General features: G+C 42.3%; 1 protein-coding gene across 1 annotated transcript; it reads left to right on the top strand.

Annotated features, from left to right (window-relative positions):
- Window positions 1-30,901: 30,901 nt before the first annotated feature.
- UPP2 (uridine phosphorylase 2) lies at window positions 30,902-60,658 on the top strand. The gene is given in 7 exon segments (XM_036253327.1): window positions 30,902-30,963; window positions 34,729-34,846; window positions 41,346-41,501; window positions 44,445-44,559; window positions 47,146-47,352; window positions 49,555-49,701; window positions 60,474-60,658. Coding segments are annotated over 7 exon segments (990 nt in total).
- The last annotated feature ends 290 nt before the right edge of the window (window positions 60,659-60,948 follow it).

The raw sequence follows: 60,948 nt of genomic DNA on the forward strand, positions 1-60,948 counted from the left end.
TTAATTGAAGCTCACTAAGGACCAGCATCTGCCCCACCCTCGTGAAAGCCCCTTGGCTGAGCACCAGAGGGAGTTTTTCAATCAACTGACAACCCAAAACTCATCAATTAACCTAGACTGCTAGCTTCCAGGCAAAAAGCTAGAGGATAACAGTACATTTCCTGGGCTGGCAACTTTAACCAGGAAAGTAAGACTTGACAGTGGTGTTCAACGCGGGTCCTCCCTCGCTCATCTAAACACAGGAGAGGGAGCCACAAACAGCAGAACACCAACACCCACAGGGAGAACTTGACAGGCTCCAAAGCCCAGAGTGATAGCTAAAATGGTGAAACACAGAAACAGAAGCCAAATGAAAGAGCAAACCACCTCCACCGAAGATGAGATCAATGTGGAGCAATTAGGCATGTTAACAGAGCTAGAATTCAGAGCCATGATCTTGAGGAAGCTGAACAGCATGAGTAAGGACATAGAGACACTGAAAATAAGCCAAATGGAAATTAAAAACCAACAAGAAGAGATAAAAAATGACATATCCGAAATGAAAAACACATTGGAAGGTTTAAAAAGCAGAGTAGGGGAAGCTGAGGACCGGATCAGCGAATTAGAAGACAGGGTAGAAAAAATCAACCAATCAGAAAAACAAAAGGAAAAAACTATTAAAAAACAGGAAGACAGCTTAAGAGAACTATGGGACAACTGGAAACGTAATAATATTCGCATCATAGGAGTCCCCGAAGAAGAAGAAAAGGAGCAAGGGATAGAGAATATATTCAAAAAAATAGTGAGAGAAAACTTCCCTAATTTGGTGAAGGAAGAAGGCATTCAAGTTCAAGAAGCACAGAGAGTCCCAAGTAAGAAGAACCCAAACAGGCCCACACCAAGACACATAGTAATTAAAATGCCACAAATTAAAGACAAAGAGAGAATCCTAAAAGCAGCAAGAGATAAGCAACAGGTTACCTACAAAGGGAACCCCATAAGGCTCTCAGCTGACTTCTCACAAGAAACACTACAGGCCAGAAGGGAATGGCATGAAGTAATCAAAGTCATGAAAAACAAGAATCTGAATCCAAGACTACTCTACCCAGCAAGGCTATCATTCAAAATAGAAGATCAAATAAAGAGCTTCCCAGACAAAAAAAAGCTAAGGGAATACATTAGCACCAAACCAGCACTGCAAGAAATGTTAAAAGGACTGCTGTAATTAGCAGTAGAAATGGGAACAAAAATAGAACCACACTAAACAAAAATGGCAATAAATAAGTACATATCAATAATCACCTTAAACGTAAATGGACTGAATGCTCCCATAAAGAGACACAGAGTAGCTGATTGGATAAGAAAGCATGACTCATCTATATGTTGTTTACAAGAGACCCATCTCTCAACAAAAGACTCACATAGGTTGAAAGTGAAGGGATGGAAAAAAATTTTCCAAGCAAATAGAAAGCAAAAAAAAGCTGGGGTAGCAATTCTCATATCTGATAAAATAGATTTCAAAATGAAGACCATAACTAGAGACAAAGACGGCCACTACATAATATTGAAAGGATCTATCCAACAGGAAGATATAACCTTGATAAACATATATGCACCCAATATAGGAGCACCAAAATATATTAAAAATCTTCTGGAGGACTTCCAAGGAGAAATCGACAACAATACAATCATAGCTGGGGACTTCAACACCCCGTTGACAGCACTGGATAGATCCTCTAGGCAAAAAATTAGCAAGGAAACAGAGACTCTAAATGAAGCACTAGACCAAATGGATTTAATAGATATCTACAGAGAATTACACCCCAAAACTACAGAATACACATTCTTCTCAAGTGCACATGGGACATTCTCAAAGATAGACCACATGATAGGACACAAACTAAATCTCTACAAGTTCAAGAAGATTGAAATCATATCAAGCATCTTCTCAGATCACAATGGCATGAAACTAGAAATCAACTGCAACAAGAACATGCAAAGACATTTCAACACATGGAGGCTAAATAGCATGTTATTAAACAATGAATGGGTCACCGAGGAGATCAAGGAAGAAATCAAAAACTTCCTGGAAACCAATGAAAATGAACACACAACAACACAAAATCTATGGGATGCAGCGAAAGCAGTTCTGAGAGGGAAGTTCATAGCACTACAGGCCTACCTCAAAAAACAAGAAAAATTTCTAATTGACTGTCTAACCTCACAACTTAAAGAATTAGAAAGCAAACAAAGAGAAAACCCCAGAGCAAGTAGAAGGAAGGAAATAGTAAAGATCAGAGCAGAAATAAATGACATAGAGACCAAAAAAACAATTCAAAGGATCAATGAAACAAAGAGCTGGTTTTTCGAAAAGATAAACAAGATTGATGGACCCTTAGCTAGACTCACCAAGAAACAAAGAGAGAGAACCCAAATACACAAAATCAGAAATGAAAGAGGAGAAGTAACAACCAACACCACGGAAATACAAAAGATCGTTAACAACTACTATGAACAACTATATGGCAACAAATTCGACAATCTCAGCGAAATGGACAAATTTCTAGAAACACACAGTCTCCCAAAACTATTCCCGGAAGAGATAGAAAACTTGAACAGACCAATAACAACTAAGGAAATTGAAGAGGTAATCAAGACTCTCCCAGCAAACAAAAGCCCAGGCCCAGATGGTTTCACGGGGGAGTTTTACCGAACATTCAAAAAAGAACTAACACCCATTCTCCTCAAACTATTTCAAAAAATTCAAGAAGAAGGAAGACTTCCAAACACGTTCTATGAGGCCAGCATAATTCTAATTCCAAAACCAGAAAAAGACACTACGAAGAAAGAAAACTACAGGCCAATATCCCTGATGAACATAGATGCCAAAATCCTGAACAAAATACTAGCAAATCGGATCCAGAAATACATCAAAAAAATTATTCACCATGACCAAGTGGGATTCATTCCAGGGATGCAAGGCTGGTACAATATTCGCAAATCAATAAACGTGATACACCACATAAACAAAATGAAGAATAAAAACCACATGATCATATCAATAGATGCTGAAAAAGCATTCGACAAAATCCAGCATCCATTTCTGATAAAAACGCTCAGCAATGTAGGAATAGAGGGATCATATCTCGACATAATAAAGGCCATATATGAAAGACCTACAGCCAACATCATACTCAATGGACAGAAACTAAAAACATTTCCATTAAGAACAGGAACAAGACAGGGATGTCCACTTTCGCCACTCTTGTTTAACATTGTACTGGAAGTCTTAGCCACAGCAATCAGACATGAAGAAAAAATAAAAGGGATCCAAATTGGAAAGGAGGAAGTGAAACTGTCATTATTTGCAGATGACATGATATTGTACATAGAAAACCCTAAAGACTCCATCAAAAATCTATTAGACTTAATAAATGAATTTGGCAAAGTAGCAGGATACAAAATTAACGTCAAGAAATCGACGGCATTCTTGTACATCAATGATGAACTCACAGAAAGAGAAACTGAAAAAACAATCCCATTTACCATCGCTCCAAAAAAATTACGATACCTAGGAATAAACTTAACCAAAGAAGTAAAGGACCTATTTGCAGAAAACTACAGGTCATTGAAAAAAGAAATAGAGGAAGATATAAAAAGTGGAAGAACATACCCTGTTCATGGATTGGAAGAATTAACATCATTAAAATGTCCATACTACCCAAAGCAATCTATAGATTCAATGCAATCCCCATCAAAATACCAACGACATATTTCATAGAACTAGAACAAATACTTCAAAAGTTCATATGGAACCAAAAAAGACCCCGAATAGCCACAGCAATCTTGAAAAAGAAGAACAAAGTTGGAGGGATCACATTACCAGATATCAGGTTATACTACAAAGCGACTGTAACCAAAACAGCCTGGTACTGGCACAAGAACAGGCATATAGACCAGTGGAACAGAACTGAAAACCCAGAAATGGACCCAAGGCAATACGCTCAATTAATATTTGACAAAGGTGGCAAGAGCATACAGTGGAGTAAAGACAGCCTCTTTAATAAATGGTGTTGGGAAAATTGGACAGCTACATGCAAAAAAATGAAACTCGACCATCAACTTACACCATACACAAAAATAAACTCAAAATGGATAAAAGACTTAAATGTGACCCGTGAATCCATAAAAATTCTAGAAGAAAATGTAGGCAACAAAATTTCGGACATCATACGGAGCAGAATTTTCACTGATACATCACCTAAGGCAACAGAAATAAAGGAGAAAATGAACACATGGGACTACATCAAACTAAAAAGCTTCTGCACAGCAAAAGAAACGATCATCAAAATGGAAAGGCAACCCACTGTATGGGAGAACATCATTGCCAATGATGTATCAGATAAGGGGTTAATTTCCAATATATACAGAGAGCTCACACAACTCCACAAAAGGAAGACAAAGAACCCAATTAAAAAATGGGCAGAGGAGCTGAATAGACACCTCTCCAAACAGGACATACAAATGGCCAAGAGACATATGAAGAAATGCTCAACATCACTAATCATCCGAGAGATGCAAATTAAAACAACAATGAGGTATCACCTCACACCTGTCAGAATGGCCGCCATCAACAAATCATCAAACAACAAGTGTTGGCGAGGGTGTGGAGAAAAGGGAACTCTAATACACTGCTGGTGGGAATGCAGACTGGTGCAGCCGCTATGGAAAACAATATGGTGCTACCTCAAAAAATTAAAAATTGAACTTCCATTTGACCCAGTGATCCCACTGCTGGGAATATACCCTAAGAAGCCTGAAACACCAATCAGGAAGAATATATGTACCCCCATGTTCATAGCAGCACTATTTACAATAGCTAAGATCTGGAAACAGCCCAAGTGTCCACCAGTAGACGAATGGATCAAAAAGCTGTGGTACATATACACAATGGAGTACTATGCAGCGGTAAGAAAGAAAGATCTCTTATCCTTTGAGACGACATGGAGGGACCTGGAAAGTATTATCCTAAGTGAAAGAAGCCAAGCAGAAAAAGACAAATACCACATGATCTCACTTATATACGGAATATAATGAACATAACAGTCTGAGGAATACAGTAGACCCAGACACATGGAAGTAGGGCACAGACTGACATCCCTCAGAAGAGGGGATGGGGGGTGGGGGGGTGGGAAGAGATAAACCACAGAACTTATATGCATGTATGCATGACCAATGGACATGGACAACTAAGCCGGGGACAGGGTGGAGGGGGTGGGGTGGGGGGTGCCAATGGGGTAAAAAGGTAAAATATCTGTAACAAAAAAATAAATAAAAATTCATAAAAAAAAAAAAAAAAAAAAAAAATAGTGCGGTATCACCTAGAGAAACTAACAGTTCAGAGAAACAGAAGATAAATTGGATTTGAGGTGGGCTTGGAGAAGTAGGCTGGGATTAAATTAGCAGTGGAGAGGGACAAAAATCGTTTCAAACGTGCAAACCCTGTGAGTGAAGACACAGGCAGCCGCGTCCCGTTCCCAGGCCAGCTTGGGCACCAGCCTGCCTGCAGTCGAGGCGTGCTGACCACGGAAGGGATTCGGATGCGTTTACAAGGGCAGAGCCTGAAAACTGGACTAAAGCAGATCCAACTGGATGTGGGAGGGAGGAGGGAGAAGTCTGATGTGCATGTCTCCGAACAGGAGGGGATGCGGTCGAAGTGGAGTTTCAGAGGAGGGAAAGGCAACGACTGCAGAATGACCCGGGGTGGAGACCCTGGGCGCAGCCCCACTGGCTGGGGCGACCCAGCCGTGACCTGGACAGCTGGGATCTGAAGCAGGATGGAGGGGTGGATTAGAAAAACCTTTACAGAAAACCTAAGATGAGAGTTGGTGGCACCCACGGGCACAATGTATGCATCACAGAAGGTGAAAGCTCTAAGTTAAACCTTTTCACATAGTCTAGCTTTAAGGAATAGAAATGCATTCAAGTTTAATCAAGTAATTAAGGAATTGGACACAAGCATGGAACTTAGGAAAAACTAAACAGACAAACAAACAAGCAAACAGAAGACAGCCCGAGGGAGACAGTACCCAGAGTCTTTAATCACCCAGTAGCTCTGGGACATTGTGCTTCATGAATTCACCTTCCACTGAAACAGAGCCGATGCTGCTCATGTGTCTCCGTCTCAGCTCTGTCTCTCGTGCCAGAAAGGAAACTGAGACTTTGGGGAGCTCTATTTCTTAGCAAGAGTGTTCTGATGCAGCAGCAGCCCTTAAATGTCAGCCAGAGTGGTGTGGGCCCACTTGACGGAGGGCGGGCCACCAGTCACTGTCCAAGCTGTGAGGGACCAGATCACAAGTGTCACCACCCGCCGACACAGCTGTGAGAGCCATCAGGTCAAGCTGTGACCAGTTGTTCAAGGGTCATGGCTGTGGAGATTGGAGGACACCAAAGATGTCCAATGGCTTTAGGGCTTCTTTGCCTTCAGGGCCACAAGGTCACTTAAGCCCCACTTGCTCCAAAGGCCTAGTCACCATGTTGAGCTAGAGAAGGGAAAGAAACAAAAGTCTAAAACACGGAGCAATACCCAGAGAAAGGTCAACGTTATTACTTCAATGTAAGAACTGCACAAAGGTGTTTTGTTTTATTTTGCGTTGTTCCTTTTGCTGTCTAGTGGACACAAGCTCATGAAGATTAAAGAGGTTATCAGTCCAGTGAAGGTGCTATATTTTCTCTTCGAAGTGGAGCTGTAGTTTAAATAAACTATAATCTGACCCCTAGAGTGTCTGCTCACTCGGAGTTTCCACTCCCTCTAAACCTCACTTGCAAATGGTCCCTCCTGTGCTCCAGCATTTCAGTTGCTCTCTGTGACACTGCCTACAGTCTCATTTCTCACTATTAACTGCCTGGTTTCCACACAGTTTGTTAGTTCAAAGACTCCCCAGTCAGAGAAACTGCTTGGGTCAGATCGTCCTTTTGGGCCACGTTGTTTGGATTGAGATCTGACGTTTGGGCTAGGAAATGAGAGAGAGAGAGAGAGAGAGAGAGAGAGAGAGAGAGAGAGAGAGAGAGTACTCAAGGGGAATTCCCGGAAAGCACCTGATGTAGATAAGTCAGTAGAATTTAGTCAATTCTTCACTAGTTCACCTGTTCATAAAGTCACGATCAAAGGAGAATTGGGGAAAGTGCCCTGTAAAGATACAAAAATGTTCTATCTTGACAATGGGTCTCTGTGTCTCTTCCTTCCTCTGTGTCTCTTTCACAGGCTTACACAATTGGGACTGTTTTTCCAAGACCAGGTGAAGCTTAGGGAGTTCTATAAATTTCACTTCCTTTTCCCATAGGGAGAATCAGGGGTCAGTCAATTCTTTCTTATGCAGGAATTTATTTATATATTTTGGTTATTCAACTATTACAGCTAATAAAATGTTGGCATTGTATATTATAAGTAGAATATGATTTCCAAGAATTGAAACAGATACATTTAAATCATACTAGGTACTATTTTTGTTTGAAGATTTGGAAGATAGTTCAGTATTTTCAGTCTCTTTGGGTTATAATCATGAAAATCAGTTATCATTGTTCTTATATGTGCATCTGAGAGCCTTTTGGTTAACAGTCTAAGTCATTTTATAAATCTATCCTCTGTTGCGTTTATTCCATGTTTCATTGCCTCTAAAAGCACCTGCGAGGACTCCGGTGATGTATGTCCTACCTCATGCACATCTTTGTCAGGAACTCCACATGTTCACGCCACAGGGGTGCTGAGGTTTGTTTACGGGGAACCAACCGTAAAGCCCACTCAGACTCTCTACACCTTAGCGTGAAGTGGACCTGGTGAGCGTGGGAAAGCCGCATGAGGACCCCAAGGGTGTTTGGAAATAGAGGTGGCTGCTGATTTACTCATTCACCCAACATCCGCCTAAGTTTAAACCTGCCCTCCTCTCGAGTTTTCATGTCAGTGACAAGAGCAACATGCTGATATGTGGGTTTGGTAGCTGACATCAGTTGTAAACCTGGGTATCGTTCTTTACTCAGAGGCGTCACGTGGGGTTACCCAAGGCCAAACCAAGAGACCAAGGGACAGGAGAAGACACAGAAGTTCTCTTTTTCTAATGCAGTGCCACTCCTTCGTGTGAAATGTGAAACATTCACTTCAATATCAGCTGTGGAAAAATACATTAAGCTAGAGCCCATTAGCCGATTTCTACATGAACAGACCTTGTTTATATATATAGGTACGGGACAGTTTATCATCTTTATCCAATGGCCTTGTGGCTCACCCATTAATTTATTTTTATTTAACAAGTGTGGAGTGCATTTTCTATAAGCTGGGCTCTTTGTACATTGCTGTGGTACAAATCTTCTCAGCTAGCGTTTCTCCTACCTCGACCCTGGTTTAATAGGGCATTTGCTTGTTTGGTGGGATTTTTACTCCCAGGACAGCTCATAATCTGAAGAGAGAAGAGGTATATAGGGTGAACATTCTTGAACAGCATTCAGCCCAAGGTAGGTGAACGGCATTCAGCCCAAGGTTTAACAGCCCAAGGTAGGTTAAACCCAGCTGTTTAACTGGGTTAAGGGTGAGGTTGCTGGGCCTCTCCTGCCAAGCATCCAATCTTGAAGGAGACTGAGCATTGCTGGACATGGACTGAGAAAGAACACAGTTTTTTTCAAGGACTCTTCTCATGGATTGCACTGTAGGTGGTTGGAGGTAAACCCTAGGCCAGAGGGAGGTTTGGGCAGAGGCAGCTTTGGTAGCAGTAAAAATTAAAGTAGATTTTTGTGTTGCTGCTCCTCCATGTTGTGGTAGCTGGGGCTGCATTGTTCAGGGAAATAAGAGAAACGGAGGGCTCCCCAGTCTCTTCCCTCTCAGCTTCTTCCCATGTACCACATAGTGTTTCTCCAAGTCAAGCAAGTATTCAAACAAAACGGCTTTAAAAGATCTGCAAATTACCAGTTATCCAAGGTTCCTGGTTCCATTCGTAGTCATGTTCTTCCTGCTTCTCTAGGACCTACCCTTTGAGTGGCTTGAAAAGGGGAAAGTCAGAAAGCCACATGAAGACCCGAGGGGTGTTCGGAAATAGAGGTGAGCCCCCGTCCAACTCTGCCCCTGCCCCTCTCCCAGCTAAGCAGATGTGAGCGATGTGAGCGATAGTGTCCTCGGCCACGTCTCTTTCCCACCGCAGCGCCTCCCCTCCCAAAGGCACCAGTGCTACTGGGGTGAGCCCCACAAGTTAGGTCTCCCCTGTGCGGCTCCAGACATTCTGCTTGCCCATCCCCCATCACAATTTAACTGTTCCATGTTTGATCCTCTTAGGGCCTCACTAGGTGACTTTGACTAACGTGCTATGTTCTAAAATGATAACTGACTGTAGGTCCATGTCTAACCTCTTCCACAGAGGAAAACATGGAGCCTGAAACAAAGCCTGAGAGCTGGGGCATCTGAAAGGTGCGCACCTGTCAGCGTCGGCTCTGGGGCGGATGGAGAGTGGTGGGGAGCTTGCCATCTGACAGTGGCACCCTCAAAACCACAGCTCCCGAGGGGATCAGAGCTTCCCTACCCAGGCCACAACCTTCTCTCCTCTGGTAGCCTCACTGGCTAAGTTCCATGTAGTCTTTGGTGCAATGCAAACCAGAGGACACCAGGCCCTGTATGTGTTTCATCCCCCATTATCCTTTTTAAAGTTCCTCCTATTTTTGTACTCCCCCACCATTTTTAGTGGTAGAGAAGGATTTTTCAGCTATTTTTTGTATATTAGGGGGTGGGATTTTTCAGATTTTTTGTATTTTAGGGGGTGCTCCATTAGTGAGTCTTTTTCCCTACTGTGAACAGCAGGTGCATGGAAATCACAGCCGGGGAGGATGGGCTGGAGTGACCAGACTTTATATAGCCTGCAGGAAGCAGGAGCGTGGGCATGCTGACGGACCGCTGCCTCTGGGACCTCCGACCAGCGCCGAGAACTTAGTCTGTAGCAGAATAGTCACCAGCTTTCATCTGGGGTCCTAAAGTGAACTGGGGAGATAACTGGGTAATAACCTGGGGAGAAGAAGTTTGAAAATGTTTTCCATTCATCTCTTATGATCACACATCAGAATCCAAACATATTTGAGGTCTAAATCCTGTGGACAGTTTCCCTTGAAAGAGACTTGAGCCAAATGGCTGCTGTGTGATATGATTTATTTGGACCCAAAGCCCCATTGCAATGTGAGATAGAAATCCCTGTGGCTCTGGGGAGCTTCCCTCACAGAGGTGATTCATTTCTTAATTTTCTAAAAGTCAGTCTCCTTGACTCTCTCAATTTTCTTTTTCTTTTGTTTTTGTTTTTGGCTGTGTGGAGAAGTGGAAATACTAAGAATTATAGGCAACAACAGAGGGTAGAGGGTTTTAAGTCTTGTTCCTAACATAGAAATCGAGCAGGGAGTGTTTAGCTAAAGATATTTATGAGACATAAACACCTCTGCCGAGGCCTTCCATGGGCATAGGCTACGAAGACCATCCCGGGAGAGAGGTAACATGTTTTCTCTATTCTGCATTTTTAAGAACCTGTGAGAGCTGTTAGTAACTCTTTGCTAAAAACCTAAAGGCAAAAATTCTAAGTCAAGACTGAGAAGTAAACAGTTTGGCTCCAATGTTTACATGGATTACTTGGCTTAGTTTCTTTTGTTTGTTTGTTTCTTCCATGTATGACTTGATCCTGTCCTTGTTCCCTGATAAGGTAAGAGATGAAAAACCGCATTAACTGCAACTGTAAAATTCCAGTCTCTGAAAGAGACCTTAGATAAGAAGCACCTGGCAGTTACTGAGTAAACAAAGTGGACAAATATTCTATTATTCAAGGAATTTTTAAACATGAGTTTGTATTTGCTGCTATCGAGCATGAATGTGGAATTTGAAACAGGGTGGAACACAGAAGCCGATAATATAACTGATCGTGGGCTATTGAAATTCATCTGGACGCTCCCCTAACGACAAGCCAGGGGCGCTTTTTCCTCGCTCACAGGTCTTCCAGGTAAATACCCTCCACCGTGCGGTGCATAACTCATCTTCTAGCTACCAAAGTATCGTTAAGGTCGCCAGATTTAGCAAATAAAAATACAGGACACCCTGTATATGTCCCAAATATTGTATGGGACATACTAAAAATATTATTCATTTATCTGAAATTCAGATTTAACTGATGTTCTGTATTCTATCTGGCGACCCTGCGAGGATGGGGGAGGGTTATGGTTATTTGCCAAAAGGGAGGAACCTGAAGGAAAACACAGGTGAGAAATGAAAACCCAGCAACGAGTTTATGGTCCAACGAACAGTGTAAAATACATGTAACATGAAAGTTACCATCTTAATTTTAAGTGTACAGTTCTGTGACATTAAGGACATTCACAACATTGTTCAACCAGCACCACCATTCACCCCCAGAAATTATTTCATCTTTCAGAATTGGAACTCTGTACCCATTACTTATTAACTCCTCATTCCTACCTCCCCTCCACCTCTGGCAACCAGCATTTGACTTTCTGCCTGTAAGAGTTTGACTACTCTGGGTTTCTCATATAAATGGAATTATACAATGTTTGTTGTATGTATCTGTCTTCTTTCACTTAGCCTGATGTGCTCCGTGTTGGAGCATGTGTCAGAAACTTATTCCTGTTTAAGGCTGAGTAATATTCCATGGTATGTATACACCACATCTTGTGTATCCATTTATCTGTCAAGGTGCATTTCGATGGCTTCTACTTCTGGCTGTTGTGAATAATGCTGCTGTAGACAGGAGATGGGCTCGTGAATTTCACAAGATGCTCTGCTAAGCTCTGTACAGAGGAAACACAGAGGCAGCTCTCTAGGAGTTTCTATTTTATTTTATTTTTAAAAATTAATTAATTTATTTTTTATCCTCAATGTTTTAATTGAATTTTAGAGTGAGAGAGAAAGGGAGAGGCAGGGAGAAAGAGAAACATTGATTGGCTGCCTACCTATGCACCTCGGCCAGGAATTGAACCCTCAACCTAGGTATGTGACCTAACCCAGAATTGAACTAGCAACTTTTTGGTGTATGGGACAGTGTTCCAACCAACCGAGCCACCTGGCCAGGGCTAGGAGCTTCTGTTTCAAAGTAATATCACATCTTGCCCTGGCCAGTTTGGCTCAGCTGTTAGAGCGTCGGCCTGCGGTCCGGAGAGACCCGGGTTCGGTTCCCGCTAAGGGCATGTACCTCGGTTGCAGTTTGTCCCCGGCCCTGGTTGGTTGTGCGGGTGGCGGCCACTCGATGTGTCCCTTTCATGTCGATGTTTCTCTCTCTCTCTCTCTCTCTTCCTCTCTCTCCCTCCCACTCTGTGCAAAAAATGGAAAAATGTCCTCAGGTGAGGATAAAAACAAACAAACAAACAAAGTAATATCACATCTAGCCAACAAGTATTGCATAAGAGCCAACACGCAATTCTTTTGTTTATTTGGTATTTCTTGAGAGCCTACTGTGCACTTGTGTGTAGTAAAAGATTTGTCCTTGCCCAAAGAGAAGTTCTGGCTTTTGCCTTTGCCTTTTAGGAGGTAATCTCTGTGTCTCTAGAAATTTACAGGAATGGCTGTGCTTAAGGGCTTTGGGTTATACTGGATAGCTCAACAATGCAACTTATGGTGGGGGTTGGCCACACTCATACAGTTCTAGCATGGTCATTGCAACACATAGCTAAGCCTTAGAATAGGGCTGGCCAGCCAGAAGATTAGCATTGTGGCTTAGGGTCAGGATATAGCAGTTGACCTAGATACTGAGATTAATCATGTGGACAATCAGTCAATCAAGTCTATGTGATGGAGCCCGACTAAAACTCTGAATTCCAAGGCTTGGGCAAGTTTCCCTGGTCAGCAATACTCAATGCACATTTTCACACATTGATGCTGAGACGGTGTGTATCCCGACTGCACGGGAGAGAACAGCAGCTCTGTGTGGGTACTTCTCCCGGACTCTCCCTGTGTGCTTCTTCCCTTGGCTGGTTTATTCTGCATCATTTCCCTGTAATAAACTGTAAGTACAATAGCTTTCATTGGGTTCTCTGCTTCTTTCTAGTGAATTATCAGACCTGGGGGTGGTTTTTGGAACCCCCTGCACTTAGTGTCAGAAGTGAGAGCAATCTCGGGGACTTTCCCCTCTAACTTTGTAGTTGTCCTAACTCCTCACACCAAGCATTGTATTAGGTGATGAGTGTATGTTATTAAAGACAACACAGATCCCACAAAGCAAAGAAGTCAGATTTCCAAGTGCTGAGGACAGAATGTTGAGAGGCAATGAGACATGAACTAGCAGGATGTATTTCAGAAGTGGCAAGACGTTTGGCATAGCTGGTTTAAGTCTAGGCTTCTCATGTTGCTGTCTCACTGAATGACATGTTCATCCATCCAACTGGTCAACCTAGAAATCTAGAAGTCATCCTTGACTGCTCTTTCTTTTCCTTAGCTTCATGATCTATCCATTGTCAAACCCCACTAACTTTACCTTCTATATCCCTCAAGTGTACTATACCTTCCCATCTCCTCCTCCATGACCGCTCTGGTTCGTGCTTCCATCAGCCTCCGCCTGATCACTCAATCGCTGTCTAACTGGTACAGATCCACCTCATCCCTGTCCATTTATTTTCTACACTACAGCCAGAGTGATATTTTATTTTTATTTTTTTGTTAATCCTCACCTGAGAACACTTTTTCCATTTATTTCTAGATAGAGTGGGAGGGAGGGAGAGAGGAAGGAAGGGGGAGAGAGAGAGAGAGAGAGAGAGAGAGAGAGAGAGAGAGAGAGAGAGAGATGTGAGAGAGACACATCGATTGGCTGCCTCCCGCAGTACCCCAACTGGGGCCTGGGATCAAACCTGCAACCCAGGTACATGCCCTTGACCGGAGTCAAACCCAAGACCCAATGGTCCATGGGCTGATGCTCCATCTGCTGGGCCAAACTGGCCATGGCCAGAGGGATCTTTTATCAATTCAAGTCTGATGATGATGTCACTCATCCTCCCCACGAACTCTTAATATCTTTCTGTCCTTTTCTCTCCAATATGGTGTCCTTTTCCCACTCTTTTCCTTTCCTCCAGCAATTAAACCTTTGTCTTATGCCCTAGTTGTTCATGGCTCCTAAATTCAGCCTTTTGTGCAAGCCTCTCATCCCTAAAGTGCCCCAGTCCACAATCACTTCTCACTCTTTACCACTCATAAAAACTCCCATTTCCAGAAATTCTTATCTCAATCAGATGTTAAGAAAAAGCATTTTGCTTAGCTTGTTGAGAAGTCTATCATAAAGTGTAAATAGCTTATATACATTAATACATTAATTGATACACATTATTACTATCTTAATGTGTGTTCTTTTGTTTAAGCACATCTTTGTGATGTGTGTGTGGGTGTGGGTGTGTATGTATGTGTGTGTGTTTGCATGCGTGCACACACAGGGACTCTCCCCAAGATTCGTGTTCAACTGGAAAGCCTGTAGAGCATGGTGCTTAGGAGGGCAGGCTGTAGAATTAGTCTGCTAGGGTTCATATCCAGATTTAGTCTCACATTAGTTATGTGACCTTATGCAAGTTACTTGGTGTTTCCAAGTATTAGTGTCTTCATCTCCACAATAGGTCTCATAAGGTTTTTGTAGGGTGAAATGAGATGATTCACGCAGTGTGCTTTGGAGAGTACCTGGCTTAGAAGCAAGCTACCCGGTAAATATTAGCTATAGTAGTAGTTGATGATCAAGGCAGTCATTCCCCATCCCACCTCTGCTTTGAATCTCAGAAAAGGGATACAGTTTGATACTTCCTCCTCAAACCTCTCTTATTGATGAGAAAAGCATCTTTTTTTTGTTTTGTTTTGTTCATGACTAGAGAGCAAAATTCCAAGAATTTAGCATCTAAGCATAAAGTAATTAAAAGGTTTGTGCTGTAGACAGAATTGTGTCCCCTGCCCCAAATTTATATGTTGAAACCCTGACCTCCAATGCAATGGAATGTGGATGAGGGGCCTTTGGGAGGTAAGTAGGTTTAGAAGAGGTCATGAGAGTAGGGCCTCATGATGTTAGTGCCCTTACAAGAAGAGCCACCAAAGAACTCTCTCTCTCTCTCTCTGCTATGTGAGGGCAGAGCAGAGAGGCAGCATCTGCAACCAGGAAGGGGGTCCTTATCAGAACCTGACTGTGTGCCACCCCGATCTCAAACTTCCCGCCTCCAGAACTGTGAGAAAATACTATTTGTTGTTTAAGCCATCCAGTCTCTGGTATTTTGTTATGGCAGCCCAAGCGGACTAATACACTTTAGTGATAAGATGATCTCACAACCATCTATGTATCAAATGTCTTCTCAGTGACCCAGTAGAAACATACTAATAAAGTTAAGACTTTATTCATCAACCTGTGATCTGGTTCACTATGTTAATTATGGCCACAGGCTACAACCCCAGTCAGATGTCTTTTATTTATTTTATTTTTTATTTACTTATTTTTTTTCTTTTTAAATTTATCTTTATTGTTGAATGTATTACAGATGTCCCTCTTTTTTTCTCCCCTTGACCCCCCCTCCACCCCACTCCCACTCCCCTCCTGCTTTCCCCACACTATTGTCTGTGTCTATTGGTTATGCATATATACATACAAGTTCTTTGGTTTCTCTCTTCCCACCCCACCTCCCCGCTTCCCTTTGAGGTTCATCAGTCTAACAACCAATTTGTATTTCTTAATCCCTTCATATTTTTCACCCATCCCCCAAACCCCCTCCCATCTGTCAACCAACAAAAAGTTCTCTGTATCTATGAGTCTGTTTCTGTTCTGCTTGCTCATTTTGTTTGCAGATTAGATTGTTGATATGTTTATGGCCATTTTATTGTTCATATTTTTTTATCTTTTTTTTCTTCAAGAAGACCCATCAACATTTCATATAATACTGGTTTGATGGTGATGAAAAAGCATTTAGCTTTTTCTTGTCTGGGAAACTCTTTAAATGGCCATCGATTCTAAATGATAGCTTTGCAGGATAAAGTAATCTTGGTTGTAGGTCCTTACTTTTCATCACTTTAAATATTTCTTGCCACTCCCTTCTGACCTGCAAAGTTTCTTTTGAGAAATCGGCTGACAGCCTTATGGGAGTTCCGTTGCAGGTGACTAACTGCTTTTCTCTTACTGCTTTTAAGATTCTCTTTGTCTTTAACCATTGGAATTTTGATGATAATGTGTCTTGGTGTGGACCTCTTTGGGTTCCTTTTGTTTGGAACTCTCTGAGCTTCCTGGACTTGTATATCTGTTTCTTTCAACAAGTTAAGAAAGTTTTCTGTCAACATTTTTTCAAATAGGTTTTTAATTTCTTGCTCTCTCTCTTCTCCTTCTGGCACTCCCATGATGTGGTGTTGGTATGCTTGAAGTTGTCCCACAGGCTCCTTACACTATCCTCTTTTTTTTTTTTTTTTTAATTCTTTTGTCTTTTTGCTGTTCTGATTGGGTGTTTTTTGCTTCCTTATGTTCTAAATTGATGGTTTGCTTCTTGGCTTCATCTACTCTACTATTGATTCCCTGTAAATTATTCTTTATTTTAGTTAGTGCATCCTTCATTTCTGACTGATCCTTTATTATGTTCTTGATGTCTTCACAAAATTCCTTGAAATTCTCACTAAGTTCATTGAGCATCCTTATAAGCAGTGTTTTGAACTCTGCATATGTTAGATTGCTCATCTTTGTTTTGTTTAGTTCTTTTCCTGGAGTTTTGTTCTGTTCTTTCATTTGGGACATGTTTTTTTGTTTCCTCATTTTGGCTGCCTTCCTGTGTTTGTTTTTATGTATTAGGTAGAGTTGCTATGTCTCTTAGGCTTTCTAGGGTGGCCTGTTGTAGTAGATGTCCTGTAAGGTCCAGTGACACAGCCTCCCTGGTCATCCAGCTGGGCCCTTTAGGTGCACCCCTCGTGTGGACTCTATATCCTCCTGTTGTAATTGAGTCCTGAGTGCAGCCTCGATGTGGCTTCTTTAATTTCGTAGTTGTAGGACTTCCATTCAACTCAAGTTCAGGCAGTTCTGAAGGATGTTTGTTCTGTAGTTTAGTTGTAATTTTGATGTGGTTGTGGGAGGAAGTGAGTACTGTGTTTACCTACACCACCATCTTGACCAGAAATCCAGTCAGATGTCTTTTAGATGAATCATAAAAGTTGTTCTCTGAACTAGGTAAGAACTTAGGAGTCTTTTGATTCATCTTCCCATGTGGCAGAATAAGTCACTAGGCCGAGAGTGCTGAGAGGTTTAGCAGAAGCCACACAGCTGGATGCCAGGTTCTCTCCTCCTGAGATCAGCATTCTCTTTACCCAATACCTCAATGCACATCATCAGTCAGCAGGAGCCCTGGTGGAGCTGCAGAGATGTGTTAACTCAAACCAGAGCTCCTAGGAAAGTGCGAAGATTTCCCTTCCTAAGTTATCCTCACGTGCGTGTGCGAAAACATTGCGTAGCAGTGCTGAACTTTTATTTGCACTCTAAGTCAGACATACAGACATGGTGGCTTATTTGTTTTTTTTTTTTATGATGGATCTAAACTTCCTCCTCGGTTTCCCTGCCCCAGTGTGGGGGGAGAGGGAGAGAGACTGGGCGGAGGGACAGTGAGGGCTGATACCTGCACTTGCCAACAAATACTCTCACTGTCTCTTCCACTTACACAGTCTGTTCTAGGTCCTTTGACTTACCTGGGGTTGGTCTTTAGGTTTATTCCCTCTACCCCTGCCCCTTCTTGAGAAACTGTTAAATATCTGGCCCTTTAGAAGAAAAATCTGTGACCCCTGCTCCCATCCAGTGCTGAAAGAGAACTTTCTGCAGTGATGGAAATGTTTTCTGTCTTTGCTTTTCAATACAGCACTTGAAATGTGGCTAATGTGATCCAGGAACCAAATTTTAAATTGTTTAATTTTGATAACTTTAGATTCTAATTTAAGCAGCCTAATATGTCTAGTGGCTACTATATTGGACAGGGCAGCAGTAGGTGCCCTGGACAGGCCCCGGGGAGCTGGGATTTCTGCCTCAGGATCTCTCTGGCCACTCCTCTTGGCTTCTACATTATGGCTTCTGGGGTATGTGTTCACGTTCAGGGTTTGTAACCGAGGGTATGCAGCCTTCCTCCGGCAGTGAAGGGAAACATGTGATTTCTGATGTTCCGGATCCTTCCATATCTATCACCTGTTTGCTCTCCAACACCACCCACCATGGCCCAGGTTTTGACCCAAGGATAGGCTGGGAAGAGAAACTAACATTCTCCCTCTCCCATAGCCCACCGGTTCTGGGACGGGAGGTGTTCCCTCTTTGCTCATTTGACCAGGACTTCCCTTATAAGACGCTCTCTTCTTGTCCTCCCTGGGATCACATCTGTTCTTTTCCCTTCCCGGGACCATCAGATGGATGAGGTGCAGAGACAGAGGCTGGCTCCGCTTCAAGGGAGGGTCAGCATACCAACATCCTAAAATACTGTTCTTGATAGGACTGCTACATTAACTTGATTTATATAAGGTTCGAAGTTTGACTGTGCTCAGATTCAACCCCCGTTTGTTGAGTACCTAATGTTTCACAGGCCCTGCAATCCACTGTGGAAAGAACTAACCTGCTTGCTTCCCCTTTCTTGCCTCTGCCCCAACCCCAGGCTGACATAGTTTCAAAATCACTTGAATGTGCTTCAGCAGTTTTAGAGGAAATACTTGCAATCTAAGCATAGTCTTTTCTTGAATAATTTATATTTTTCTGAACTATCATCTTTTCTGGGAGGCCTTTCCTGGCCACCTTGCTGAGAACCACATCCCGCACCCACCTGTGACGGGCCGTCTTCTCCCGGTCACTGTTCTCCACAGCACAAACTCCTGTCAAACCCCATGATTACCCGGTGACCCTCTGTCCTGTCTCCTCCTTCAGAATACAGGCTGCAGGAGAGCAGGGACTCTGATTGCTGCTGTGTTCTTAGTACACAGAATAGTGCCTGACAGAGGAAGGTACTCAAACTTCTGAATGAATAAAAACACTGGGATTATACCCCATAGTATAACTTCAATGTTAAAAACAAACAAAACTCCTTCCCTACCAGGGTGATGCTAAACAAGTTGCAGGAGATAAAGGCTACAGAGTGGCCCTCTTTGCTGCCTTTGCAGGGATAGGGAGGGCAAATGTTCTAAAGAGCCACAGACTTCCACCTGCATCATGGATCGGGAAACTCAAACACCCAGAAGTAAAATGACGACCTACTGCAGGAAGAGAGATATGCAAAACCACAGGCCCCATTTTCCAGATTCTAAGTTATCATCATACCTATTCTGTATTTGGTTCTAAATACTGTAATCCACATTAATTTATGAGACTCATTTATTTATCTAAAATGTCAATATGTATCCACTTCTGGGGGTGTCTTTAATTTTTTTAATAGAACAATTAGGTTGTGGAGATTTCTTAAGTTTCTCTTTGGAATTAACTGGAATATTTATCAAATTTTGTTTTACCTTTGCAACTTTAAGCTGCAATGTATCTCAAATTAGGTTTCTTTATTAAAAAAGTAAAAGGGTACTAGCAGATAAAATTTCTGAAGGTTTATTTCAAATGGAATTGTGTGTATAAAAGCATATCATAAGCCTTAAGTATGCTGCAGCTGTAAGAAAGAAAGATCTCTTACTCTTTGAGACGACATGGAGGGACCTGGAAATTATCATCCTAAGCAAAACAAGCCAAACAGAGAAAGACAAGTATCAGATGATCTCACTTATTTGTGGAATATAATGAACGTAACAGTCTAAGGACTGGGGTAGTCCCAGAGACGTGGAAGTGGGGTACAGACTGACCGTCCCCAGAAGAGAGGGTGGGGGGGAGAGATAAACCACAGAACTTATATGCATGTATGCATGAACAATGGACATGGACAACAAAGCTGGGGACAGGGTGGGGAGGGAGTGGGGGGGGGGAAATCAGTGGGGGGAGAGAAACATCTGTAATAAAAATAAATTAACTAATTAAATAAATAAATAGAAAAAGAGAAGGCATTGCTCTTATCATGATTATCAGCCATCCTGAGAAAACTTTGAAATAAAGGTGTTTTTTCCTTACCTTGCCAAGAGGGTGAAATTAGTTAAAATTTGGAAATCTCCGAATGTTTAGTTTAATGAAAATAGTATAGATTTCCCCATTCTGGTAAAATGATCAGAATCTCCATAATTTCGTCAGATGGACAGTAACAGCTTTGACAATGCAAGAGCAGGTAAAATGGGAGTCAGTGGGATTATTTGTGTAGTGGTAACTACAGATTGTGAGGCGCTGATTTGGTTTTAAGAGATACTAGGTGGGAATTTACATGAGGGCATACTTACTATCGGGGTAGTTAATCAGGGGAGGAACAAGTCTTGATAAGCTCCTGGCTATTTTCTCGCCACAGAGAATTACCTGAACACATTTCTTCCAACAATCTCCCAGTTTTATGTAAGTCAGAAAAGTCTATGCAGTGCAAACAGCTCAAGTCCAGTGCAAATTTTTGAGACAAATTAATAGTGAAGACAGATTTATTTATGAACTCCAACCTGTATTTTGTTTGAATGTGACAGAGATGATGTAAGTAGCTAGTTTAAGGGTGTCCTTTTGTGTCTCTGAGCCTCCGTTTCCTCTTCTGTAAAATGAAGCAGGTAGATGGTGAAGGATCACAAATTGAAATGATCACGGAGACCTGGCAGGTATTTGTGTGAAGGCTGCTGCAGGGGCTAAGCTACCTGGGAGTTACTGAGGACTGTGGGAACCAGAACATGCAGGGCCTTTCTTCAAGCATTCAGACTCAAACTGTAAAACTCTTTGCTGTCCATAGGGCCTGAGTTTGGTCACCAGACCTTTGGCTGGCTGCCACTGGAATGAATGATTGATTGCTCAGGTACAAAGAATCATATTCTATGAAACTATATCTTTTCTTTTAGGAAACAGCTTTTGATGTCCAGCTGTGCAAGTTATTGCCCCTCAGCTCCAAACTTATGAAAATAGATCTGGGTCCTTCAGATAGTTTTCCTATGTCAGCTGGCATAGGTAAAGCTACATTAGTAGATGGTGCTGGAGAGATGCTGCCGGAGAAAGAGGTTTGCTTCCTGATACCAACAGCTCTCTTGGTGGGCTCTGCAGGTGCACAGCTTCTCCAGTGCCTGGCTCCTGCAGGTGCACACTGCTCCAGTGCCTGGCTCCTGCAGGTGCATACTGCTCCAGTGCCTGGCTCCTGCAGGTGCACAGCTGCTCCAGTGCCTGGCTCCTGCAGGTGCACAGCTGCTCCAGGGCCTGGCTCCTGCAGGTGCATACTGCTCCAGTGCCTGGCTCCTGCAGGTGCACAGCTGCTCCAGTGCCTGGCTCCTGCAGGTGCACAGCTGCTCCAGTGCCTGGCTCCTGCAGGTTCCTGTAGTGCCCGTGACTCCTCAAGCATTTGCATATAGCTTCTCTAGTACCAGCTGCTTCAGTGCAGTGACTCCTCAGTGCCAAGCTCTGCATATGGGTGATTTCTCAAGCATCAGGCTCCTGCAGCATGGCCACCTCTCCAGTGTCCAGCTCCTGCAGGGTATAGAGCATCTCAGACACTCAGCATCTACACAGTGGGTGACGTGTCAAGCCTCTCCCTACTGCAGTGCACACAACTTCTAGCGCCAGACTCCTGCAGTGCACTGTGTCCAGCAGCTCCCCCTGGAAGCCTTTGGGCACACTCATAGCAGAATACCTCTAACAAGACACCTCCCTATGAAGAGCTTCTTCTGAAACCCTAGAGGGAGGATTTTCAGCAAGTTCCACTGGTATGATCTCACAGTGACTTATTTGACATTCTGTGAGCCACAGCCATGCTCTCTAACAAACCCTGCGTCTCAGCCTTGAGTGGAGGGCCTTTTTGCTGGGTGCTGTCTCAGCCCTAAGGGTAGTGGTTGATCTTATATCTGCCATGTTATAATCTTTATAGCCAATCCCTTGTTACTCTAATCTACTTCTATAGTTAACGGTTCTTTATAGTAAACTTTACCTTATTCAAATTACTGAGTGGTTTCTGTGCCATAAACGATCCTGGAGCTTTGGCAGCTCTTCCATTTACATTGGTGTCATTTACATAGGGCATCCCTACCCACGCCAGAGAACACATCTCTGCCTGTCCCAACCTAGAAATCAGACATCCTTGCAATTCTTGACTTGAGTAAAGAATCCAACCCATTTAGAGAACAAGAGAAATTACATGATTTCCTTGTGATCACTCAGCCAGCTAATTATGGAAACTGGATAAAAAGACTAGTCTCTTGATCCCCGATCTGGTGCTCCTTTCTCTCTGTCACACTCTCATTATTCACCAAAAACATGAATTAAGCAACCATTTGCATATGGTCCTATAAAGTACTCAAATTATAAAAATTTGATCCTAGATATGCTTCTCAGGTAGAGTGAGCAGGTTTTGAAAAAGGGCGTGGAATTTAGCATCGGAGAGACCTAGCATTGTTCTGAGGGTCCTGGGGCAAATGGACTAACATTGCTGTATAATGAAAATATCACTATTACAAGGTTGTTGTGAAGAGGAAACAAGATCACATACATGAATCGCGTGTCATCAGTGGACACATTCAGGGGAGCCAGACAAATAAAACGGCAATTTCATCATACTGGATGCATCCATTTCACTCATTTCCCTGCTTGCACATTTCTCCTACATCTATTTTATTTTAGTTTTAAGATTATAAAAGGTCATGATTTTATTTACACTGACACAGTTAAAAGATTTTACACTAAGATAAAATCAGAGATAATATGTTTGTCTTTAAGAATGAGGGTACTTTTCAATTTTTTCCTTACCTTTATTGAGGTATAACTGATCAATGGAAATTGTATGTATTTAATGTGTACAACTTGATGTTCTGATATCCATATACATTGTGAAATAATCGCCATAATCAAGCAGATTAGCATATCAATCACTTCACATAATTACTACTTTCTTTGTGTGTGTGTGGTGGGAACACTTTCAATGCAGTATTGTTAATGGTAGTTACATTGCTGCACGTAGAATCCCCATAACTTACTCATCTGGTGTAAGTAAAATTATGTACTCCTTTCCAACAACTCCCATTTCTACATGCCCTCCCTGGCCACCACCATTCTACTCTCTGCTTCTGAGTTTAACTATTTCAGGATCTACATACACGCGATCCTATAGTATTTGCCATTCTGCTCCTGGCTTATTTCACTCAGCATCATTCCCTTCAGTTTCTTCTATGCTGTCGCAAATGGCAGAATTTCCTTCCTTTTTAAGGCTGAATAATATTCCATTGTACATATGTATAGACCACTTTTCTATTCAGTCGTCTGCCACCAGGCATTTAGGTTGTTTTCACATTCTGGCTATTGGGAATAATGCTTCAACAACCACTGGAGTACACATATGTCTTCCAAATACTGATTTCATTTCCTTTGAATGTATATCGAGAATCTCATGTATATTTTAAGAAAAAGAGTTGAAAAAAGCTTTTCCAACATTTTCTTCCTTACCTGCCCCTGTGTGTGCTCTTCGCCGATGAGTGCGCATCCGGCAGAGAAAGGTCCGGGGAGTTAGAATGTGTCAGAGTCAGTAAGTGGAGAGGGAGCTACATGCTGCCCGATTCACTGTTCCTTCACATAATCAGCGTGGACAAATGGAAAGCTAACTGCACGCAGTGAAATGTATCACGGGAATCACTTTCCTGTTTGCCAGACACTGTTTGCACAGAGCCATCCCAGCCGGCCGTTGTAATCGCCCTCTGCGCCTGACGTCTGCCCCCCTGGAGCAGATGTGCCCTGGAGCAGACGTGCTCAGACACGGCGCAGCCGCACGCGGCTCCCGGAATCTCCCTTTCAGAGCTCTCCCGTCTGCCTGAGGTTCGGATTCCGTTTCATGTGTCTTTCTGTGTATGTCCCATAATTTAAAAAAAAAGTTAAGATAAGATAATAAATGGTATTAAAATAATAATTGCCATCCTTTATTATGTGCTTATAAACCAAGTATTTAATATATTTTTTCATTTATCTTCCCAACACCCCTGCATGGTAATTACTATTATTTTCTCTTTACTAGGAAAAAACAAAACAAATACAAAAGGTAAGTGTGGAAGGGTAATGAGCTTGCCCAATGATATATGGGTCCAATTGGCTTAGAAAGAATTATCTTTCAGTACACCATATTGCTGCTGTAGGTGCAATTTGTTAGTCTACACTTTTGAAACAAGAGAGCATCCATATTCCGCGATAGAATTGAGCTTGCTGTTCCCTTCTGCTTCCAGAGCCAAGAGTACGCCTTTCCTCGAAATACAGTGACTTTCCATTTATCCACACTGATTACACTCACGGACAATGCGCTGTCTGGTATATTGTTGGTCTATTCTTATATATCTTGATGCTCTTCTCTCTTCAAGCTTATCAAGGCCATCATTCTCTTTCTTAGCTAGTTCAACTCAAATCAAAACTTGCCAAAGATTGCAATGGTTTTTCCAACTTTGAAACAGAATTGTGACATTTTTACCAAAACCCCTGCCTCTGCATTTTGCTCACCAGACTATGTTCTCACTGGCGTGGGAATGAAGACAGGATTAAGGCAAAGAAGTAGAGAATTAGAATGAGGCTTGGAACATCTTGGCTTTAATTTAGCCTGACCCTTCCCTCACCCCCAACAAAGGAGAAAGAGCCAGGTTCTGACGAGAAGAGGAAAACATGTCCAGGAACCCGGGCTATTTGTTAGAAAACCACATGTTGTAACATTTTTAAAGCATTGACTTTAAGGCATTTATTTTAAAATATTTTCAAAAGAAATGTGATGTTAAACATGTAGTGCGCCATGCTGGGCCCTATTCTGCATGTTGATTGCGGTGCTGTTGCATGCCCAGTGAGCTAGAGACGTAGAAACCAAGCATTACCAGGGAAATAAGGGCATAGATACATCCTCATAAAAGTAAATTACAGAAGATAGCAGGATTCTGTGAAATGCTGATATTGGAAAGACATGATCATAAGTCCAAAAACTGCTTGTGTCAACTTTTTAGTGCTTAACAGAGACAGGCTATTTTTAGTGCTTAACAAAAATCAAGGTATGTTAAAGAAAAATGAACCCTGTTCCATATTCTTTATTCTGAACTATGTTTTTCTTTTGCCTGAGGACCGAGTCACTTCAAAAACTCCTTCTCTAATTTTTACAATATGATCTTTGCTTATTAAGCAAAGTGTGTGCAAGCAACACGAACTACTGAGTCACATGGCCTTCTCTTCTAAAGTAAATCAAAGACTATTGTGTAAAAGTTAACATGGGTGAGCTTTAAGGTGTGACAGGGGTAACCCTAGTTTAGAAATGAAGAATGTCAGCTCATGAGCTCATGTCATCGTGGCCCCGCCAGGACCAGCCTTGGAGGTGACCCCCATGCAGGGCAGCTGGGTTTGCAGGGTGCACACTCATGGTCCCGGCCTGCAGGAGGTGGGACTCGCACCTGAAACCCAAGCATTAGATTGGGACCTTGGAAACTGCTCATGTATTGCACATACACACTAAGTACACATGGAACAGTAATAGTTTTACACAATATAACATAGAGATGATGTATCATAAAATTGTACAGTTGAAACATATATATTTTATTATATGTTTCAATGTGCCCCAGAAGGATATCCACCAACTTCAGGCTCGTGGTTACCTCTGGGGAGAAAGCAAAAATAATCTGAAGGTGAGGAAGTTAGCTTTAATGTGTTCTTTTTGTTTTTTTAAGTGTGTTAAGTATGGCAAAACATTAACAATTGTTAAATGTGTGTGGCAACTACACAGACATCTGTTACAGCTTCCCATTTCTATATGTTTGAAATGTTTTGTAATTAAAGTTTACAGAACACTGACTAACATAATATACTTACAGGAGCACCCAGTCATCACAACCGAAAATGAAATGCAAATCCAAGGTGAAGTGGTCAAAGAAATCACACTTTCCAAAGTCAGGACATTCCTGAAGTGAGGCATTAACAGAGCCAGGAATGTGACCATGGTTATGTGCTCAAGGTTTTCTACTTTAGAAACAAATTAACGATTAACTGGAAGTATTGCACGGAGGAGTGTTAGGAGAGTACCACAAAGCTCGCTGCTCACTGTCACTCAGCCAAACCCAAATTAGAACCAGTCAGCTTTGAAATTTCGTGACTTTCTGGGCTTGGAATTCACCACCTCCACGATGTGTGAGCATTATTTTCCCATCTGAACCCTCTTGGGCAGCAGCGGTAATAACCTCGTGTTTTCTGTTAGAGGTTAGGACTGAACCTTCCTTGGGTTCCAAGGAAAACAGCCGGTCCTCGCACTGCAGTGTGAGGTTTGTCAAACTCCCAGAGCTCCTTTCCCACTGATTTCCCAGGGCACCTCATGTTCTGTGGGGGCCCCATCATCTGGTGCTGGAAAACAAACACGGCCTTTAATCTCCGGGGCATGACGTCCGGGGAGCGACCCACAGGCAGGCGGGAGACTCAGCCCAGCGCCTCACTCCCCGCTCCAGGGGGGCGTTGAATCAGACCCAGCTTTGGGGTAAAATCACAGGGAAGTGGTAAGCCTGAGCTGAGTTAAACTGCAAATTAAAGTGTGTTTGAGAAACATTTTAAAGATGAATTTAAATGTTGGCAACAAGATGATTTTAAAATCAACATTAGAACTAGCCTGTCATTTTCATGGGGCAATTTTCTTCAGCAGCATCCACATGCCACCCCCACTATGGCTTAGCGATGCACGCCCTTCCCACAAATGAATGAACTCAACAACCCTTAGGACCAGCAGAGTGAGGTGCTAGCGACACACTCCTCATGTCCCAGTCCTCCTTCACCTTGAAGACCCAGAATTCCCTTCCTGTTGATGCCATTCTCCGTGGACTACAGTCTTCTTTAAAGACCCCAACATTCAAAAACAGTGGAGAGCCCTGGCCAGAAAACTGAGCTGGTTAGAGCACCGTCCTGATACTCCAAGTTTGCAGGTTCAGTCCCCGGTCACATACAAGAATCAACCAATGAACAACAAATCGATGTTTCTCTCTCTCTCTAAAAATCAATAAAAAAATGAAATAAAAATAAAGACTGTGGTGGAATAAGAAATGTTCCCATGGCTTTGTGGGCAGAACTAGGTTTGAAGTCTGGTTTGGGCTAACTCCTTGTAGAATCTCAGCCACCTCATTTCACCTCTCTGGTTTCTCATTTCCTCAGCTGAAATTTGAGAAAATAAAATCTATCTCACGGGGTTGTTGTGAGGGTTGAAGGAGATAGTCCAGAGCCTGGCCTGGTGCAATGCTGAGTTGATCCCTGTTGTTACTGACATTCTTCTCCTTCATGTTCTGTAAATTATTCTTTCTTGTCCTTCAGATTTCCAGTCCGAGCTGAAAGTGATTATTTTGAACTTAGAGAAGAGCTTTTATATTTCATTTCTTACTCCTATTGATTCAAAAATATCATGCTTCATTTCCAACAAAATAGCTTTCCTTGAATTTTTGTTTGATGTGCTATGCTTCACATTTTCTTTACTCAAACATCGTTAAGAACAAAAACATTCTAAAAATTGAAGTCAAGCATATTCAGAAGCCAAACGTTTTCCGTCTTAAGTGCTTCTGTTGACCGAACCACTTGAGGCTCTGTTGACCTTCACCGACTTCCCAGAGGGGTCTGTTGACTCACGGAGGCCCTGGTGTTGGTTAAGGTCAGCCACTGGGGAACAGAAAATTTAAGCTTTGGTCACACTGTGGGGATCATGATCCCAGTAAGAAAAGCCACCAAAGCAGTTGTAAGTTGAGTCCTTTTCATTTGGAAGTTGCCAGACAAATGCCTCTGGGAACAAGGACCATTCTCTTACATCACTCTGTAACTTTGGGCATGAACAACCTTAGCGCATAGTAGGTGTGTATTGATCACTTGCTGTGTGTGAGTCTGACGGCTCCTCCGTGGAGTCTGCATTTACCTAAACAGACTACTATGGACTCAATGTGCCTACTGCCACTGGTGTAACCTTGTGGCCTTCCTTTGTTTTCTTGTACAGCAGAAATCCCAAACACGGCAAGCCACTGAGGCCCTGACTGAGATGTTCTGGTGCAAACGTGGATAAAACCTCATGGAGCTACTAGTGGTTCTCTTCAGGCGACAGTTTTCTGTCATCTCTGTGAATTTTACACACTGTTCCCTGGGCCAGGAGCGCAGTCATATTTGCCTGACCCTACTTTCAGCAATATTTTTCAGGACTACATCTTTCCCCAAGATACAACCCGGGCATCCCATCCTTCCAGAAGCCCCGGTATCTCCACTCTGGGTTCACGGCCTCCCCTCGGAGTTTCATAGCACCTGCTGTATCTTTTAACCACGCATCTCTCTTCCCCGCTGGAGAGTAAATTCCTTTAGGGCAGACGCCGTCCATCTCATCTTCTCTGTGTTCTCAGTGCCTGGTATGAGGTAGAGGCCCAGGCCCTTAGAGCAGGGTTCTGGGATCCCCAAATTCCTAGCCATGGCCCTCGCCGGGGTGACAGGAGCACTGTTTTGGGGGCTGGGAATGGTTTTAAGTCTACACAAATAAATAGCACAGATTCAAGGGAAAGCAAACCAGTGGGGAAAAGACACCCCCCCCCGACTTCCACTCCAGGACTCTGATTACTTTTCTCTCATATTGGAGGTTCAGGGGCAAAATCACCAGGTAGAAATTTGCCGTGGGAGTGAGACTATGAAAATACTGTCACCGTGGAGGAAGGGATGTGTTTTGTCTTAGGCCAGGCACCATAGAGCATGGATTTGGTGGAGCTGATGCGGGCCCTGCTATCTCAAGGCTGTGCTGAGTGGGGGGCTCTGCCTGGCACATGGCCCTTCATCCACAAAACGCCCAGTGGCTGGGCTTGGGTCTGCCTTGTGCACCTCTGTGTCTCATGCTTTCTGAAAATGAGACTTCTCTCCGTTCCCACTCGCGTGACTGACCTTTTGCAAAACAGTCAATAGGAAAAATAATCATTGAGCAACAACGTACTGTAAGAGTAGGATGGAGTCTTGAAAAGATTGAAACTGAGGGAAAATAATTTCAGATTCCCCAGAAGGCACTAATTAGTACTCTGCTGTCAGGGATTCTATAAGACTATTCTTCACTTCACCCAAATGATGACACTTGCCGTAATGTCCTCATAAGTAGTTAGATGGGGTCCGTAACACCTTGCTGGCATTCCCTGGCACTGCTGGTGATCAACATCATTGGCTGACAGAATCTGCACTGGAAAAAAGACATGTTAATTAGTTTAAATAATTTGCTGGAGTAATTAATTATTTAGCACTCATCTAATTAGCTAACACTTTCACCTGTCAGAACCAGAGGTAAATGCCAGACAGGAGTTTGGTAGTCCTCCTCATTATACCCTACAAAAATGTGGAGATACAGCTGGAATACCAAATAAGAACGTGAAGCTCCCCTGGTGGGTGGTGGGCAGGTTGAGTTTCAGAACCACCAGTGGTTGTGGAGAAAGGGCGGCAGGTAGACCGAGGTAGGAAGCATATGTATTATGATAAACTAGAAACAGGAACTACTCTCCCAAGTCACACAAGCAACACGCAGGTTCAGGCTTATTTTGCCTGTAAGTTGTCATTACCTTTTCCAAGATCAGTTTCCCTGGGGATTTTTGGATAACTGTGGGCAAAGTTACAAATATCTAATCAGTAGTGGCAGTAGCAAGATTTAGAGAGCTGCATTAGCTCCCCATTCTCTTTCCTTCTCATCCTGCCAACTGTGTTAGCTGGCCAAGAAGGAGGCCAGCATGGAATTCAAGGAGTTTGTCCTAAGTGACTGTCACTAGGAAGAGGAGTATCTTCTAACACAGTTAAGATATGGATGTGCTTCTTCACTGGGATGCATACTCTTACAGAGAAATTCACGCATGTTATGAAATGCCTTGTATCTGCTGAGGTTTGGGCATTTGTGGACATTTTCAGCTCTCTTGTGAGCCAGGGACAAATGTTCTTAAAACTGTCATCAGCATAGAACTTTAGCTGATTGACATGGGAGCTGAGAAAAAAAAAACACAACAGGACAAAGTTCCATTAAAGTCTTCTAGATTTTTCCATCCCAATAGTGGACAGTAAGAAGCAGCAGAAAAGCAATGACTTTTTGCATTTCTTAAAAGAGACTCTGTTTTCTGAAAATAGTAGGCTTTATTTTGTTATTCTTCCTGAATTGACCTCTAACAGCTGCTTCGTTGGATTTTATTTGTAGCCTAGGGTTTTTAGCTAATGAAGCCCTGGGAAACAGATTTTGTTTAATTATCAGACCTTCTATGTGCATTTGAATGGACAGAGTTCAGATGAAGACACATTCTGAGGTCGTGACTTTGTGTGTTTTTCTCACTTATGAACACAGAATGAAAACAAGTTGGTGAGGGGTAAGATGGGGTGAGAAAATGAAATGCTTGAGAACTGGAAGTTCTCCTGCGTACTGGGCACATTTTTGACACAGCATGATGGAGTTATAGAAATCAGTGGAGGACTTGGAGCCATATACCGCTGTCCCAAAGTAAATAAGATGGTGTGCCACCCAGACCCACACTGCGACCAAGGCCAGAGGAAGGGAAAGGTGCACCAGTCAACCATTAACAAGCTAACCTACCTGGTCAGAGAGAAAGGATGCCACATCTTCAAAGGGAGCCTATCTTCTTAGGGAAGTGTTGCTTTGAGAGTTGGGCGTTAGTATAAAAGGCCCTGTCGAGGAGGGCATTTTTTTGACTTGGTAAGGGAGTTTAGAATGCTAAGAGTCAAGTTCCGTTAGCGATTTCAGAAGAAAACATAAGTTTTAAGGGAGGCTGTCATTCTAAGTTGGAGCTGAACTATTATGATTGACCTATAATTTAATAGCAACTCACTGTGTATTTTTTTTTTCTGATATCACACAGTACAACAAACCATCACATAGTATGGCTTAGATTTTACCTGCTTCCAACAAATCCATGATTTCTGACCAGAATACATATGTTGGGTAAGTAATTTTGACTTTTTATTTGTTTTCATCAGATGGATGTTCTTTGGGTTTTATAGTAAATGTTCAGGAGATGGACCTCTATCTACCAGTTATGTAAATTTCTGAAGTGTAGAGATGATATCATTGAAACACAGCTCATAATACAAAATGAAATAAATACAATGCAAATTTTCTTCCCAATGACATTTTCATTTGTTGGTTCTTGGGGGAATTGGGCTCATCTAAGAAAGTGGAGAAATATGTCAATTATATCTCAGTTAAAAAAAAAAAAAGTGAAGAAGAAAAAAAAGTAAAAGATTAATCAACCTGCATGAGTGAACAAATTCAAAGTTCAGCTTCGAGTTTAGCCTTTAATTCTAGGACCATGGGCTGAAATATCTGAGAAATAATTAAAGGGGCATCCCAGTGCCTACAGGAGATTTAAGTGCATTGCGGCATATTATAAAGTGATTCCGTACGCTTTGTGATAGACTTTATATAGGATTCACTTCTAAAATGCCATGTATATTATTCATCTCAGGGGCAGACATGAATCTGCCAAAACTGTTGGCAAATTTAGCTCCAGTTCTTGCCCCACGTTCACAGAACAGAATAGAGCATCTTCAGGAGGCATAAGAAATTTCTGTGCATCCCCTCTGATTTGCTGAGTTGTATCAAATGCCTTTGCTAGAGCCTCCATCATCTCAGCGTTTCAGAAACTATTCCAGTTACCCATCCCAAACAAGGTCACCTTCTACCACATTCATTTGTTCAGGGAAGCCAAGGAAAGAGAAAAGGAAAAATTATGAAGGTGAAGGTAACGGTAAGATGGAAAGACTTCTTCTCAGCCAGCACTTCCTTTGGTTACCAGTGTTTCATACTGACCGTGCTGGGTCGTGGTTGGCTAAAACACTGCACTCCCAGCACCATCTGGCCCATGTTTTAGAAAAGAGAAAGGAAATGCAAAACGAGGTGAGGAAGAAACAGTGCATGCAGTCTATTTAGTAAAAAGTATATATTTTGGAAAGGTTGAAATATAGCAATTGCTAGATTTACATTGGGTTGAATTTGGCATAATACCCCAAACTACTCTTTCCTTGAGTAAGTGATAGAGTGATCACTTTAGAAGTCCTTCAGATGAGCCGAAAGGGATATAACTCTTCTACAGACATGCCCCCCACCCAATTGCCTGAGCAAGGGGGTCATTAGCTATTGTATCAAGGAAAGCTTAGTAGAGCTCCTAGTTTATTAACAAGACTATTTTAATTAATACAAGACAATGTAGTTAATGGCTTGAGAATTCCTTTTGAAGATAGGAAAGTTTGAGTACATCAGTGATTTTATTTATTTATTTATTAATCCTAACCTGAGGACATTTTTTCATTTGTCTTCTGATAGAGCAGGAGGGAGAGAAGGAGGAAGAGAAAGAAAAACATCGATATGAGAGACACACATCGACCGGTTGCCACTCACATGACCCCAACCGGGACAAGGACAAACCGCAACCGAGGTACGTGCCCTTAGCGGTAACCGAACCCGGATCTCCCTGGTCCGCGGACTGACGCTCTAACCGCTGAGCCAAACTGGCCAGGGAATATCAGTGCTTTTAAAAATACCAAGGCCTTGACAATTTGAATCAGAATTTCTGGATGTGGGCTCAGGAACCAGTGCTTTAGAAAGCATCCCATCTGGTTATGATATGGAATTAGAGTGTAGAATCACAGACATTTTTCTAGAGTAAGGATTTCAGAGTCAGCTGGAGTCCAAAGCAGACTCTCCAAGGGGTAATGTCGTTTAAGAGAAGCTGGAAGAGAAAATGAATGGCAGTGTTTCTCAAACTTCGACATGCACAGAAATTACACTGGAGTTGGTTAAAAGGCACATTTTGATTCAGTAGGTCCTGCGTGGGGCCTGAGATTCTGTATTTCTAACAACCCTCCATGGCAATGCTGCTGGTTTATCAACCACACTTTTTCTAACAAGGAATTACTGGCAAATACCCTCTTGCCTCTTCTTGGGAGAAGAAAGTAGGTATCCTTTTGCTTTGGGGTGTTGAGGCTTTCTCTGAAGTAGTAAAGTTCACTAACCTCACGGAATGCTTTATATTTCAAACCAGCTGTGATCCACTAACTAATAAAGAATCTGTTACCCTAAATCAGCAGTTCTTAGCCTGTGGGTCACGACCCCTTTGGGGGTCGAACGACCTTTCATAGGGGTCGCCTAAGACATAACAGTAGCAAAATTACAGTTATGAAGTTGCAACAAAAATAATTTTTTGGTTGGGGGTCACCACAACATGAGGAACTGTATTAAAGGGTCGTGGCATTAGGAAGGTTGAGAACCACTGCAAAATGTTGTTGAGCAGAACATTAATAGTATTCTTTTCCACTTCCCAAACAGTTAAATCTAATTTAACAAATAAAAATTTTAAAGACTTGGGGAAAAAAGATGTATGAGACAGCTTGCATGAGGAAATTCACAATTTTTCTGTGGAGACAGAAATTAACATGTGAAATGCTACCTATCAGCCTTAACATGAAGCAAATGTTTTAGGAGCACAGTAGTAGGTTTTGGGGGAGGGGATTCATACAGACTGAGGAGGGAAGGTGCTTGGAAAAGCCTTCCTGGAGAAGGTGACATTTGAACTTGAACTTGAAGAATGAGTAGGATTCTGATACGCGAACAATGGAGGGGCAGGGGAAGGATGCTTCAGAACAAAGGCCTAGAGAGAGATTCTCAACCTTGGTTGCACATCAGATCATTTGGGAAGATTTTGAAAATGCTTTCAGAGTCTCAGTTCACTGGAGCCTGGGCACAAGTGTTTTTAAAGTATTTTTAAATGGTTGAAGATCACTGGAAATAGAAAACATGAGTTTTGTTAAAATGTTTAGAGGTATTTACGGGGAAATGGAAGGAATATTGAGCAAAGAAATCAGATAGTTCTTGGCAAAGATGGCTTGACCCACTGTGGTAAGGGGTAAATAATTCATTGCTAATAATATCAAAGACTGCAGATGATATGCTTCATAAATATGAATTAAACTGAATTAAGGTCATTCCTGCAGCAGCAGCTCACTGTCTTGCATTATTTTACTGAGAGAGAGAGAGGAAGGATAGTAGCCCAGCAAGGCTCAGATAGGCCTTGGGACAATCTTGCAAAGCAGTTATTTTCACTATACCCACTTTACAGATGAAGAAACTTTCAAAGAATAAAGATAAAATAACTTACCCAGGGTTGCACAATTAGTATATATATGGTTGACCTGCTAGTGGAACCCAGTCAATCTGACTGTGGTTCTCAGTAGCTTATGTTACTCAGCCTCCCATGCAAAGAACAAAAATGACCGTGAGGGCCAGACAGAACTGACTAGAAAAGACTGTTCTGTAACCTACTGGTTATAAAATCTTGCTCAAGTTTATCAACTTCTGTAAGTCTTGTCTCCTTCATTAGTAAACTGGATTAGTTAGTAATGCTTACCTAATAGAATGGTTATGGGATTAAATGAGGCAATGTATTTATACATGAATTTATGGCAGCGTGCAATTTTCATGCTTAAGGCTATGATTATGAAAATATTAGTTATTATTATTACTATTAGTAGTAGTAGTATTGTTTTATTATCATATCATAATAATATTTGCTTACCAACAAATCATTTAATCCTAAGTGAATGTTTGTGTCTAATATTTGGGCTAGTGATTATCATAGGTGTAGACTGATATCTTTTCTCGTTTGTGTGCTTTCTTTCTAAATTTCTTCTTTTTTTGTATTATTTTCCCCAGAAAAAGTTTTGTTCGTGTTAAAAATCCTTACTTGGATTCTATGGATGAAGACATTCTCTATCATTTAGATTTAGGAACAAAAACACACAACCTACCAGCAGTGTTTGGGGATGTAAAGGTAAAAGTATTTCTAATTTTAGGAAAAACAATCATGGTTCCTTTGCTGAAATTTCTTCTTATTTTCCCAACATAAACTTCACCCATTCAACTAGCGAAATGCTAGCGGTCCCACTAGGACCGGAAGGCATGTTCATTCTCTGAAACAATTTAGAATGTGTATATCTTGAACAATCATTTGCACCCCAACAAGACATCAAGGTCCCCAAACAATATCTAATACACACATGATTATTTGGCTGCTCTAGTTCCTGGAGAAAAATACAAGTTTATTGACAATACTGCTGGGTGCTGAGAATTTATTATGATTCAATTCACTGCTGAACATATACATTTATAGCTGAGCTTCACTGTTTCACATTTTATTAAATCATAGCATCACTCAACAAAATTAACAATGCTATCTTGAAAATAACCATTATTTAATATTTCATATTATTAAGATTTTTGTTATTTCATAAGAAATATTATAAAATTGTTTATAGAATGCTGCTAGGGAAATTGTACTTCTCTAGAATCTATATCTATATCTATATCTATATCTATATCTATATCTATATCTATATCTCTATATCTATATATAAAAGCAGCTCATGTCCATTATTTAAAATTGGGAAAATGTAAAAAAAGCAAAACAAAACAATAATTTAACAAATACACCTTAAAAAACTCCTATCACCTAAACATTGACATTAACCTGTTTCCTTTTTTTCTCATCCATTTTAATAAATAGATTTTAAAATAGTTGGAATTATATAACTTAGCATCCTGAATTTTCTATTTAACTTTATGTCATTAACATTTCCCCACTATTATGACATTTTCTTTGAAGCACATTGTTTATGAATTTCAAGTGGCTGTGCCATACATTATATGGTCTACTTTTGACCTTTAGGTAAAAGTATTTTCTATTATAAACACCACTGAAATGGATATGTTGGGACCTGAAGATAGGAATATACCCTAAGAAGCCTGAAACACAAATCAAAAAGAATATATATATGTACCCCTATGTTCATAGCAACACTATTTACAATAGCTAAGATCTGGAAACAATCCAAGTGTCTATCTGTAGATGAGTGGATAAAAGAGCTGTGGTACATGTACACAATGGAATACTATGCAGCTGTAAGAAAGAAAGATCTCTTAACCTTTGAGATGATGTGGAGGGACCTGGAGAGTATTATGCTAAGCAAAACAAGCCAAGCAAAAATAGACAAATACCACAAGATCTCACTTATTTGCGGAATATATGAACTAAACAAACTGATGAACAAAACTGATCCAGAGACATAAAAGTAGGGTACAGACTGACCAACTTCAGAAGAGGTGGTGTTGGGGAGAAAGAAAGAAACCCAGAACTTATATGCATGTATGCATAACCAATGGTCATAGACAACAAAGCTGGGGATGGGGAGGGGGAGAATGGGGAGGAGGGTGTCAATGGGGGGAAAAGGAGAAACATCTGTAACAAATTAATAAAAATAATTTAGAAAAAAAGGGGGGGAGGAAGAAGAGAAGGATGTTAGGAGGAGAAGGAGAGAGAGAGAGAAGGGGAGAGAGAGAGAGAGAGAAAAGAATGTGATGTGAAAGGAAGGAAAGAAGAAAGGGGGGGATGAAGAGAAGAAATAAATCTATGATATTCATTAACCATGGGAGTCAAATTGCTTCCTCTCCTTTCCTATCTCTCCCAGGGGCCAAGTGAGAGGGTGGGCTGATTTGACAGGACTACCTCTTTGCCCATGCCCTCCAGTCTGCTGCCCCTTGCCTTCTCCAGGCCTCTCTCCGTATTAGCTTCATCCATGCAATGTAGCCTCTCTCCCTACTGGTGTTTCTAATGTTTATGCTCCAAGAGTCAGTGATAAAGGCTATCTTTGATGCTCATTGACCAGAGTTTACCTGAATTCAAATGTTAGGTTTGAGGTTCATGCCTCACAGTGATGTTCCCAGGATCATTATTTGGGGATACTGCCAATTAATAAAGAACTCATCATAATCAATAAACTAAGGTACACATCTAACTAATAAACTAGAAAGAATCAAGATATGTTTTAGAGACAGGAAGTTTTCTATTATCTACACTTCTAAGCATCTGTCTCTCATCTACCATTTATGAAGTGCTTTTCATGTATCAGACTCTGTATTAGGCATATGTGTATGGTATATAGTTTGAACTCCATAGCAACTAAGGTAGTTGTTGTTATTCCCATTGTACAGTTGAGGAACCTGAGGCTCAAATATATATGTGGTGTTAAATATATATATATATATATATATATATATATATATATATATATATAATAAATGTATTATTATAAACATATGTTATTGCAGTACATCTATATATCTGTACACATATCTATATATTTATCTATAGCTATCATCTAGCTATCTATATCTGTCATAGGCATAACACAGCTGGTAAGTGAAAGAGCTGGGATTAAACCTTAGGGCTTCTCTGATAAAAAATTAATGGCTTTTCTCCATTTGGAGCGTCAGCCTGCGGACCAGAGTCCTGGGTTCGGTTCCCGCTAGGGGACACATACCAAAAAAGAAAAAAAAAAAGGTACTACATTTTGGTACTCTAAGTATTAGTTTCTGGAAATCATTGGGATGAAAAACTTTGTTTTAGACATGAAAATAATGGTATTCACACATATTTATCATACATACACACACGCAAGCACACACTTGTGTGTAATGTCACATCGTTGTTACAATCCCAGGAACCAGGCCTTTTTACCCCTCAACCTGACTAGATTTTCATCAGCACTTATTCTCACACTTTTTCAGCATCACTGTTTACCCAGATGAACTCACTATCCATCTGGTGTGACCCCTTCAGTAGATTCTCTTTTGAATTAAAAGGCATGCTCTGGTTTAGAACCTGTTTTGTCCTACTAGAGAGCAACTCTATTGATCGAGCCATTTTGATGGATAGCAGGCAAAAGTGCATGTGTATAGATTGGGAAGTAGGTAATGTAATTCCCAATAATCAGAACTGGCTGTTTAACCTACACCAGGATTCTTTCAGAAGCAGTAGGTAGAGTCTGATTTATGTTTACAGATGTTTTCTCAGGAACTCGCCTTTTTCCAGCCACATTCTTATCTTTGAATGAGAACGTGCTAGGTTCAATTTCTGGATTCTCTTAAATCCCAGGGCAGCAATTCTAGCTAAGAAGAGAGGGTATAATCCATCAGTACCTGAAAACTAAGCCTTGTCTTCACAGAGCTGGTCTTCATTATTAATAGCATTATCATCCAAGGAAAGGAGACATCTGGGTGTGTAAAATTTAAACCTTAAAAATTTTGACAATCATTTCCATTTTTTTACTTACAGTATTACTAAAGTTTTTGCTAGCTGGTACTGCAAAATATCAATGGCTTAGCACTGTATGTTTATTTCTTATTTACATAGAGTACAAAATGTGTGTTCCCAGTTGATGGGTGGTTTTTCTCCAACTGTGATTCAAAGACCCAGGCTCCTTCCATGTTGATGCTCTGTCAGCTTTAAGGAGTAGTTTGCTGAGTGTCAACACCCATCCAGCAGACAGGAGAACCCAATCTGTAGGATCGCAGTGGGAGACTTCTCTGGGCTAGGACTGAAAGTGGCACCTGTCACTTCTGCTCACATTTTAGTGGCTAAAACTCAGGCATATGGCCTTATCTAGTTGGAAAGGAAGCTGGGTAGTTGAGTTAAGCTGTGTGCCTAGAAAGGAGAGACCACTTTGGTCAAGAGCTAATCAGACTTTGTCACACTGACTGGAATAAATAAAAATTTGAAAACATAGTGGAGGAGCATTAAAAGTTATCTACAGTGTGAGTCAGTGGTTGAGCATCAATCCATGTACCAAAAGGTCACCGGTTCGATTCCTGGTCGGGGCATATGCCCAGATTGTGGGCCAGATCCCCAGTAAGGGGCATGCAGGAGGCAGCCAATTGATGTTCTCTGTCATCGATGTTTCTATCTCTCTCCCTTTTCCTTCCTCTCTCTCTCTCTCTATAAATCAATAAAGGAAAAAGAAATGTAAAAAAAAACAAACAAAAGTTATCTGCTCAAACTCAACATCCAAATATATCTTTTATAAAATTACTGACATATCCTCCAATCTCTCCCTAGAAATTTCACGTAACATGTAAAGCATTACCTTATAACAGTGTAATATGCTTTTAAAAGTGTATATTCCTTTGTAAACGTACAGCATGCATCAACTGTAATAGGCCCAGGTTAATACAACATGGCAAAGTAAGTCTTTCGAGACAGTAAGCGTATTTGAAAGTGAGTTACTTTGGCAGTTTATGGCAAAGTCCTTGACACATTTTTGTAATGCTTCAGACGCCTTCCCAATGCACTTTTATCTTCTTTGCTAAAACCAGGACAAATGATCATTTTGTTTGAGACATGAATCATAGTAAGTGTCTCTTAAGGTCAGTGTTGGTTGGTGGTCCTCAGCCATATTTCACTTCTCATTAAGGCAGTCAGACTTAGAATTGTGTCTGAGGTGATATTTAGTAAGTCTGATTTAAGAGTAAGGCTTCCAGAATGAAAATGCTTCTGTCTATACCTATCATCTTCATGTCACTAGAGACAGTCAGAAATTCCTGTTGATTACAGCAATATCTAGAGTTCGAAGAATTGAAACTGTAAGCAATTCTAACATCTGTTTTGGTTTTATGGTCAATCTGAAGAGTTGTAATTTATATTCACTGGTACCACACAGTGAGGTTATTTTGAAACTACTGTATTTTGGAAAATAAATAAAAAAAGAACCTACTTTGTACTTAGCTCTTTAGCTAAGTCTTAATTGTCCATACCAAGAGAGAGAAACATTTTATAAGTAATCAATAATGATTTAGGAAGTCACTGTAGACCATGGTCTTACTCCTTGCTACCCAGTCGGTATGGCTGGCTTCCACTGCAGTTCATTACCAACTTTAAGCCCCATCAGAAGCCACAGAAAAGACAAAAACAAGAGCGGAAGAGAAGCAGAGGGGCTGGATAAAAGGATAATTACATCCCATAATTGAAAATGGAATTATTGCTAAATGGAAACAGAATGCATCACGTCATCAGACCACCCGACAGTCTGAGGAAATCATTTGTGAATGGGAGGCCTACGCTCCCACCTCAGTTAGGTATTTCCTTAGACAGATGTTCTTTCTCCCAGGCCTGGCCTCGCCAGCCACCCTTCTGACGCTCTGCCTGATGCTGCCCCCGTCAGTCAGGCACCACCAGCTGCCTTTCCTCACTGGATTTGAATCAGCTTCATTTGTCCTAAATTCTGCAACACAGAAACCATGCATAAGCTCAGAAGCAGAGCCAGGAAATGGCCACGTGGTATCACAAATAGTAGTTAGCATGTGCTGGATACTCAGAAGGTGCCTGGCTCTGTGCAGTGTCCTCTGCCACCGTCAATCCCGTTTTCTCCTTACAGAACCATCCGAAGGGTTCTGTGTTTTCCCACTTTAGAGATGACCATCTGAGGCACATAGAGATGACATGAGTAACACTGAAGCAAGTTACTTAGTCAGCAGTGGGATGCAAAGCCAAGTTTATCTCAAAGAGCAGGCCCTTACGCACTGTGTTACCTTATCTCTGACTGAGCTTCTTCACCACGTAGCTGAGATGCTCTGATGGCTTTGCACTGGGCGCCCTTCTGCGGCTGCGCTTCCTCGGGCCTCTGACGGCTGCTGCTGCGCATCCTCCCCACCGCTGACCCCGACTCCCCGCTGGCCGCTCCTCTACCTGCTGTCCAGCCTCTCCGACATCCAGCTCTCCCATCCTGGTGGCCGACGGACCCCTAATAAGCTATCGCGCGAGAAACTACCAGACAATTTTATAACCATGTTTTATTAGAGTTGACACTCTTGACTGTTGTCATTTCAGAGATGTGAAAATGTGAATAAAACAAAGCAAAACCCAATTATTGGAGGTGATGAAGTACCGTAGTGAGATTTCGTCTCCAATAAGGCTTGCTCCATGAGAATTCCTTCTGAATGAGAACTTGGGAACGTTTTGATGTGATTATTATTATTTAAAGCTTTAAGTGAACATAGCACATTTTACAATGAAAACTTATGATTGGGGATGTGGAATGAAAAGATATTCTAAACCTCAGTTCTTCTGTTCTCCTGTTACTCACATCCCCCTGCTCGGTATTTACATACTAAGCGCATAGCTCGCTAACGCCCAACCTTAAGAGCTGGCTGATGTTCACAGTAAACTAAACCACCAGGAAACATCGACTTGAACAAAAGCAACACTTACTTTGATTTCTTGTTCTTTGCTAATCAAGTATGTCAAGCTTTGTGTCTGGTTACCTCATCTCCAGGGTAATGGTGGAAATTAGCTGACTCCTGAACAGAACCCGTAACATTAACATCGATACATACTCTTAAGTGAATTACTAAAAAATAAAATGAGAACATTAAAGTTGAAAGCTGACCCTTGGTTCTGATCCTAGTGGTTAAAGCAGATAATTGTTTCTTTTTATGAACAGTTTGTCTGCGTTGGTGGGGGCCCCAACAGAATGAAAGCGTTTGCACTGTTCATGCATAAGGAGCTCAGATTGGAGGAGAGTGAAGACTTGCAGGACATCTGTGCCGGCACAGACAGGTGCTGTATGTACAAGACTGGTCCCGTGCTCACCGTCAGCGTAAGTACTCGATGCCTGCGCTCCTAGTAGTCATCACAAGCTCACACGAAAAGAGGGAACATCTGAATACAGGAGTTTCCCCTCCTGCTTTGCCTTCTCACATAACTAAATTTGGTTTCCAGGTGTGACATTCTTTGCTGAAAAAAAGCCTGCGGGCAGAACATATAGCATTTGGTGTCACTATAGTTTATTAGTTACCACTTAGATTCAAGTTGGGGTGGGCGGGGTTGTGGGGGAAGCACAATTCCTCTCTTTAGTTTGTAACCGATTAAGCCACCAGTAATGTTCTCTCTTCTGTCCCTTTTCCAGTTTGGGGAATGTTGAGCTGAAGTATACAAAGGCCAATTTTCAGGATTGCCAAAGGCTGCATTTAACACTATAATAAGCTCACTGAAAAGCTGGTAATGCGTTTCCACAGAGCTCTTGTAAATTGCTCTCCTATATTTAGAATATGTTAACAGCTACGGACATACACAGTGTCCTAAGACAAAATGAAAGTGGGATAATTTGAAATTTTAGGGAACACATAGACCACTTCCCTTTTGGACGCAGGGTAGCATCCACAGAGGAAAGTGCGGCACCGAGCTGGCCTTTGTAAGTTTCTCTCTGACACCGGGCTGTATCCGGAAATAATGGCTCCAGTCCGTCTTACATCTGGACACTGCAGTCCTCATCACGGGCGGAGCCTGGCATGCTAGGGAAGGAGGAAGAGTCCTCTGTGGAGTGTGACGATTCTGATAAGCTGAATTATATGTGACTACTGCACCAGGGAAGAGCCGCCGATCATTGATTCCTCGAGGTACCTGGTGAGGGAAGGGTGGATGATCATGGCTGGAAGCCTGGTGTAAAGAGGGGAAATGATGCAGCACCATTGGGGCAGCTAAGGTGATTTCCCCTCTGGATCAAGAACACCTGAGACGTGCTTTGGGCTCAAATGAGAGAATCCATTCAATTGCTCGTTCAACAACTACAGAATATCTACATTGGCAGGAAGGTGAATATTGTTTGATCTAGGCAGATTTTGTCTTGCTAACTTTTGTTTGACACTTAAACTACAACTGTCACGCCCTGGCCGTTTGGCTCAGCGGCAGAGCATCAGCCCGCGAACCAGTGAGTCTCGAGTTCAATTCCGGTCAAGGGCACTCCTCGGTTGGAGCTCGTCCCGGCCCTGGTCGGGTCGTGTGGGAGGCAACCAGTCGATGTGTCTCTCTCACATCGATGCTTCTCTTTCTCTCTCTCCCTTTCTTTCCCTCTCTCTCCCTCCCTCCTACTTTTCTGAAGATAAATAGAAACGTGTCCTCAGATAAGAATTAAAAAAAAAAAAAAAAACTACAACTTTCATCTTTTTCTTGCACAGTAAATGGAAAAGTACAATTTATAAAAATGTGAAATTATCATAAATAAGCAGTAAAACTTAAGAGTAAGATATAAAAACAGGAGTAAATGGATTCTACTGTCCTGTCAGAGGAAAAAGAGCTGAAATATGGAACATGCCCAGAGGTCAGCCAATTAAAAATGGGCCTCACTAGGCAGACAGAGGTTTCCACTTTGGGCCCCATCTTTGAAAATGCTTTCTCTCCAGCAGCTGAGGGTGTGTGTGTGTGTGTGTGTGTGTGAGAGAGAGAGAGAGAGAGAGAGAGAGAGACTTTAGTAGAAACACACAACCCTGTTTGTCAATTTATTACCATGTCACATAATAAGTGGTAATTATAAACGTAGCAAATATCTGATTTATAAGGAATCTAATAGATAAATTATGGTTCATTCTCTTAATTTACAGTTGAGCAAATGCGATTTAGAGTTTGCTCATGAGTGGCAGACTCAGCACCGGAGCTCAGACTTGTTCATCTTGGACATACAAACTAATTCCGGTTTGACTGCAGTCTCCTGGAGACTGACGATGTGTTTGGAAGTCAGGACATACTCAATGGAAACAAAAAATGGGAACCCCGGAGGCTCAACATTTTCATAGTTTAATATTCCTGATGGCGAGAGCGAGGGAACTCGGGGAGAACACTGGTCCTGGCCACAGGGTTTCCTGATTTGCTCATGAGAGCATGAGGGGCAGGCATCACCTCACTGCCAAGATGCCCCTGGCGCCTCTCTGCACACACAGTCTTTGTGCCCAGGAGCAGAACTGGAGAACATGTGACTCTCTGGTGTTTTGTTAGGAATGAAATAGCCTCCGATTCTGAACTCAGCTCAGCTGCTACAAAGGCCAGCATGGAGGGTCTCTCTGGAGAGTTATCAGAACGTGTTACAACCACCGGGAGCTGCTAAGTCCTCTAACCCACGTTGACCCCTCTTCTGGTGACATTGCCCATACCCTTCCAAGATGCCGAGGAAAACCGGGATGGTGGTTCGGATCTACAGCCACTTTCCGCCACCTGCACATTCACTGCCTGCTCTAAATTGCTGGTGGGGATGTCAGCCCGGGTCTACTCTCGTGTGTCTCAGAGCTCACACAGAATTAGCAGCACGTGAACAAAGCCACGTGAAAGCAATGATGTGGATTTACAATTTTATTTAATATGGTGTAAAGGGCCTGATTCCACAGCAGCCAAGTTTGAATTCCCCCGAAATCAAATCAATCTGGAAAAAGCCCTATTTCGAAGGCTCCCTGGAAAGAGTCCAGTGGGGAGGTGAGCAGTCGCGCTGCCCCGGTTCACCGTGCCAGCGCCACCCTCCGCTGCTGATGGCGAGGGCTGAGCTCGTGCAGCTGGCCCGAGCTGCCTCTGTCTGATCCTCACAGATGGGCACATCTGTCAGCATGTCAAGTAGGCGTCAGTTAGAGCTGACTTACGGTTTCCTCAGCTTTGGCAAAGTCATAATGATTATGTAAATGTATCTGAGGGCTGTTAACTTGTAATGAAGAGAGAAAATATGTCATGTGCATGGATCAGTTTGTGAGATGTATAATGACTTTCTCTTTTCTCTCAACAGCGTGGCATGGGGATCCCTTCCATGTCTATCATGCTCCATGAACTCATCAAATTACTGCACTATGCCCAGTGCTGAGATGTCACCATCATCAGAATAGGTACGTCAGGGGGAATAGGTGAGATGCTTGATGTCTACTCTGAAATCCCAGGGATGATTCCATGCAAAGTAGCTGCCAAAATACACCAGCATGCTCGGCACCCAGCAGAAACCCAGATGGGCCAAGAAGTGTCAGGAGGCGGGCTTGAAAATAATCAAAGAAATCTGAAGAAATATTTTCTCTTCATCTTCCTTACATTTTTTCCTCCATGGAAACCTGGAGTGGACTTAGGGGTTCTTTAGAGGAACAGTGGAAGAATGGCTAGGAATTGTGTTTTGAGGATAAGAGAAAGTTTTGAGGTTACAATAAATTTTAAGGTGTAGGCATTTTATAAGTGACAGAAATAAGTGCTTCCAAGTAAAAAAACAAACAAAAAAACTAGTCACTACTAATTGCCTTGTCAGCTAAGTGAGCAGACTTCGTAGCCCAGAGGAAAACATTGCTTTTAGCTCATGTTGTGACGACGTCCTCTTCTTGGCTGTGTCTTTTCCTCGTCAACACACCAGAGCCGACCACGCTGGGCCTGTAGGGAAGGCCAGCTGATGCTCCCTATGGTTTCCCCAGAGGTGCCCTCGCCCTGCTGCCCGGCCGCTCAGGCAGCTGGCAGGGGCCTCGTTTATGCTTTCAGGTGGAGCTGAGGTCAAGTTATAAGGAATCTTCCATGTCAACACTTTCTTCAGGCACAGATCGCGTGTGGTGGCGGGGGCGTGATTTCACTGTGTCACCCTATGCAAATTCAGACAGAACACTGTAACGGGAAACATTTGGTTGACAGAGTGACAGCCCTGAATGGGGATGATAAAAAAGGCTGAGATTTTTGTCTTAGAACTACACATGTTTTGGAGCAAGAAGGGACCTTCAGAAATCCTCAAACAAACAAACAAACAAACAAATCTAAAGAAGTGACTTGTCCCATATCACAGGGCTAGAGGTGGCTGGGCCATGCTTCACCAGAAACAGACATGTTTAGAAAGATTAGGCCTTGTCCACAGCTGTGGTGCAGGAATAAAGTCCACCCGAGGCTCTTAGATGGGACTGGAAAAAAGACACGTGTAGAAGTTCACCCAGGAGGAGGAGCCTGTTAGCATCATTGCTGGAGTGGGCATCCTTCCAGACCCCCTTCTTTGGGCTTTGAAAGACTGTAACTGGGATATAAATGCTCTAACTCATCTAAATATTAGGAAGGCATCCTTTGGATGCCCATATTTTCAACTTCTCAATCATTTTTCTATTCTTAGGACACGGAGACTAATTCATGGAGCCACTTATTTGACCTATTTAAAAAGTATCTGACCTACCAAGGATCATTCATCAGCGCCGACCTTGGGTCCCTAGGTGGATCTCCTAAATTAACCCCATGCTGATCAATAGTGAAATTTATATAAAACCCAGGAGGATACGGCTGTGTTCTGTAAAAGGCCAGAGAGTACGTGTTTAAGGCCTTGTCAGCCATATGGTTTGTATGGCAATTTCTCAGTTCTGCCATTGTAGTGTGGACGCAACCACAGACAGAAGGTACTGAACGAGTGTGGCTGTGGTCCAATAAAACTTGACTTACAAAGACAGTCTGAATCTGGCCCATAGACTGTAGTTTGCAGATGTCTGCCCCTGTGGCACCTCTATGGAAACATCCACTCATTCGACGAATTTTTATGGAGTATCTATAATGCAATAGGCCTAGTGCTAGACCTGGGAAGGCAACGGTGAGCAGTGCTCTTGCCTTTATAGAGCTCATGTTTAATCAGAGCAACAGGTTAGCCAGTGAGTAATTATAAAAAGTGAGATGAATGTTAGAGCAGGAGTCTAGGAAACTGTCATTATATATTTTCCTACTGTGACTCTAAACAGAGATCAGAATGGGTCCAAAACTAGGTAGAAAACAGGACCCGAGGCAATTTAATGTCACCTATCTGTGTTGCCTTTTTATCACCCCCCCCCCCCCCATACCCGCAGTGGATTTAGACATTTTGAAGGAAGTGACTTACGCTGACACCTGGAAAATGAGCTGGTGCTAGTCTGGGGGAAGACAAAAGAGCAGTCCAGGCAGGGAGAAGGACAGTTGGCAGAAAATGGTCTCTCAAGTCCCTGTGACTTGAGTTGCTAAGTCCCATGAGCAAGCCAGACTTTGTAGCACTGGAAGGTCAGCCAAGAGGCCTCATTTACATGAGGTTGGAGAGGGGAGGAGAGACGGTGTGACAAGAATCAGAAGGAAGGGAGGATAGAGATGCAAAGAAATTATAGTCATCAAGGAGAGGCAGAGAAGATTAAATATCAAGTAGTCACATCATTTTATGAAAGCTACAGGCTCATTTAGTTTATTCCTGACCTAATTTATTCAAATTTGAGCCCAAAGGCCGATACTAATTTGCATGTCCAAGAGTTATGTTTGTCTTGAAATCTGAACCCCGTCACATTGTAAATGCGAATTGGGAAAGACAGCAAATGTAAATGCCTGTTCTGGATGTTATTATTTAATTGCATTTGGGAAAAAAATTATTTAAAGTCTGGAAAGAGGGAGAATCATTAGCAACTAGCATTAATGGTGGCAGAATTGATTACATACTATGTGTCAAAAGCAACCACTTATTTATTCCCACATTACAGGGATTGCACCAGGGTCTGTGATAATAGCAGCTACAGCTGTAGACTCCTTCAAACCCAGATTTGAACAGGTAATCTTGGACAACATTGTCACCCGAAGTACTGAACTTGACAAGGAACTGGCTGAGGAACTATTCAACTGCAGCAAAGAAATTCCCAACTTCCCAGCCCTCATTGGACATACAATGTATACCTATGATTTTTACAAAGGTGAGAAAAATTTATAAATTAGGAAAGCCACTCTTTGTTATTCAAACCCATAATTTATATTAAAAACTTTACTTCAGAAAATTAGGAGTATGGAAACAGCTTTTTAAACTTCCTATAGCATAGGAACGGAAGGACATAATAAACAGGAGAGAAACACCCATAGTGAATGTATATTGACAGTAGATTTAATCCTCCAAAAACAAATTGAATACTAAGTGCAATTAATAATGTTAGTGATATCTTATCTCTGTTTATGCCTTTAATTTCAGTGGATGACTCTGGGAGAAGGGGGATATGCTGATTCTGTGTTTCTGCAATTTTGAGGTATGATTACCTATACCTCAAAGGGGATCTTGTACTCAGGAAAAAGTGGGACCCAGAAAATGGGGAGAAATATTTAGGGGAAAATTCCAAAGGGATGGGTGGTATCAGAGTTGTCTTTTTTCTCTCAGCAACAATTAAAGTGTTCCCTAATCAAGGTGAGGGACACATTGAAGGTCACTGCTAAGTAGCTATTGCTACAAAGGGTGAGAAGCCCGGAGACAAAGTGTCAAGGACAGACCCTGCTGGACCCAGAGGAAAGAATCTCGCCAGATTGGGGACCACTCCTCGGAGAGTGTTCTAGGAATGAAGTGTGGTTGTGTTTTAATATGTTCATCAAAGTACTTATTACTTCAATTTAAATTATTTTTCTGATTCTTTTTCATTTGAATCAAACTTAGGATATTACATTAAAATTTTTTAATTATGTACTGATATAAACTATAGTATCTCTAAATCTTACTTCAGGTTAGTAACATTTTATCTGATAACATGTGTGTTATAAACAGAAGGCATATTCATTTTGTTGGGGCCACTGGCCCCTCTGTTGGGAGGGTCGCAGATGGGTTTAAGCCAGAGCGTACAGATGACAGCATGTTGGCGCTAGTATTTTCTTTGGTCTGAATAGAATTTTTAAAATGTAAATTATTTTGCCAACATTTATACTTTCTTGAAATTTCACATGGAAATCCATATTTTGGCTTCTTGAAATAACAAAACATTAAAAATGTTAAATGATACATGGCAGCCAGGCAGGCCCCAGCCCACACCCAGGGCCACATTCCATGAAGGTGAGGGGAGGCTGCTCCCTTTGGATCCCGCAGACCTCACTGCCATTACCTGCTTGGCCTCTGGGACATCTGAGTTTGAATCAGCTTAAATAAAAACTATGTTAGAGGTGTTGGCAGGCAACCTGAAAGAGGAAGGAACACGGAGAAGCAGCCAGCCAGGGTGGAAGTAGCCTGAAAGATTCAGAGAGGAAAGGAAGCCAAAAAGGAGAACAACTCGATGAAACGGTGCAGACAATGATGGAGACCGTGCTGTGGCCTCTGCCCATCCCAGGCTGTCCTTGGGTGCGTAGCGTGGAGAAGTCTGTTCTCAGAGCCTGCACGGTGGAGGACGAGTTAGAGCATCGGACTTGATCCCACCTCCTTTCACCCCCTAGTTGATAAAGGTGAAGTTAAGTGACAAATGAACACTGAGAGCGGCCTACAAGGAAAAGAGTAATCACAGAAGGCTGGCAGACAGGCCGAGAGCTGTGAGGCCGAAGAAGGTGGACAAATTGGCCACCACTGTCATGAAGGGCAGATGGAGAGTCCCCATGTTCAAACCATTGTCCTGATCCTCAGGTAGCTCAGAGCATCGCTGAGGTTTGATGTCGCTTCTTCTCCCCCAGCTCTGGCCCTGGGCCATGCCCGAGTCATGGGAGAAACCTGAGGTTTTCCTCAGAGGGCAGATCTCTCAGTGATCCTCTGTTCAAAGATTTCTCTTTGAAAGTAGCAAGCAATCTCTGGGGTGAATATCTTGTAACCCAGCTGTCTTTTCCTCAATAATTTTATCATGAATTACATAATGATGATTTTCTAATTCCATTACCCCTGGGCACAGTGCTGGCTGCCGTGGCCACTCAACGGTTTCTTGCCCCAGAGCTGGGGTGCTCAGCACCGTGGAGACTAGTCTGCATGTGAGACTCTGGAGCTGGGCACAGCCTTGCTTCTGGTCCAATGTTAGGGAGACTCAGACTGCATTGTCCTACCTGGGGTGCAGGCCCAAGAGTTAGAGTCGGGTGCAGAGCACTCCAGCTGACAGCAAGACTCTTAGTGGTGCCCCAGCCACTGTGGGGGGACGTCAAGTTGCTAACAGCTCTCCATTCTCTTTCAGGCCAGGGTCGACTAGATGGAGCACTGTGCAGCTTTTCCAGAGAAGAAAAGCTAGACTACTTGAAGAGGGCATATAAAGCCGGTGTCAGGAATATCGAGACGGAATCTATAGTGTTTGCAGCCATGTGTAGACTTTGTGGTCTAAAAGGTAAGTTCTTCATGAATGCCTAGGGTTCACATCTCTTCCTTTATAAACTTACTTCACTCTACAGAAGAAAAAGATACCCGGCTATAGATCGCTTTGGGTTGAACGCATGCCTAACAATTGTTTATAATATGGATTCTCTCAAAATGTCTTGTGAATGGGCAGGACATTATTCCCACTATGTAAATGAGGAAACCAATCCCCAAGGGTCAAAGGTCAGTTGCCCAGGGTCACCAGCTAGTAGGTCATATGGCCAGGACTTGACAGAAAGTTCCACTTTCTTCATCCTGGTAGTGGCTGCTATTTTCTATTACAACTGAATTTATCAAGATATGACACAAAATATTTCAAACATAGTCCACCAAAGGACAAAACGTCAGTGGAGAAGTAGTGTGTTTTTAAAGTCAATTTACACACATTTTTGCTTTTTCCAATATTTTAGAAAATTTTCAGTAATATAGAAAAATTAAAAGAGTAGCATAATAAATACCTATATGCCCTTTACCAAGATTCAACAACGTTTAATATTTTGCCACATTTGTGCACAGTCTATAAATATATACTATATGTGTGTGTGTGTGTGTGTGTATAAAGAAGTACCCCTATTTGCTTTTCTTCCTTAATCGTTTGTAAATGAATTGCAAACATCATGCCACTGAACTCTTGTACTTCAGCATCGTTTCCTAAGAATAATAATATTCTCCTAATGACCACAATTACATTATTAAAACAAAACAGACTGAAACAAGTAAAATAAGTTTCTTAACATCCATTCTATATTTAAATTTTCCTAAAAGTATCTCGTGTCAATTTTTTTCTTAACCAATGTCAAATTAACTTTATACATTATATTACTTGATTGTTACATCTCTGGAAGCTTTACATCTAGAATATCCACCCTACTTTTCTTTTTTTCTCAAGACAGTAGATTTCGTGGAGAGTCCTGGCTGTTAGCTTGTAGACTATCCATGTTCTAGACCTGTCTGTGTGTCCCACCGTGGGGTTTTACTTGCTCGTCTATGCTGCATGTTTCCGGTACAGTGGAAGTGGGGTCTGGGGATTTGATTAGATACAGCTGTATGGTGAGAACACTCAGAGGAATGTAAACTTTCCACTGCACAGCATCAAGGGGATGTAATGTGAGGATGTTCCACTATTAGTAATTTCGAGTTGGGTCACTTGGTTCAAGTGGTCACTGCCATGTCACTCCATTGAAAAGCTAAAGTCTTCTCTTTGTAAGTAACAAGTGATTTTCTGGAGTGATAGATAATTTGGCACTGTGTGAACATCCTGTGACCATCTTTTACCCAGTGATGTTAGCATGGGCTACAAAATAATGGCTTTCTCATTCCATCATTCTTCCTACGTCTATTAGCTAGAACAGCTGTACTTCCTCATATATCTTTCTGCCTCTCTCTATCTCTTTTTTTTTCTTTCCTTTTTTGATTGGGACAAGTCATTATTGTGTTGTGGATTTTGTTCAAATAAATGTGTTATAAATTATATATGTATATATTATACATATATAATATATAAGTTTATATATTATATATGTATATGTGTAAATTATATATATACTCAAATTATCCCAAATTTGGCTAGGAAGAGCACCCTCTATTGCAGTTTTTGTTGTTGTTGTTGGCTTTTTTTTGTCCCTTTGCAATAGACCTACTAGCTCTTGAGAATTTTGTCACATTCAGGCACAACAGGATTCTGAGGCACAAGGTGCATTTTCCTTGCCTCTACCCTGGAGTCAGGCCTTTCTCCAGGAAGCTCTTGTCCCTTTTGGCAGAGAGTGATATTGAGAAACCAAGTATGGCTGCAGCATCATTTTTATTTTTGGTGAAATTATTCCAAGAGAGACACCAACTTCTGACCAGCACCAAGAAGATCTATTGAAGCAAATGTAATTTTCGTGAGCACTAGTCAGTATAACTATTACTTATGATTTTAAATTGTTTTCATAATCATCTTCTAGATTTTAAAAAACTTTTAATTTTATCAATGGAAGAGAGTAAAGCTGCAAAATGAATGAAGTATCCTTTATTAAACTGACTGTGAAAGCCTTAGACTACAGCATAACAGCACCATCTAAAATAATGGCTCTGAGTGGGACGCAGTCCCCAAACACCAACAATGATGTTCAGGAAAACAGCAGTCTAGGGAGGGACGGTGGACCAGGTGAGGGCAGGGCAGGTGGTGAGCAGTCTGATTCTAGGTAGGTTTTGAAGGCAAATCTAATAAGATTTGTTGACAATGTGATATGAATGTTGAGAAAAAGACAGGGACTAAGAATGATATCCAGGCTTTTGGCCCGAACAACCGAAAGGATGGAGTTGTTGGGAGAGAGAAAATTAAGTGAGGATTTGGGGCTGTGGACATCAAATGGAGGCTAAGCAAGCAGGTGGATTTATGAACCTGGAGTTTAGGGAAGAAGTTTGCACTGGAGGAGTAAAATTGTGAGTTGACAGCATATAGTTGGCGATTAAACCCATGCAACCGATAACATGACAAAGCGAATGAGTTAGAAACAGATGAGAAAAGGTCCCTGGTTAGAAGTTAAACATTAAGGGAGGTGAGGGATCAGCACAGGGGGCTAAGGAAGAGCGGCCAGCGAAACTGGCAGAACCCCTGGAGCGTCTCGTGTGCTGACACCCAGGAAAGAAGCCTTCAGAGAAGCAGTAAAGAGTTATAGTGCAATAATGCTTCGCTTGATCACTCTGGAATTTTAATGTCATTATTTGTCCTTACAGTCAATCAATTTGAATATACAAAACTACAAAAAAATTGCATGTGGTCACTTTTCTAAAAATACATTTTAGAAAGAAGTTATAGTTCAGAAAAAGAGACTAATTGTAGAACCACTATTGTTAACTACTCCCATCTCTCAGAGTGCGTGTACAAGCAAATCTTTGTACTACATAAGGGAAAGGTGCAAATGCATCTTTGTCCTCTTCAAAGGTCATCATTAGTACCCCTTTTCAGAGAAACAATAGCATCTGATTTTCTCTGCACAAGTTAGTGAGAGTAGGAACCCCAACTGGCGGCAGCTTGACCTGACCTAAAGAGCAGTCTAATTAGCACACGACCTGCAGGAACACGTGGATTCAGGTATTTCTGCTCCAGGAAATGCTCCTCACGTTTCTGTAGCATCTGTCCTTCTGCAATTATATAAACAACAAGTGGTCACTTGAGTCTCAGCTCTACCTTATATGCAAGTGGAGCAGAATTTACTAACCAGTTTAGTTAACCATAAAATGCCTGTGTACAAACATGCTAGTCTGATACAAGTTTGTTTATGACCATCAGTTCTTTAAGAGTCACCGATTACCAGCCAAAGAGAGTTCTAGGCTTGTGAGCCCTGGACCCAAGTCTTTCTTTCTTTAAGGATGTTGCTAAAACCTCAGAGAAATTATTCTGTGATGAGGACTTTTCTGTCCTTGCTGCCAATCCTTGTGACCTTGCTCCCTCTGCCACCTGCAGGCGCCCTCCTGGACTCTTTCCTGTCGAGCCGGCTGTGGTTCCCGCCACCTGCTGCAGTTTTGCTTTCCTGCTGCTGTTGGTAGCTGCTCTCCGCCTGCCCACAGCTCTCCTGCAGGCCCCTCCTGCAGGCTTGTCGTTGAGCAGGCCCCTCTGGGCTGCCAGCATTCGTGCTAAAGGTTGTATCTGTCCCTCTGCACTTCTGTAGTTCTTTGGAGTGTTTCTGTCTGAGTTTCTTTGTGGTGAAGTCTCCACAGTTTTGAAAGCTGAATTTCTGCTACACTGCCCCAGGAACATAGACAAAAACCCCAAGCATATGATGCTACCACGTTCCCACTTTTTTTTTTAACCTCACTCGAGGACATTTTTGCATTTATCTTCAGATAGAGCAGGAGGGAAAGAGGGAGGAAGAGAGAGAGAGAAACATCGATGTGAGAGAGACACATCGACTGGCTGCCACCCACACGACCCCAACCAGGGCCGGGTGACAAACTGCAACTGAGATACGCGCCCTCAGCGGGAAGCAAACCTAGGACTCTCTGGTCCGCGGGCCGATGCTCTAACCACTGAGCAACCGGCCAGGGCTGTTCCCATTTTTCATCACTTCACGACGTCTTTCCCCCACAGCAGTGGAGCTTGGAAAAGCTCTGTGTGAGCCAGAAAAACTTGCTTGGCGACGGGCTGAGAGGGCCTTCTTTTCACGTAGAGGAAGCCAGGGGGGATGCACCAGTGGAAAGCGACAGGGGGAATCGTTCTCACCGGGCTGCAGCGGGCCTCCCAGCCTGTTCCCCATCCCTCTCCCCATCCCACTCCCACTGTTAGCAAGGGCCCAACCGACTGCCTCCCCGGGCAGTCTTCTCGAATGGCCTTTCTGTCCCTTTAAAATACTACCAGATGACTAAACCCAATCTGACTTCCTCCTAAAGTGATGATGGCTAAATTTTTCAGCTTATAAATAACAACTTCTAGAGACCCATTGTCCTAACTCAGAGGAGTCACTCACTGAGTTTGGGCCAGTGCAGAAATAGATCTGCCTGCATCCACCTGAGTCAAGGAGATCTTGGGTCCTCATGGATTACCACTTATCTTTATGATTAATAAGGGATCTCACCATAAATCTCACTTCGTCAGAGAAGCCGTGAATGACTACCTGAACCAAACCTCCTCACATTTATTCTACTCACTCGCCCACTCATTCTATTTCATTTCTCTGCATTGCATTGGCTCCTATAGACTATATTTTCAGTTTCTTTATATATTAACTTACATATTACTTTACATATATTAGTGCATGAAGGTATGTATTCAGCATCTCTCTCCATTATAATATAAGCACCACGACAACAACGATGTTGTTTGTCATTTTCTTGCTATATCTCCAGCACTTCGAATAATATCTGCCATATGGGCATTCGGTAAATTTTTGCTACATGAACAAACAAACAAGTGAGAAGAGTGACTACTCAACTCTTATTTACCGTGGAAAATGGCCATAGCAAATTCAACTGGTTCCTTCGTCCCCAGCCTCCTTAGTGGCTTGGAATTGTCTAAAGGACTTCGGAGCCTCTTACCTGTCTAAGTAGGAAGAGACAAAGCCTCACATTTAAGCCTCCCTTTCTCTGTAAGGTTCGTGCGATACTTCTGCTGTATTTGTAGCCCCCGAATCTCTCGCTATTTCATAGGTGGACAAACTACTTGCTATGGGGCCACAGACACCCCCAAGTCACTGTCGCTATCCTGATCTCATTATCCTGAAAAGGAATAGCGGGGTCCAGTGCTGCGCTGACGAAGACTTGGGAGGGGAACGGTGGCACTCCCAGCATTATTCTGCACTGAAAGGTGAACCCTCAGAGTACCGGAAACCCCTGCACAACGCTTCGTAAACGCGTTCACCTGTGATTTATAATATGCATACATCCGTCCCTCTCTTAGAGCAAAATCTACTTTAATTGCGCCTTTCACATTCTGATTGAAGATGATAATCCTTTTGCACCGTGAACCCGTGAGAAGTATGTTCAGTTGGTATCCATTTTTAAAACACAATGCTGCCTTTTGACACACGCTTGGTTGCATGGCAATATATAAAACCTAATATTTAAGATTAGGTTCTGCTTAAATCTTCTCTGTCATTGGCGTTTGCAGCAATCACAGTGGTTTTCTTTAAGGTAAAGGAAGAATTCAGTGTTATTTCTTTTGAGAGATACTGGTAACTTGGGGGATACATTCAGTCTTCGTAATATTACTTTATTAGAGTTTAATGAAAGGAAACAGAATCTTGACTTTAATCCCATTTATATTCTTCTGCTGGTCCCAGCAATGAAGGACACTGGGCTTTGGGACCCGCATGGTGATCACCGACAAAGTGAAAAAGATATTACAAGGATTAAAGATTATATCCAGTCTAGAGCTGGAACATTTCTTAACTCTGAAGTGGAGAAAACCCGGGGTTTTGAAATGGATTCACACGAGGGTGCGAGGCAGCCAGCTGCGGCTCTCTTCACCCCCACGAGAGAAGAAGAAATGGGCTCAGAGACGTTCTCACAGTCCGCAGAGTTTAAAAGTAGCTGAGCTGAAATTTGAACCCGGCTCTGTCCTCTTCAAGGCCCCCCTGCTCACGCTCTGAGGCCTCTTCCCAGCAGCTTCCCACCATACACAAGGCTCATAGTCTCTCTTCAGAAGAGCCAAAAAGCAGATGTTTTTATTTTAAAAATTATGCTACTTTAGGAAGCAAAACCCGAGGGCTGCGTATGTACCAAGAGTGTTAGTGTTGGGATCAAAGCATTACATTGATAAGTATTCAGTGATATGCACAGCGATTATTTGCTGAGAAAATTAGTCATTGTGCCTGGGAAATCAGGTATAAATGGTTAGTAATTCATTTATTCCTTTTACAAAGACAAGATTGAACAAAATGGTTTCTTTTTACTTTCTTGGGCTTTACAGAGTTTTAATCAAGGTCAGTATCCATAATTTTGATTCATTTTAATTCTACTCTCCTACGCTATATTCCACTCCTCCCTGCCCCTTACCAGAACACCACCCATTAGAGAGACAGTTAGGGCCACGGACTCAACCCTTTGTGTGGTTGGCATTACCTGTGACCCACCTCTCCCCTGCTCTGCCCCAGTGAGGCGTCCTGGGTTCCCCCGCTGGAACCCCCACCCCAGCACACCCGACTCCATCCTCTGCCCATCCTGACACATCTCTGCTTGGTCCAGCATCCAGCATCTAGCAGATGTTCAAGCCCCCACGGCCCTGCTGGAACTCCTGGAGATGACAGCATGGTCCTCACACCAACATGCGGTGAGGCACAGAAGCTGCGGGTGTGGACTTGGGGGGACCTCTGAAATCCACCCTGCTCCTTTCTCAGAGAATGGAACAAGGCCTAAGGAAACAGTAAGATCAAAACAGAGGGGGCCTAGAACTGAGATCTCCTGTCTTCTCACCCCGACTGCCCCCACTGCCCCGTAAGGTGTAAAAGAGAAACATAGTTACCTATTGACAGATTACTCGTACTCCTCTTTCAAAAAGGCATTACCAGCAGCTTCCAATAAAAGATGAACGTTTTCTATAATTTTAGCAAGGTAAAGATAATAAGAAGCATATATTTAAGGGAGCAGCTGGGGATTTCTGATATCAAAGAGGCTTCCTGGGAGGGCCGTACTAAATCTAAATACTTCTATTTAGTTCTGAGTTTTCTGGAGGCCAAGTTGAAAATGGAAACACACTGAATTACAGAGCACTCATTATCTAATAAAAGAAAGCGTTTGAGGTTTACCATAAAAACTTTATCCAAAGGTTAAATTTAAGTGAAATTATCAGCTATGTTATTATAAAAGATATGGGACAATTCTTGATAGAGCTAAATCTTAGTTCCGCCTAATGCTGCATTTCTTTGGAAACCTAAAGTACTAGGGTCCAGGTTTGTACATTTATTGTAACTTGATTCAGGATAGAGCTTAAAGTCATTAAAGCAATAGTTCTCAAATATTAATATGCAAATAACTTAACTAGGAAGGTTTTATTTAATGCAGATTCACACCCTGGCTGTGTGGCTCAGTTGGTTGAAGCATCATCTGGTACACAAAAAGGCTGTGGATTCAAATTCTGGTCAGAGTACATACCTAAGTTGCAGGTTTCATCCCCAGTCAGGGCTCGTACTAGAGGCAACTGATTGATGTTTGTCTCTTACATCAATGTTTCTCTCTCCCTCTTTCTTCCACTCCCTCTAAAATCAATAAACATACTCTAATGTGAGGATAAAAATAAATAAACAAAGTGCAGATTCACCGCTTTCCCTCACCTCTCACCCCTAACTCTGCATATCAGGGAGAGAGCCTCAATCCTGCATTACTAACAAGCTCCAGTGCCGATGGAGGCTGGTGGAGCACATTTTGAGATACACCAATTGAGAAGAACAGATTGTTTCTATGCTGCTTCGCTTTGATCAGCCCCTTCAAATAGGAATGTTCTCCACTTAGTTACAGATCACAGCCAACCACCCGAGACTGCTGTCTCCGGGGAGGCAGAGCCAGTGCACAGGCTGTGGCTGCTGAGACTCCCATGCTCTCTATACCAGCGCACGGGGAGTGAAGGTGGGGTCTGCTCACCAAACCCAAAGCGTGAGGAGTGAGGGGCCATGGAAGGGGCCAGGAGAAGAGGAAGAGGAGCTGGCATAGAGCCAGGCTGGGGAGTCCCCAGCTCACCTGCGTTGCTTTGCCGTTTTCTGAGACCCAGTTGTCCACAGGGGAATCTGTGGCTGGACTTGCTGCCTTTGCCTACAGTTCACGGGGAAGTCCACTCCGAATCAGAGAGTTGGGGCTGAGGCAGGGGTCCATGGATTCCTAAGGATTCATGGGTGGCCTTCAGGAGTCCTGAACCCCCTGAAATCATACACAGATATTTTGTGCGTATATGCATATGTGTGTGTTTGTGAAAGAGATTCCAATGACAACTTTCATTGGATTCTCAAAGGGACCATACATGATCCCAAAGAGCTGCTAACTGCTGAGTTCCTGGTGCAGCCGAGGCCTTGAGCGCCATGTTCATACTGGGGTGTGCTCCCAGCACGCTGCAGCCTGATGTCAGCTACTGACAACTTCCTTGGTGGTAGCGAGGTCACAAAGTGTCCCTCCACAGGAGCCACCCTCCCTGCCCAGTCTGGGGATTATGGTGGCAAAGTTGTCAGGCTTAATTTTGACAAACCGTGTTGGGCAATTAGTCCCCTTTAATTGCTCATGGAAATAGTAATTTTAGGTGACAAGATTATTATGGGCTGCTTGCTAATGGGGCCCCTAGGGTCAAGAAAACACCACTGAGACTGCTGTGACCTGTTCTTTTCCATCTTTGGCATCACCCTCGAAATCTCCAGAGAAGATGTTCAGTCAGCTCCCACTCCGTGCCAAGTACGGAGCAGGGGTTTCCTTTTATCCTTCTTCCCAGGGAAGGATTAAAGGAAAACTTGCAATATTTCCCCTCTCCACTAGCCCAGGCCAGGCTTCGCAGACTTGCTGATCATTGACTTGAAAAGCGGGGGACGTTTCTAGCCCTTCCATTTGTTTGTTTACCTGTTTTGCCAACTTGCTTTACAACCAAGTTCTGAATAAATAGAGCCCTAGATGATGAAATATTTGGCTTAACTCACGTTGAATATTTTCATTCCTTTTCCCTTCACTAAACATGAAGGTTCGTTTGACCAGCAGGTCAGGGCAGATCTGCCTAATGTTTGCCATGTGCCCGCTCAGGTGATAGGAGGGTGGAAAGGAGAGAACTCTTCTGAGTAGTTTAGGAAGCTGGGAATTTGTTGGGTATTTACTAACTGTCCATACTGGGCCATTTGTCTGACCTCCCCAAACCCTCATTTCATCATCTGTCAAAAGGGGATAAAAAATAATAGCTAGCTCATGGTACAGCTATGAGGACAGCAAGAACAAAACCAAACTGAAAAGATAGCATCTATTACAAATACAATTCATTCCTCCTTCCCAAATCCAGATCTCATAAAGAAGTCTGAAATAGTGGAGAGGTTAAAGAAATGAATATTACCCTCCAGCCCAGCTTTATCTCCAGCCCTCAAAGCTTGTTAATGTAGCCACATCGCATCCCATAAACCCTGAAATCCTTTTTCAAATGCTGCGGGTGAAGATAGAGATTGTTACACTATCAGTTCAGACTGCTGGACTCTGATTCCATTGTGCATGACCACATTCCTCGAAATCAAAGATTTCATGTAAAACTGACAATAAAGAGTTTGTAGGAGACCCACCTTTTCTCTCTGGATCTTGATGAAACAAACCAAAGACACTGCCATCATGGTGACTTTTCAAAAATGAGTTACAATTTTTTTTTTTTTTTTTTTAGCAAAAGAGTCTGTTCTTTTCCCCTATGTTTGCATCTATTATAGGATGTTATTCCCATTCTTTAGAAACTAAATGCCAATAAATTTGTTCCTTCATGGAGTTGATTCTTATACTTAAGTATTTCATTTAATTTCTCCTCTCAGATTTCATGAGGGTCAATACTCCTCTTTGGTGGCATTTCCTGAGGTCAGCATTCATATATTTGCAGGGATGGGGAACCTTTTTTCTGCCAAGGGCCATTTGGATATTTACAACATCATTCGAGGACAATACAAAATTATTAACTTAAAAGTTAGCCCTCTATATTTGTTCAGGCTAATTTGGTGAGGTGTGTGGTGTTAGCTGGTATTGATTTCACGGGCCTTATAGGTCCACGGGCCGGTCCGCAGCAGGCAAACAATACATCGCACCAAGGAGTACAATGTCAGTCACCTAGGAATAATGGCAGCTCTCCGGTTGTATCAGGCAAGAAGAGCCTTGTCTAACTGGAAATAAGATAGACAGCTGCTGGTTTGTGTGTCTTGAATGGCAAGGATCTCTTCTTGTTCTTGACCTGAACACAAAGCTCTCCCTAATCCAGCCAATTGTGGGGGAAAGGAGAACAGAGAGAGCCTGAAATTATTTCCATTCACTTATTTAGATGGAGTGTTTGGTGAGAGTCCATGGATATATGAGTTATACAGAAGGCTAGCGTGTTCCCTGGGTTGCATGTATGTGACAGGGAAAATATCACATAATCATGTGCTAGGGACATTGGGATGTTTAGCTAACATTTCTATACAAAAGATAAGCTGCCCTGGCCAGTTTGGCTCAGTGATTGGAGCATCGGCCTATGGACCAGAGAATCCCGGGTTCGGTTCCCGCTAGGGGCATGTACAAAAAAAAAAAAAAAAAAAAAAGATAAACCATCTGCTCAGTAATGGTGTTGTTTTCTAGCTGCTGTGGTCTGTGTGACACCTCTGGACAGACTTGAATGTGACCAGATCAACTTGCCCCATGGTGTTCTGGTGGGGTACCAGCAACAGCCTCAGCTCCTCAGCTCCCGCTTCATCAAACAGCGGCTTGGATTGTGTGACCGACATCATAACTGGGCAGCTCAGTTCTTCCCTGCAGGTGTGTAGTTCAAGTTGCAATGTTGATGTTACACATTATTTGTGGCATTTTCATCTAGTTCTCATCCAGGTGCTCAAATCATTACAGAATGATTCTGTAAAACCCCTTTCTCCTAAGAAATTAATTTATCCTATAAGAATTTCATACAGTTATTAAATTGAATTCAAATTTTGTTTTAGAACTCAGTCTAATAATTAAACATTTAAAACTCCTGGGCTGTGACATTTGGAGTTTCATATGCAGCATTAATGAAGCTCACATCAAAATAGATCAGCCATGGGTTACCAGTCACTGTTTC

Source organism: Molossus molossus, unplaced genomic scaffold (genome assembly GCF_014108415.1).
Source record: "Molossus molossus isolate mMolMol1 unplaced genomic scaffold, mMolMol1.p scaffold_m16_p_11, whole genome shotgun sequence".
Taxonomy (NCBI): Eukaryota; Metazoa; Chordata; class Mammalia; order Chiroptera; family Molossidae; genus Molossus; species Molossus molossus.